The sequence below is a fragment of the Saccopteryx bilineata genome, chromosome 8, assembly GCF_036850765.1.
Source record: "Saccopteryx bilineata isolate mSacBil1 chromosome 8, mSacBil1_pri_phased_curated, whole genome shotgun sequence".
Taxonomy (NCBI): Eukaryota; Metazoa; Chordata; class Mammalia; order Chiroptera; family Emballonuridae; genus Saccopteryx; species Saccopteryx bilineata.
In genome coordinates this window covers 8,538,784-8,604,014 of record NC_089497.1, presented here as the reverse complement: position 1 = coordinate 8,604,014, position 65,231 = coordinate 8,538,784, and the positions used below count along the sequence as shown (strand labels likewise).

At 48.4% G+C, this 65,231-nt stretch overlaps 1 protein-coding gene, 1 long non-coding RNA gene and 1 other non-coding gene across 3 annotated transcripts in view; 2 read left to right on the top strand and 1 right to left on the bottom strand.

The window, feature by feature from the left end:
* Positions 1–8,044: 8,044 nt before the first annotated feature.
* LOC136311849 (transmembrane 4 L6 family member 4) lies at positions 8,045–32,498 on the bottom strand. Its single transcript, XM_066241155.1, has 5 exons — positions 32,069–32,498; positions 31,260–31,349; positions 18,869–19,008; positions 12,144–12,333; positions 8,045–8,532 (listed from the first exon to the last, which is right to left on the bottom strand). The coding sequence occupies exons 1-5, from the start codon at positions 32,240–32,242 to the stop codon at positions 8,515–8,517; spliced, it is 612 nt and encodes a 203-aa protein (XP_066097252.1). The 5' UTR covers positions 32,243–32,498; the 3' UTR covers positions 8,045–8,514.
* TRNAV-AAC (transfer RNA valine (anticodon AAC)) lies at positions 17,913–17,988 on the top strand. The gene has a single exon. It is a non-coding gene; the product is annotated as a tRNA-Val (tRNA).
* An 18,562-nt stretch (positions 32,499–51,060) lies between the features above and the next one.
* The window catches only part of LOC136312134 (uncharacterized), a 16,685-nt gene continuing 2,514 nt past the window's right edge, over positions 51,061–65,231 (top strand). The window contains exon 1 of the long non-coding RNA XR_010726896.1: positions 51,061–51,231. This is a non-coding gene — a long non-coding RNA (uncharacterized lncRNA). The remainder of the gene's footprint in view (positions 51,232–65,231) is intronic.

Here is a 65,231-nt window from a genome sequence, read left to right as displayed (position 1 = left end):
CGCACTCTGGGTGAGAAGGTGAGGCTGGCTCACGCGCCCGCAATGGCAGCTCCCGGGGGAGTCAGTCTCCTCGCTGGCCCAGCGCCGGCTTAGAACTCAGCTCATCAGCCTCTCCGGAGAACGAACGTGAGTAGGTGTTTGAAGAACCAATTAATGTTGGGGTCTTAACGCATATACCATATTGATCTGTGACTGATCGTGTGACGGAAACCACTGCTCCTGTGATTAGTACTGAGAAGGCGCTCAGCCTCTGCCTGGCGGCAACACAGCCGCAGAGCTGCTGGGGGCCGGGCTTTGGGGGGCGCGGTAAGCCTCCTCGCTGCTGGCTGCTGCGTAGGGGCCCAGAGCTGAGGAGCCTGCCTTTTCTTTTTCTTTCCTTCCTCTCCCCTCTCCTCCCTTCCCCTCTCCTCCTCCCTTCCCCTCTCCTCCTCCCCTCCCCTCCCCTCCCCTCCCCTCCCCTTCCTTCTCTTTTCTCTTTTCTTCTCATCTCTTCTTCTTTTTTGACCCTGAAGATTCTAGAAATCTGCCTCTTCATTCTGCCTTCTTCCACACAAAGACAATAAAATTACTAATGTCGAGTGCTGGGGTGAAGCCTCAAAAGTCTAAATTCAGGACCAATTCCAAAGAACTGACATGTAGGCTTATCCAAAGTCATTAGAGCTTTAATGGGAGAAACACACTCACAGGGGCACGGCAGCTGCTCTGGTGGTGGGGGAATAAAACCCACACCCTCCCAGAACAGGGTCCCTTTCTATAAAGGGGTTAATAACATAAGGGGGGTTAATAGCAAAACCATGTGGTGGGCAGTTACATAGACCAGTAGAAAGAACAACATATTTCTAGTTAAAAGACAACATCAGGCCATTCTCACACTCTGTACATTCATGACCCTCCCTCCTGGGACCTGGTGTGGGTCTTCCAGCAGCAGTAGTCCCGCTTTCTGAGCTGTCAGCCCAGCGGGAGGCTGCAGAGTCACAGAGAGCCCAGTGCTGAGAGCACTACGTTTCCCAGAAGCCTCTGCTACGGGAGCCGACTGCACCTCCCTACATGGGCAAGCTCTAAGAGTCTGGAGGCTTTGCTACAATTAAATGGCAGGGATTGATTCAAGACTCTTTGAGTTTGCAAACTCGAAACACAACAAAAACAAACTAAAAGCACCCAGAAGTGGTTCCAAAGAAGAAAGAAAAGTTAAGAGTTCTTCTAGCAAACAGCACTTTCTTCAGGATCTTCAGTCCTGCATGCTTAGCCCTAGGATGGTTATCAGTTTGACGCCAGGTGGCTCAGGAGTTGCGTGCCAGGAGGTCTGGTCATGTCCCCGCGGTCCGGCTATGAATGTCATGTGGATATGTACGTGAGTCCTCTGGGAAAAATAAATAATCAGAGGGTCTGGATACCGGCGTCCTTCAGGGGGTAATTAGAGGACTACCTGGAAGTCCAAATGTACACCGGGGCATTGACGCAGGCTTGCAGAGTTAAAGAAAATAAAAGTTTAAGTTTCCAAGCTCGTTAGAAGAATGGGACCGTCCCTCATGCCTTGACCTTCACAATGTTAAGTTACAGGGCTCGATGACAGTGACTCCATCTGATACATTCTCTACCCTCCCTCGTTCTGCTTCTGTGTGCCTCAAGTAAACGGAAGTAGTGGGAAATAAACACACAGGAGCGAGCAACCAGGGCGACTGCGTGTGCGGCTGTATCTCTGTAAGATGATACAAGAACACCACCTTGGACTATGATGCTGTCACTGAACAGAAAGGTTCCATCCACCTGGCACTAGGCAGCCCAATACTAGCCGTGGGGAAGGGCGGCGGAGACAGACGCGCTGCTCCTCCGATGATGGCTCGAGCTCCCGCGGGAGTGGAGGTTATGGACTGCAGAGCACGATCAGAAGACACGGAGGGTCGGGGGTTTCGGGGTGGAGCGGGGAGTGACCGGTCAGAGCGAGGTAAGGGTCATGAGTCCTTTCTTCAGGACTTGAGGACAGCCCTGAGGTCTCTCCCTGTGGCCTTGTGCCGGGTCTCACGGGAGACTAGCCACCTGAGGGTTCAGGCGCTGAAACATAATTTAGTGAAAGATGTTATTTTTAGCCTCCCAGAGGTGCAGACCTTGGGATCCTCAGCCAGGTCTGGGCTGCCTCGGGGCTGATTATCAGAGAGAAAGGCTAGGTCTGAGAGAGAGAGAGAGAGAGAGAGAGAGAGGATTCCTAGAGCTAGGATTGAAAGCTAAATTTAATCAAAATCATAAGCTCCCTGGGTGTCAATATTTTATTTTATTTTTTTCATTTTTCCGAAGCTGGAAACGGGGAGGCAGTCAGACAGACTCCTGCATGCGCCCCACCGGGATCCACCCGGCATGCCCACCAGGGGGTGACGCTCTGCCCATCTGGGGCGTGGCTCTGTTGCAACCAGAGCCATTCTAGCGCCTGAGGCAGAGGCCACAGAGCCATCCCCAGCGCCCGGGCCATCTTTGCTCCAATGGAGCCTTGACTGCGGGAGGGGAAGAGAGAGACAGAGAGGAAGGAGAGGGGGAGGGGTGGAGAAGCAGATGGGCGCCTTTCCTGTGTGCCCTGGCCGGGAATCGAACCCGGGACTCCTGCGCGCCAGGCCGACGCTCTACTGCTGAGCCAACCGGCCAGGGCCTGGGTGTCAATATTTTCATTGAGAGTTTTCATAATTCAGGAAAACAAGGAGGAAAGATTTTTCTTTCTTTTTCAAGGTTCTTCAGACTAGTCCAGCAGAAGAAAAATGAATAAAAATTTAATAACTTGTAGGCCTCCTATATATACAGGGGAGACCCAGGAAAACTGAGTGAGGCACTCAAAGTGGCAGAAGCAGTCACCAGAAGACAAGAGAGACAAAAGGTGCTGGGGGCGGGGGGGGGGGGGGGGGGAGGGCACAATGGGGAGCGACGGGGCGGAGCACGGGGAGCGGGCGCAGGGCGGCGGCCACGGGGGCGACGGGGCGGAGCACGGGGAGCGGGCGCAGGGCGGCGGCCACGGGGGCGACGGGGCGGAGCACGGGGAGCGGGCGCAGGGCGGCGGCCACGGGGGCGACCGGGCGGAGCATGGGAGCGGGCGCAGGGCTGTTGTGCGGGTTTAATTGCTGGTCTTCTCCATTGACAGTGAGGGGGCCCTGCTGCTCTAAAGGAGGCAGCCTTCCAGCCAGAAACGCTCTTCCACAGAGGGTAACGTTGACTTTGTTTAAAAAGTGTCCCGCCTTGGCCCTGGCCGGTTGGCTCAGCGGTAGAGCGTCGGCCTGGCGTGTGGGGGACCTGGGTTCGATTCCCGGCCAGGGCACATAGGAGATGCACCCATTTGCTTCTCCACCCCCACCCCTCCTTCCTCTCTGTCTCTCTCTTCCCCTCCCGCAGCCAAGGCTCCATTGGAGCAAAGATGGCCCGGGCTCTGGGGATGGCTCCTTGGCCTCTGCCCCGGGCGCTAGAGTGGCTCTGGTCTCGGCAGAGCGATGCCCTGGAGGGGCAGAGCATCCCCCCCTGGTGGGCAGAGCGTCGGCCCTGGTGGGCGTGCCGGGTGGATCCCGGTTGGGCGCATGCGGGAGTCTGTCTGACTGTCTCTTCCTGTTTCCAGCTTCAGAAGAAAAAAAAAAAAAAAGTGTCCCGCCTTTCTGCGCTTTCTTAAAATTAACCAGCCTAAAAGAATCAATCTTCAAAGGCATGTTTTGGTTTGGTAAACTCTGCTCTCCCTCAGCATGAATTAACAAACAGAATAAAAAATGACATTAAAAAAAAAGAAAGAAAGAAAATAACAGGCCCTGGGCCATTTGGCTCAGTGGTAGAGCATTGACCCGGCATGTGGATGTCCTGGGTTCGATTCCTGGCCAGGGCACACAGGAGAAGCGCCCATCTGCTTCTCCATCTCTCCCCCTCTCACTTTTTTTTTTCTCTCTCTCTCTCTCTCTTCCCATCCTGCAGCCATAGCTGGATTGGAGCAAGTTGGCCCCGGGTGCTGAGGATGGCTCTATGGCTTCAGGCTCAGGTGCTAAAGAGCTCAGTTCCTGAGCAATAGAGCAACACTCAAGATGGGCAGAGCATCGCCGCTTAGGGGACTTGCAGGGTGGATCCTGGTGGGGGCACATGCAGGAGTCTATCTCTCTGCCTCCCCTCCTCTCACTAAATCAGTGGTTCTCAACCTTTCTAATGCCGTGACCCCGCAATACAGTTCCTCATGTTGCGGTGACCCCAAACCAAAAAATAATTTTGGTGGCTACTTAATAACTGTAATTTTGCTACAGTTATGATTTGGAATGTATTCTCATTGCTTTAGGCGACCCCTGTTGCCCTGTGTTTTGGTCGTTCAACCCCCGCCGGAGTTGCGACCCACAGGTTGAGAACCGCTGCACTAAATTAAAAAAAAAAAGTTTGGCATTTTCAGTTCTACCTAGGAAGCTTCACTTAGCATAACGAGACATCTCCTCCTAGACATTTTCAGAAAACTCAGCGAGGTGTACAGCATGGTAGCTGAGAGTGTGAACACCCACTCTCGCAACGTCAGAAGATCTGGGTTCCGGTCGTGGGATTCGCATTCGCTGTTGCGAACAGAGAAGGGGGGCCACGTAGCAAAGCCGACAAGTTCAGTGGCCCGGTGACCACACACGATGCTACGACCATAAATTCCTAACTGGGCAGGTCATGGTGGGTAGTCAGTCACCTTATTGCCCTAGAGAGTCCTTAATAAAATGTTAATCTTTTGCTTTAAGCAAGTCCTGTCATCAAGATAACATACCCTTGGAATGCCAGTATTTTCTCCAGAGCCCTAGAAGGCATAACCACCTGCTTCAGGGCTCTGTGATCCCAAAAACTTCTGTTGTTATCTCCTCGCCCACATACCATCTCTATTTACTGTAAATGTTTAATGCTAATGACCCTGTACTCATCAACATGCGACAATGACCTGTCTCCTTTCATGTTACTATGTAACATCCCAGAGATCTCCCCACCTCGCTTTCACTCGCCTCCTCAACATACCACCACCGAGTTTCACGTGGTCTTCCTTAGGCTTATTTCTTTGATTTTAATGTTTTTGTTTTTTTTAAGCTACAAAATTGATTTTTTTTCTCCAGAACATTCTCCCAATCTTTAAAGATGGGGCTTCTGGGTCAGCCCTCAATTTTTTGGCTTAAAAAACACTTATAAAAGTTTTCTATAGGTGTGGACTTGATTCTTTCATTGACACTGTGAATGGGGCCCAGGAAAGTTACAATTTTTTTTTTTCTAAGCCTCGCTGTCGTCTTACACAACGTGGGAAAAGCGTAGTTTCTACATACGAGGGTCGAGTCAAACCCAGTCTGAGAGAAGGAGAGACTTGATTCAAAGGACAATCACGACGGGAGAGCCTCCAGTCTCAGGAGCCCGCAGGTGGCTCAGACACAGCGGGGAGGGTGAGCGGGCTCAGCAGCGGTGGGCAGCTGGGCACCCAGGGCCGCGATGGCCTCTCCGCCCGGAAACCGCTCCCTGTGCTCAGCCCGGGCCCCGGGGAACCTGGCACTTCAGTGCCCTCTCAGGCTGGGGCCCGGCAGAGAGGCCTGTGGGGAGGGGAGAAGCCTCACAAAAGTGGAGACAAAGCCGTGGGTGAGAAACGGGCGACTGTGAGCGCGGGGTCAGTTGTTCCGAGGAGTACACAAAATTATCCGTGTGATAAGTTACCAAGGTTTCTGCCTATCAACAATAAACGGTTTTATTTTTATTTATTTATTTTATTTTTTATTTTTTATATTTTTCTGAAGTTGGAAACGGAGAGGCAGTCAAACAGACTCCTGCATGCGCCTGAACAGGATCCACTGGGCATGCCCACCAGGGGGCGATGCTCTGCCCATCTGGGGTGTTGCTCTGCTGCGACCAGAACCATTCTAGCGCCTGAGGCGGAGGCCATGGAGCCATCCTCAGTGCCCGGGCCATCTTTGCTCCAATGGAGCCTTTGCAGGAGGGGAAGAGAGAGAGAGGAAGGAGAGGGGGAGGGGTGGAGAAGCAGATGGGTGCTTCTCCTGTGTGCCCTGGCTGGGAATCGAACCCGGGACCCCTGCACACCAGGCCGACGCTCTACCACTGAGCCAGCCAGCCAGGGATTATTTTTTTAATGACAAAGTTTTTATTGTAAAGTGTTTGAGGCTAGCTGTTTTTTCTTTAGAGGAGAATAACTCAGGTATGCCACCTTTTCAGTGAGCGTCTGTCTGCCATGTACCTGGCCCAGGGCCTGGGGAGAGGTATAGATGTGGACGACATAGAGACGTGGAGCTCGGGCCAGAGGGAAAGACGGAGGTCTCGCGGGACTGACCGTGAAAAGATACAAAATGTCACAGGGCCGCGGGGCGGGGTTATCCATCAGCTGCGGGAACTACGACGAAGGAGGAGCTACACAGGACGACACCAGACTGGTGCCTTGAAGGACAGGAGCAGTCCTCTCGAACAGGAAGGAAAGAGCCGTCGCACGCAGACGGAGGAGTCCGGGCAAGGCCAGGGTGTGGAAGAGTGTGCGGGGTGCCAGGACCACAGGCTGCTGCTGGGTCCTGGACTTTCGGCAGAGTGGTGGCTGCGTCTGCAGAGGCCAGGAGGGCCCGAGATGGAACCACGGGAGGGCAGGGCACGGTACCCTGTGCATTCAGAGCAATCATCCAGGGTGGTGGTCCCCGACCTTTTTTGGGCCACGGACCGGTTTAATGTCAGAAAATATTTTCACGGACCGGCCTTTAGGGTGGGACGGATAAATGTATCACGTGACCGAGACAAGCGTCAAGAGTGAGTCTCAGACGGATGTAACAGAAGGAATCTGATAATTTTTTAAAAAATAAAACATGGTTCAGACTTAAATATAAATAAAATGGAAATAATGTAAGTTATTCTTTCTCTGCGGACCGGTGCCAAATGGCCCACGGACCGGTACTGGTCCGCAGCCCGAGGGTTGGGGACCACTGTTCTGGGGTCACTCCTGAGGTCCAGTGTCTTCCTAACGCCCAGGATGACATCCTCTGACCCCGGGATTTCAGGAGAAGCATGCCCGGAGGGCCCACGAGCCATTCGAAAGCAGACAGGCAGCAGCAGGGCCGTGGTCTGGGCGGCCGGCCAAGAACACAGCCATGGCCACCAGCCTCGGCGGGGGAGGCCATCTGGGGGAGCAGCTGGACCCACAGAGCAGGGCTCTGAAGTCGGGATGCTGACGTTCCCGGGGGCAGATCCTCGCTTTGAATACGAGTCTGTCACTGCAGTGACAGGTCGATAATGGTTCGTGCACATATTGGTGCATTCGACCCGCGATTAGTGAGCACTGCCTACATGCAAAACACGGTCGGTTTCCAGGATAAAACTACGGGTTCCCCTCGGGCGGCACATGACCAGGCCAGCGCTCCTCCACATGGCGTTGGCCTCTTCAGAGAGTGTCTGCATCGCTGTGGACTTCCACCTCTCCCGGCAGGTAGCAACCCCACTGCTTTTCACAGCTGCAGTCCGTGTCGGCACCTCCTCCCGGCTTTGGTGCTCTGGGCTGGGCATCCGTGCTTGGGACGGAGGCCCCACACTTCTCAGGCTCCCCTGCTGTCCCCCCTCCCACCCCAGCGCTGCAATGTCCCTTTGGAACCACAGCCGCTCCCATAGGAGAGGGGCCGGCCCTCTCTGCTCCCCACCCTTCCTCCGGTCTCCATCCGGTACTGCCTGTGCATCCTTGGCCAGAAGACTCCCCTTCAGCCAGTCTCCAGTGAGTTCTTCAGGTGGATTGCTCTTAAATGTAGTTGTGACTCCAGTTTGGTCCTAGGAGGAGTTGAGCGTAACATCCATCTACTCTGCTGCCATCTTGGATCTCCTCCCAAAATCAACTTTTAAAATATTGTCTTTTGTTTGATCAAAGAAAGCACTAGTAGAAAGGTGAAAAGAAGGTGTAGTTCACTCAACCTTTTTGCCCTCTCTCCCAAAACACTCACCATATTATCTTTGTTATATTACCACTGAATCATGATTTTGAGTTAATATACATAAAAAGATAATATACAATAGTCAAAATTAACTCAAACATGTTAACCAAAAAGACACCAAATAAAAATTATTTTTAACACATCAGTCATTCTTTATTCCCTTAAATATTGATAGCAGAAGCTGGTCTCAGTTTCTCATTTTTAAAGTTCTTTTCTCCTTCAAATTATTTTAAGCTTCCAAAGACATAAACACCTGTATATACAAAGAAGCAGGGTGGCGGTGTATGTGACATCCATTCTTCATTCTTAAAGAAAAACACTGTGAAAAGTTAGCTTTTTACCTGCTCTTCAATTCTAAAAGGAAACTAATTTGAAATATTCAGAAATTTAAGTTAAGTGCGCAACAGGTTTTTTTACTTGAAGCGAACATAGAACTCCAAGTTGCGCTAAGCGGGTTGGAAAGGAGAAGGAATATCTGGGCCCTGCCTAAGCCGGGACAGTTCAGAAGCAGATCGAGACCAACGATCCCCAACAGAGAAGACTGGGTTTATCGTCTCTTCCCACACGCTGCCGAGTTAGAGAAGTCCGTCCCAGAGCTTTAAACCGCTCCATCTCCCTAGAAGGTAGAAAAAGTTCATTAATTGTGACATTTCCACCCCCACACTTCACCTTTCCCCTCTCCCTTCCCCTCCCCATCACCTCTCTCCTCCAATTCCTCCTGCCCTCTGTTGGTTACTTACTGAATGTTTTCTATACGAGTCTGACTTTGTTTCGAGCTTTAATCTCTTACTTCACTGCATTTAGATTATAGGTGTTGAAGCTTCTTTTTATTTTGCATCATTTTTTATTAAAAATAATTTCTTTCTTTCAACCGGGTTGGCTCAGTGGTAGAGCATCGGCCCGGCGTGTGGAAGTCCCGGGTTTGATTCTCAGCCAGGGCACACAGGAGAAGCGCCCATCTGCTTCTCCACCCCTCCCCCTCTCCTTCCTCTCTGTCTCTCTCTTCCCCTCCCGCAGCCAAGGCTCCACTGGAGCAAAGTTGGCCCGGGCACTGAGGATGGCTCCATGGCCTCTGCCTCAGGTGCTAGAATGGCTCTGGTTGCAACAGAGCAACGCCCCAGATGGGCAGAGCATCGCCTCCTGGTGGGCATGCCATGTGGATTCCATACAGGAGTCTGACTACCTCCCTGCTTCTCACTTTGGAAAATAATAATAATAATAATAATAATAATAATTTCTTTTTTAAATGAGAGGAGGGGAGATAGAGAGACAGACTCCCGCATGCATCCCAACCAGAATCCACCCAGCATCTCCTGTCTGGGGCCAATGCTCAAATCAACTGAGCTATCCTCAGCACCTGGGGCTGATGCTCTGAGCCCCTGGCTGCAGGAGGGAAAGAGAGAGAGAGAGAGAGAGAGAGAAGGGAGAGAGAAGCAGATGGTTTCTTCTCATGTGTGCCCTGACTGGGATGTCTGTATGCTCTATCCACTGAGCCAACTGACCAGGGCCAAATAATTTCTATAAGAGGTGCAGAGAGCTCAATTGATGTCTCTAAAGCCACAGCCAAGTAGAAGAGCCAGGATTCAAACCCAGGGAGGTTAAACCCAGAGATTGCATTGCTCTTCTGGGAGCTATATTTTCATACTCTTAGTAAATAAGTCAGTACTGTGTACTGAGCCTTCTAATTCTTCAAATGAATGTATGTTAAGCACCCCATGTTAGACACTCAGTCAACAACCTCAGGAAGTTGGTTTAATTTAACAAGCACATTTTACAAAAAGACAGGTGAGGGCAACTGACGTGGTCAAGGCTGCACAGCTGGCTGGCCTCGATCACCGGTTGGGTGGCTTGACTTTTAAAGCACTTTTTTTGTCTATTACTCACTCAGGGACTGTGCCAGGCCCAGGAACCTCTCCGTATATATCTTCTGGCTGAATGAGTGAACATTGATCCGCTCACCCTCTGCAGAAGGTCGGCAGAGGCGGCTGAGGTAACTGTGACTCGGACAAGGTAGGCAGGCAGCTTGATTGGGTAACTCAGCCATTAAATAGCTGCTGAGACTCCACAGGGTCCTGGGGGGTGGGGGTGGGGGTGGGGCGACCTGCTCTAGGAGAGGCAAGCTGGCGTCCAGAAAGGAATCCTCACCAGACCGAGTTTTAAAAAATACAGCTCTACTGAGAAACGCAACAAATTTAGTAATCAAGTTTCACAGCGTCTGCAAATTACTTTCCAATGGTTACAATAGAGAAGAGTGAGCAAACACGGACAATTTGTATATCTGGGTGAAAACATACGGTGTTCATTCTACTGTTCTTCTGTATTTTATGCAGATTTAAAGTTCTTCAAATAAAAAGTTGAAGAAAAGGGGAAGGGAGGGAGGGAAGGAATTCTAGCATGGTTCATTCACCATCTATTGACTTTTGATTATCAAGTAATTTATTCATGAAAATTGATGACACTCACTGAAAACAGTCCTTTACTGACATTTATGGGTATGTTTTATTTTTACATTTATAGATAATCCTCAGACTTACTTCCTTTCAAAGAGCAGTTGCATTTTCAACAAACCTTGCAATAAAAATTTGCTACCCAATTAAAAAGTGTTACTGTGTTCTGTGATAGCAAAAATAAATAAATAAATAAATAAATAAATAAATAAATAAATAAATATTGCTGCTTGAGATTAGCTGCTTTAGAAAGCAAGAATTCATTTTGGAGGCATAAGAAGATTCAAATGGCCCTGGCCGGTTGGCTCAGTGGTAGAGCGTCAGCCTGGCGTGCAGGGGTCCTGGGTTCGATTCCCGGCCGGGGCACACAGGAGAAGCACCCATCTGCTTCTCCACCCCTCCCCCTCTCCTTCCTCTCTGTCTCTCTCCTCCCCTCCTGCAGCCAGGGCTCCATTGGATCAAAGTTTGCCCAGGCGCTGGGGATGGCTCTGTGGCCTCTGCCTCAGGCACTAGAATGGCTCTGGTTGTGGCAGAGCGACACCCCAAGATGGGCAGAGCATCGCCCCCTGGTGGGCATGCTGGGTGGATCCCGGTCGGGTGCATGTGGGAGTCTGTCTGACTGCCTCCCTGTTTCCAACTTAGGAAAATACAAAAAAAAAAAAAAAAAAAGAAAGAAGATTCAAATGCTCGATATTCTTACTGCTATCGTAAAAATAATTTTGATGAATAACTAACTGGTAGTTTTCTTTTCTCTCCTATTGTGCTTATTGACCAAAACTTTAAACACAATAGAATTTAAAATTTATAGAAAAAAGCCAATAGTAAAACTTATTTGTAATACATGCATTTTATCGGGATTTTTGAACTTTTCATTTACTTTTTTGCATTTTAAAATATATAACTGTTAAACCTTTATTGAATAATATAAAGTAGAAAGAAGGAAAACAAGTGGAAGTTTTTTACCCACAGACAGCTGCATTTAATATACTGGTGGGATATCCTTTAGTCTTTTTTTCTATCTGTAGTATTTGTGTTTTCTTATTTACAGAAGTGAATCTCCTGTACGAATAATCGCCTAATCAGATCTGCTCAGTAGATGAAATAAATACACTGTCTTCTGCCCATACGTTTATTGTTATTTTTTACATTCTAGCTGATAATTTACAACCAGTTCTGAAACTGAATCCTTTGCGATTTTCCTTCGCCCTCTACTTTAAAAATATTTTTTTATATCAGAAATCTTATCAATATATATATATATTTTTTTGTTTTGTTGTTTTGTTTTTTTTTAAATGGTGCATCCTTTTCTTTTCCAGGGACAAGAAAACACCCTGCAGTGTGTTCCCTATGGAACCTGGCAGCTCTAACCCTCTGTGCGGCTCAGTGAGGGAATGGTGAGAACACTTCGGGCCAGACTGGGAGGTGTAACTGCGGACACTATGAGCAGAGGACAGAAGCCCACCTCCTGGGAGGCTCACAGGACATTAGTATACATTTCTGGGTGTATGTGCAGTCCTCTGCCCCCAGGACTATAGTCAGCTGGGTGTGGAGCTGAAACACGTCTGGTCAGCTGCAGCCTGTTACCAGGCACAGAGAGCCGAGTGCCGGTTCCGGCAACAGGAAGTCACTGTTTCCCTGGGTGGCAGAGGGGGCTGTCTGCACTGCCCCGCCTCCTGGCTCCGCTTTCTGTAGCCGCCCCCTCCCCCGTGTCCTCCGTGAGCGCTGGAGGCCAGCCTCAGCCCCCTGCTCCTGAGAAGTAAGGACCAAGACCTCCACTTACCCCGCAGCAGCCGCAGCACTGGCAGTCCCCACACAGGGTCCCCAGGAGGCCGTTGACCACCTGGATGGCGCAGAGAATCATCTGGACCCCTCCCGTGATCAGCAGGATGGAGAAGAGGGTCAGGTTCCAGGGAACCACCTCTTTCGGCTTCAAGCACTGGCTCCACAAGCCTTCGTTGCTCAGGTAATCCCTGTCCGGAACACGAGTGGGGTGGGGACGGAGACATGTATGAAAAGTAGGCAATGCCCTAGACCAGAGAAGCACCTTCATAATTTTTTCATCTGCAATACTTTCTATCCAAAACATAATGCTCCATAAGAAAAATATCCCACAAAAACAAGAGGTTTAACAATAATACCTAACATTTTCATCAACCATGTCCTAGGTAGGAGTTAGACCCTGTTTCAAACATTTTACACATAGTAACTCTTTCATTTCTCAGAGAAACCTTAAGGTTCTTGTCTTCTTTTTCACAAATTAGAAATTGAGGCACAGAGAGGTTAAGCGACTTGCTCCAAGGTCACACAGCTACTCAGTGACAGAGTGATTTTTGTGAGCTGACCGAGAGAACGGGTAAACTCAATCCCTAGGAGGGAGCCAGGAGGAGGAAGGCTCTCCACGAGAGGAGTCTCACGACGGCTCCTGGGCTTTGCCCCGCCTGTTGTCATTCGGGACCACTTGGACTTTGGACAAATTACCTGTCCAGTCTAGTGGCCATGTAAGGTACAATTATGTCTTACAGTCAAAGGTCCTTACTTCTCTTGATTTTTTAAAGGTCTAATTCTAGCCAACTTGTGAATCTGACTCAACCATATATTTGTTAACCTGTGAGAATGTCACACGAGAAAGATTGAATTCATGAAAAGCACTAAGTAATCTGCGGCCGTTATACATATTTTCCAGACACTCTGAAGTGGGAGAACTGCAGTCCACTCGTGGACTCTGCTCGTCAGGAGCCCCCTGTGACGCCCAGGGTCCCATGCCGTGAAGGGGCCGCGTGAAGGACGCTGTCTTCACCAAGAATGGCAGGAAGGCGGCCCTGCTCTGGGGAACTGTCATTCCTCCTCACATTCTCAGGGCCACAGAGGGTCTCCCCCTTCCCTTAAGCCTCCTCTGTCCGCTCAGGCCTCAGTGGGAACCTGTCTGCATGTGGCCGTTACATCAACACCCCCCCCCCCCGAGTCTTCAGACTCCTGTTTCTGATTGATTCGATGAATCAGCACACACTAATTTTGATATATTCCATGTTAAAATCTGAAAAATCTTTGCAATGAAGGAAGACGCCTTGGCATTTCACACAGTCGAAGGCACAAAGGAATGAGCATTTTGCTCTTGTTTTAAACATAAAACATTGTTTATAGCATTGACTGACCTTTCCCCAAAGAGCACAGGTTCTCTGGTCGCTAGCTGTGTGACTATCAGTAAAATGGGAATAGCATTACCCATGAAAAGCATATTATTGTGAGGATTACATGAGTTAACACCAGTGAGGTGCTTAGGACAGTGCCTAGCATATAGTAAGTGCTCAATTAACACTAGAATTGTTATTCTTTCACTTAATCTGAGCCGTCTGGTCTAAAGAAAGAGCCTGTAATTTGGGGTTCAGGGACTTGGGTTTGAACGCAAGCCTTCCTCTTACTGACTGTGGATTTCTCATACACGTACTGCCCCCATCCCTTTCCCACGGGCCGTGTCAGACTCTTCGTCTATAAAATACACTGCAAACTACCCCTCCTGTGGGAGTCCACCGAGATAATACACCTTATGCATTGTTGTGTAAGAGCTCGTTTCAGAAGTTGTTATTTTCAAACACTTGTCTCTCTGCTCTGTATTTCTCCATGGACTTCTGGTTTGACACTTTGTGCACTGGATGCTGGTCACCAGTCACAGAGAGACAGGATTGTCCAGGTACACTTGGTAAAGAAAAGACGCTGAGAAGAAGAGCTCGTCAGACCCAGGTTCTCTGCCTCTTCCCGGGCGTGTGCAGTGGTGGGACGACAGCACCTCCTGGTGGTGAGATCAAACGCTCACAGGGTCCCAGGCCTGCTGCCTCCTCCGCCCTCACAATCCACCATGGATGGCCATTCCAGGCCCTTCTCCTCGCCCCCACTCTCTCTGGTTCTGGGGCTCTCAGAGAGCCTGCCAGTGATGGCTGTGCCCAACTCTCCAACTTCAGGTGAGAGGCAGCCTCCGACTTCATGGTACTGGGAACTGACCGTGTTTCCACATTCTGGGCAGCAGGGGGCGCTCAGGCAGACTGCTTCTTCATCCTGAGCAGGGTCTCAAAGCCTCCATTCTCCTAAAGGGTATTTCCACCCAAGCTGCAGCCATCCCCAAACTTGGAAGGGAGTGACGTGCATTTCATGCAACTCACTTCCTGCAGTTGCAGGGGAGCCTCGCCACTCAGCCTGTCCACTCTGCATGGCCACTCAGCCTGGCCACCTCAGGTGCCGCTCCTCTGGGCAGTCCTGACGCCCTCCTGCCCTCAGCTGGCGCTGGTCCCCTTCTAGCTTCCCAGCACTCTGCGTCATCATCTGGCCACGTGCCTGTCTTCTTTCTGTGACTGTGCACTCACCGGGGCAGCAACCTTGTCCCCTGTGTCTGTCCCCAGTTCCGGCCCAGGGAGTTTGACACCCTGCGACCTGCCGTGTTCCAGGCACTGGGCCGCGGCAGCCAGCACCTTCTGCATCGGGTCAGGAGGAGCTGCTGTCCTTACTCTGCGCTGAGACAGCTCCAGCACAACGTAGGCTGTGGCCACGTGTTTCCATTCTCTTTGTTTGTTAATTAATTCTCCTTCTATATACTAATTACTAGCTGGGGAGCCCTTGGTACAACATTTTGAACTTCATTTTTCTGCTTTTAAGGTTAAGAATTCTTCTCGGGTTTACTAGGAAGTTTCATTGAGGTCATGCCTGGGACATTCTTGGACCTAATCATGAACAGGAAGAAGAGGAAGAAGAGGAAGAGGTGGCTGCCACTGCTGATGTTTGGTCCTGTCGTTTGGGCTCGGACAGCGATGACTCTTTTCTGCCCGTTTTGCAGCCATGCGTGTGTGTTAGCATCACAGCTACGGCAACAGCTGCTGCTCTGGTCACACACTGGGATTCAATGGACAAGAGTCCACGGCCCAATAAAAAAAACAGGAGGTGGGAGCCCCCCGGGGCTTTGCTCGATGGCATCTACACAAAGATCAGAGGGTGCCTGCCATAGTCCGTGGTGGCCAAGATAAAACCCTGGGACTTGGAGTCAGGAAACTTGGGTTCAGGCTTCTGTCTCTAAGAAACAGTATTGTTTCGGGCGAGTCACTTGTCAACTCTCTGGGCCTCAACTATCTCCTGGGAAGGAGGGTTCACAATCTCATAAGTTTTTTGGGAGGAGCGAATGAAACGTGAGGGAAAGCATTTTATAAACTTCAATCGTCGTTATAGACGGGCCTCTGCTTGCTGAGGGACCTAAAGTCCACGAGGACTGTGATGTGAATTCTGGTCTCCGCAGAGAGGCCGCGGGATGTAGAAGACGGGTCGCCGGGCAGGTGCGCCAGATGGCGCAGGGCGCGGTGAGACGCTCCCTGCCTGGGTCCACCATCCTGAAAGCCCAACTGTGCCCACTGGGCCACAGCTCGCACCTTGTATCTTATGCGGAACCAAATTCTAAAGTCAGGGCAAGAGGGACGAAACCACAAATAGTCAAAACCGCTCTTACCCTATAAATCACCTGGAAAGTGTGGCGGACACGGCTGTGTGATACAAGCCTACACTGCACAGCACGTTTTGGTCATATGATAGTGTGAAGCCGCTGCGCCGATGTCTGGGCATTTGGACCTTTCTCCCCATAGCGCCTTGTCAAAGCCATCGAGTGAACAGAGATGGCAGAGAATTCTGCAAGGCCCCTGCTTGCCTGCAAAGTTTACTTCGCTTTGTTTTCACGATTAAACCTCTTGAATCTGATATCTATTAATGGACGGGTCAGTTGTTGTGGGGAGCAGCTCCAATAACATGCATGACAGCGTCCCCCAGAGAGCGACACACGTGACACGGGTTGTGATGGAAACGAGAGCTTGCTTTGCTGGGGCCGGGGGCAAACACAGAGGACTTGGCAGACTGGTTTCCTGTCCCTCACCCGGCTGACAGCTCCGGTGCTGGCCGACCCACAGACCAGCGTTGCTCTCCTGAGCTAGGCCATCATCCCTCTGCACCACGAGCAGGGCGGGAGCACGCCGAAGGAGGTGTGACGCCCTGGATGTTGGACGTAGGAGACGGTTGTCCTGCCTTGGAGTGGGACTTGGTGTCTGCTCTGTTTCCTGTCTCCCTCCTTTGTTTGGACTTAGATTTACTCTAATTGAATTTAAGGTCTTCAAGGATAGTATTGTTTACATAACAATAAATAGAAACACCGTGTCTAACGCTGTGCTGGTGCCTATCACCTGTACCTTACACTGTCATCTGTCCTCTACACTGGCACCTGTACCTTACACTATCACCTGTACCCTACCTTATCACCTGTACCTTACACTATCACCTGTACCCTACACTGTGGTTCAGTGAAAGCACATGGCCTGCCATGGCAGTGGGGCCCCACCAGTCCTCTGTCAGAGGGGAGGGCGTCAGCGCATTGGGTGGCCCTGTCTGAGACGGGAGGATCCTAGAGGCCTCGTGTTCCTGTTTAACTACGGACGAGGGTGGGGATGACATTCAAGTGAACTTGTGAACACACCAAGACCTTGGATCATAACAGAACCAGGACTGCCACCTGCCCCATCAGAAGCCCACTCTGAAGTTAACTTGTTGCTGTGAATTAATAAAGGGGGTTGAGTTCATCAGTTGGCACCCTATCGATTTTCTAGTAATGAATGCATCCGCCCCGTGCAGGAGGACCTCACACCCGCCGTGCCTGACCCTCCGGAAGTGTCCGTCACTGTGCTGGGCGGAGGGGCTGCCGTGGTGAACAGAGCCGAGATGGCCCCCGCTCTCGTGGACACTGGAGTCTGTGCAGGAACTGTCCTGTGTTTGTGATGGTCCATACGGCCACTACCAGACGTGCGTGGCCACTGAGGATTTGGAGCATGGCTAATGTGGCTGAGGAATTTTTAACTTTATTTCATTTAAATCTAAATCTAAATTTAAATATCTACAGCCTGGCCAGGTGGTGGTGCAGTGGATAGAGCACTGACCTGGGACACAGAGGATATATGTTTGAAACCCTGAGGTCGCCGGCTTGAGCGCGAGCTCACCAGCTTGAGTGTGGGGTTGCTAGCTTGAGCATGAGATCATCGACATGATCCCGTGGTCACTGGCTAAAGCCCAAGGTTGCTGGCTTGAGCAAGGGATCACTGGCTCAGCTGGAGCCCCCCTATCATGGCACATGTGAGAAAGCAATCAATGAACAACTAAAGTGCCACAACTACGAACTGATTCTTCTCATCTCTCTCCCTTCCTGTTTCTCTCTTGCTAAAATAAAATAAAATAATAAAATAAAATAAAAAATTTAAATAGCTACATATGGCTCCTGGCTACCGTACTGGACTGCAGGCAGGCGGCAGAGGATGTGTAATATAAAAGGACCCAGCCTGGGAGTCGGAGGACGTGAGTCTGAACCCCGGCCCTGCCCAGCGAGCCGTCTGACTTGGAGCAAGTCATATTTATTAACCCTGTGTCGGCAGGAAGTAAAATACCTTTTGGGGTTACTGTGGATATTAAATTATAAATTTATTAGAGAAAAAAGAAAGTTCTTTCTAACCTACAGAGTACCCTGAAAACATGGTGTTATTATGCCCTGGCCGGTTGGCTCAGCGGTAGAGCGTCGGCCTAACGTGCGGAGGACCCGGGTTCGATTCCCGGCCAGGGCACACAGGAGAAGCGCCCATTTGCTTCTCCACCCCTCCGCCGCGCTTTTCCTCTCTGTCTCTCTCTTCCCCTCCCACAGCCAAAGCTCCATTGGAGCAAAGATGGCTCGGGCGCTGGGGATGGCTCCTTGGCCTCTGCCCCAGGCGCTAGAGTGGCTCTGGTCGCAACATGGCGACGCCCAGGATGGGCAGAGCATCGCCCCCTGGTGGGCAGAGCGTCGCCCCTGGTGGGCGTGCCGGGTGGATCCCGGTCGGGCGCATGTGGGAGTCTGTCTGACTGTCTCTCCCTGTTTCCAGCTTCAGAAAAATGAAAAAAAAAACCAAAACAAACAAAAACAAAAACAAAAAAACATGGTGTTATTTTAATGAGTTCCACTAACATAAATGTCATGAAGGATCTACAAGGATTCTAATGTCACTTGCTGTCGACTGGCACCTCCGACATTGTTCGGTTATAGAGCATCCGGGGATGAGGGAAAGCCCCGGAGCCCTGTGAGCGGGGGATCGTTCTTGCTCTCTGTGCTGAGCTTTGCGGTGGAAGCCACTGCTCTGTTCACTAATGTTATTCGTTGTCCCACGTGTCTGTGATGCGGTTCGCATGTCAGCACAGACACCGCCAATCCCCTTCCCTGAGGCCAGCTGAGGTGCCCCGCCCCGTCGCCATCGCTCCTGGTCTCCGTCTATAGAGCCGTGAGGGGTGAGCCCTGGTGCAGCTTCCGTCCAGCGCACAGCTCACAGCTCACAGCCCCAGCTCTGCCTCGGAGGGCGGCATGCCCGAGGCTTGTGGGTAAGATGTCCCGACACGGGGGCAGTCTCTCCCCAGGGCCATGAACCCGACTGTGCCCCTTGTGGTGACAGGTGGGAATTGCAGGGTGCACCTTACCCGTCTTGGAAGGGGTAGCCCCATGTGTCATTATTGCCCATGAGACATTTCGGCCCCTTGTTGATGGAGATGGCTGAGGTGATAAATGAATACCCAGCACCCAGGAATCCAATCACAGCAAATATTGTGGACGTGAACATCTGAAAGAGAAGAGAGAGACAGCCAGGTTCATAAGGCGTCCACTGGTGGCTGTCCACACCCCTCACCAGCCTGTTGTTGAGCGCAGTGACTCCAGTGGCGTTGCAGATAGAAGCCAGTGTTTAGAGGAGATGGAGCCGCTGGGGTCTCCTAGGATGAAATTTGGTGTCTCTCATCCCCTTCTTTCCTCACCTGTATTTTTTTTCACCTATTCATTGATGACTGAAGTGCTAATTATAATTTGATACATATGAATCAAAGTTTTTAATCTTGTTAAGTATAGAATCTCCTTTGCAGGGCTAATATGAAAGTCAGTCTATTATAGAATCAAAGAATATTACAATGGGAAGTGATCTCAAAGGTTTTCTGGCGTAAACATCTCACTGAGACTAAGTCACTCCGTGGTCTTACGCAGCAGGCAAGGGCTGCTTATCAGAAAGAGTAGAAGTCTAGAAAATTTCCTCACTGGTTGTAGTTACATTTCTTGAGGTCAAAAGATTGAATCCAATCTTTCTCCCATGTGGTAGCAGTCTTTAAAAATACCTGGACATTTTATATCTTAAAGAAGTGTATTTTATATTTCATATCTCTCCACTCCTTCTGTCCCCTGAAAGTTTTCTCTTCCTTGAGTTAAACAAGCCCAACCATTCCAGTTCTTTTAAATGTTTTCATATGACAGGGATTACTTACTGAAAATAGATTGTACTAGCAACTTTCTTTATAAATTATAAAATTTTAAAAAATTTTATAATATGAAAAGCAGAAAAAAAATCCTGGAGCCCATCCAGGCAAACTGTCTCTTATGGTAAAAAATATTATGCCCAGGGAGACACAATGTCTATTCTAAACAACAGTAAGAATAGTGTAAAAACATTAATAATTTTAGAAATAGAAGTAGAAAATATCACCTCCTTTGCTTTGGTAACATGAAGATGTGCAAAGCATAGACTTTTTTTCTTAAAAATAATTTTTTATTTTTTATTTATAGTTGATAAATAAATTTATATTATAGGTAAATTTTATATTACATATTATATATTATTTATATTTTATTAGTTTCAGGTGTACAGCATAGAGGTTAAACATTTATATAGCTTATGAAGGGATCAGCCTAGTAAATCTTATACCCACCAGGCACCACACATAGTTATTACAACATTACTGACTATACTCCAGTGCTGTATGTTCCATCCCCTTGACTATTCTCTAACTACCAATTTGTGCTACTGAATCCCTTCTTCCTTTTCATCCATCCCTCCAATGCCCCTCCCATCTGGCAACCATCCAAATGTTTCCATGTCTATGAATTCGTTTCTGTTTTGTTTGTTCATTTATTTTGTTTTTTAGATTCCATGTACAAATGAGATTATATGGTATTTGTCTTTCTCTGTCTGACTTATTTTGCTGAGCAAAATACCCTCTAGGTCTATTGATGCTATCACAAATTGTAAGATCACATTCCTTTTTTATGGCTAAGTAATATTCCATTGTGTCTATGCACCACTATTTCTTTATCAGTTTGTCTATTGATGGACACTCAGGTTGCTTCAATACCTTGGCTGCAATGAATACATGGGTGCAGATGTATTTTCAAATTAGTGTTTTGGGTTTCTTTGGATAAATACTCAGAAGTGGGATTGCTGGGTCCGTCTTTGTCTTTTGTTACAACTTTTGTTTGAAAGTCTATTTTGTCTGGTATAGGCATTGCTACCTCAGCTTTTTTTGGAGTCTATTTTTATGAAATATCTTTTTCCATTACTTTACTTTCAGTCTTTGTGTATCTTCTGATCTGAAATGAATCTCTTGTACGCAGCCTATATATGAATCATGTTTTCTTATCCATTTAACCACCCTATGCTATTTGATTAGAGTATTTACTCCATTTACATTTAAAGTATTTGTTGATAGACATCTAGTTATTGCCATTGTATTATTTATATTTTTTATCTTTTTTTCCTTCTTCTTAAAGAAGTCCCTTTAACATTTTTGTAATACTGGTTTGGTGGTGATGAACTCCTTTAGCCTTATCCTGTCTGGGGATCTCTTTATTTGTCCTTTGATTCTAAATAAATAATGGCTTTGCTGTGTTGAATACTCTTGGTTGTAGGTCCTTTGTTGATTTTAATCACTTTGAATATTTTCTGCCAATCCCTTCTGGCCTGCAATGTTTTTATTAATAAATCAGCTGACAGTCTTATGGAAGATTTGTTGTAGGCCACTCATTGTTTTTCTTTTGCTGCTTTTACGGTTCTGTTTTGGTCTTGACCTTGCGGCATGTTAATTACGATGTGTCTTGGTGTGGGCCTCTTTGGTTTCATCCGGTTTGGCTCCTCTACTCCTCAGGCTTGTCTGTCTATTTTCTTCTTCAGGTTAAGGCAGTTTTTTGTTTTGTTTTGTTCTTGTTGTTTTTATTTTTTGTCATTATTTCTTTATTCTCTTTCTCCTTCTTCTTCTTTTTTCAAGTGAGAGGAAGAGAGAGAGACAGACTCTCGCATGTGCCCTGACCGGGATCCACCCAGCAACCCCATCTGGGGTCATGCTCACAATTGTGCTATTTTTAGCTCTTGAGGCAGAGGCTCCATGGAACCATCCTCAGTGTCCGGGACCAATGCACTCGAACCAATCAAGCCATGGCTGCAGGAGGGAAAGAGAGAGAGAGAGAGAGACAGACAGAGAGAGAGAGAGAGAGAGAGAGAAGGGGGAGAGAAAGGGGAGAGGTGGAGAAGCAGATGGTCGCTTCTCCTGTGTGCCTTGACCGAGAATTGAACTTGGGACATTCACACAGCAGGCCGATGCTTTACTACTGAGCCAAGTGGCCAGGGCCCTGTCATTATTTCTTCAGATAGGTTTTCAATTCTGTATTCTTTTCCTTCTCCTTTTGGTACCCTATGGTAGGAATGTTGGTATGCTTGATGTTGTCCCAGAGGTCTCTTAAACTATGCTCATGTTTTTGGGTTCTTTTTTCTTTTTGCTGCTCTGATTGGGTGTTTTCTAATTCCTTGTCTTCCAGTCACTGATTTGATCTTCTGCTTCATCTAATGTGTTGTTGATTTTTTTCTAGTGTAGTCTTTATTTCAATTTTTGTATTCTTCATTTCTGTTTTTTGTTTGTTTGTTTCTTATCTCCAGTTTTAGGTTTCCTAGATGTCTTTGTTGAGGTTCTTGCTGAGATTGTTGAGCATCCTGATAACTAGCGGTTTATGCTCTGCATGTGGTAAACTGCTTGTCCCTATTTTCCCCAGTTCTTTTCTGGAGTTTTGTTCTGTTTTTTTTCATTTGAGATGTGTTTCTGTTTCTCCTTATCTTGGCTGTCTCCCTCTGTGTGTTTCTATGTGTTAAGTAGGGCTGCTACATCTCCCAATCTTGGGAGAGTGGCCTTAGGTAGTAGGTGTCCTATGAGGTCCAGTGGCATGGTCTTTCGTCTTTCTGGTCACCTGAGCCAGGTGCTCCAGGTTTGTCCCCTGTGTGAGTTGTGTATGCCCTCCTATTGTCCATAGTTGAGCCATGATTGCCATTGGGATGTCAATGGGAGGGAATGACCCTTGGGCTGATAAGTTGTGAGGACTGGCCATGACCATGGTGAAGAAGCTATTAGGCAGGGACTGACCCTACAGAGCAAAACTTTAGCAGGGTCCTCCTCGTCCCTGCTGTTTGCCCACTGGGTGTGATATTTGTGAAGATGGTTGGGTGGTGCTCTGATGTGGTTTATAAGCTGGCCACTGGATGTTTGTTGACAGGAGGAGTTCTTGTTTAGGCCAACCTCAGCTGTTGCTTATGCCCTGCCTGAGGCCACTCGGTACGAGCTACCACGTGATCTGCAGGTGATTGCCACTTTCAAAGCAGAAGAGTTTTAAAAGTCAGCAGACCCAGGCTCAAATCTCAGCATTGCCACTTTTCTCTGTTGACTCTGCATAATGTATATATATATATATATATATCCTTGGAGCCTTAGTTTTTCCATCTATAAAACGGGCATGATAAAGCTTACCTGAAGGGCTATTGCAGAAATCCGATGTGATCATCTAAGTTCACTATCAGGTACTCCCTTTTCCCTCCATGTGCTACTAACCATATCATCACAGCGTATATGCTGGGGATGGTGTTTGCGAGTGCAGAGGATCTGAGGGCACCCGGGCGATCAGAATCTATGGAATAATGGAGTTTCGCATCCAGAAGGAGGCTGAGCTGGCTCAGGGACCGGGTCTCCTCCCTCCCGGCCCCGTGTCCTGCACCCTCCACTCCCCCAAATACACACACTCCCCCCATGACACACTGCGCGAACACCAGACCCCTGTTGTTTGTATGTCGCCTTGGTTCTCACACAGAAATATAATAGCACATAAAAAAAACGATCTTTTTTGCTTACTTGACTCTTGATCTTGAGTTCTAATTAGCAGTCAGGAACCAGGACACCATTGGTGGCTAAGAATATAAGAGTATCTAACGTTGGTGCAATGAAAAGGAGTGACTGCATTATTTAGGAAAGCAATTTGGAAGTCTGAGAAGACCAGGCTCCCAGCCCTCTCTGCACCACCCAGGGTCCACCTCTCTGACCTCAGCTTCCTGTAGTAAACAGAAGAGAGCGGTGCGGGAATTCTAGACGGTCCCTTGAATTCGAGCAAGTCAGGATGTCAACATCTGTTGTTAAGTGAGAGGAGAATTCGGACTTGTGCTGTGGCCATGGTGTGAACTGAGGAAGGTTTTAGATATCGGCCCGGGAACATTCTAGCCTGCCAATGTTTACAGACACAAAGAGTGAGCGTGAAGGCAAACACTCTTTATTTTAGGCAAGTCTAAATAAATGAAAAACCAGGTTAACATAAAATATCAATGAGACATGGTTTTTTTTTCACGTTTCCACGGTAAACACTGTCCAATGAAATCATGTTGATTGTGTATACAGAGTGGAGCAAAAGTAGGTTTACAGTCGTTCATACGGAAAATAATAGAGTAATGAATAAACAATGCTACAAGACTAAGCTTGGTCACGTACTCACAACTGTAAACCCTGTATATGCATATATAATTTAATATTATCCAATAACCACCAAAAAGTAAAAAAATGAGATATATATATATATATATATTTTTTTTTTTTTTTTTTTTTTTTCTTTAACTCAACGTGTCTGAACTATTATCATTTAACATGTAGTCGGGATAAGAATCACCAGAGAGATACTTTACATTCTTGTTGCTGTACGTTTTTGAACTCTGCTGTGTATTTTACGCTGACGGGGCGTCTCTGTTTAGAGGAGTCGCCCTTCATGTGCTCGGAGACACAGGTGGGCAGTGGCTGTTGTATCGAACAGCGTACTCTACCTAGAACATTGAAAACTGGAGTTTTTGTAGTAAAAGTTTAAAAAAATGCCTGGCTAGTGTCTGCGCTGAACTTATGAAGCCGATGAAAAGGAGCTGTGTAACAAATCAGGGGAAAGTGACTCGCAGGGTGATCTGATCATACATTGCCAGCTGGCCAAGTAAGGCGGGTAGCCTCGCCCCAGGCTCAAGGAAGTTTCTCCTCCCCTTCCCCTTCTCCATCTACCTGCTTGCACATCTAGATGAACACACATGGGAAACGCCTCTTTTCCAGACCTCTTGGAGATGTAACCCCCCTCAGGGGAGCACCAACTCTTGCTAACTACCCTGTACTCTAATCATAGAGATTTAACTGGCTTGCCTTCTTCGACCTTCCTGGGATCTTCCTTACGTTCCCTCTTTCATTCCAAATGTATAAAAGAAGTGGAAAAACGGTCATTCCTTGGAGCATTTGAGATCTTGCCTCCTGCCGTGTCCTCCCTGCGGCTTCAGGAAACGCTTTATACCAATTCTCAGCCGGTTTGGATATTCTCACATTGACAGCGATGATGGGCACTCCCGGGCGGGAGGGAAATGTCAGAGAGGAGAGAAACATGGCGGCTCTTCAGCAAACCAATGACATTTTATTTCTTTATAAAGTGATCTGAAGGAAATGTGGTCTCGAGCTACAGCTTCATAAAAGCCACAGGTGGGGTGTTCTGTTTTTATATTCCAATTTGAAATATCTCACCTTAAAATGAGTAAAACAACCATTTCAAACTGACTCTTCATAACGTTTCCAGATGAAACACGTGAAGCAAGGTGCACTTTGTGTCACTTTGCGGTCAGTCATCTTAGGCTCAGCAGCCTTTAGAACTTGCCAAATTCACTACTCAGAGATATCGTCATTGTCCAAACTAGCATGCAGAAACTTTATCATGGGTTTCAAGATACATAATTTTTCACGTTAAAAGAAAAGTTAGTGAGATCAGGTTGAACACGTTAGAGACCAGACACTCTAACTGGTGATGTTTAAAGTAGCCAGGCAAGCGGCTTGGAATATACCCGGAAGAAGACCCAATATTGGGGAACAGCGGTAGCCTGTAGGAGGCGGGGCAGGAGAAAGGGGGGAGCAGAGTCGGAGTCAGGAATCGGAAGCTTCCTCCGTAGCCTCTGCACCATGGAAACGTCTTTCCCTCTAATGAGTAAATCCTAGAGAGGGACACTAGAGTGGAGTGGTCATGGACACGAATTCCAGGCAGGCCGCGCTGGGTGTGAGTCCTGGCTGCCCCCGTGGGAAGCTAAACTTTCTGAGGTCGCCATCTCTGTTTTGTAAAGGAAGGTTCGGTAGTAAGTCCCTGCCTGAGAGAGATCATCTCGTTAACAGTGAATAGGGCATCAAAGGGACACACCTAGAAAATCACATGGCCCCAGGTGGGTTACGTTCAGCATACCCAGTAACCTCTTGCGCCTAGTTCCAAGTTTCAGATGATTTCGCAGGTCACTAGCCAGCCCGTCGTGAATGTCATTATTATAGTATAGTGCTGTGGTTATCATATCCTCACACACTCTCGTTTGCCACATGTACGGAGAGCATAACTCCGAGCAGGAAAATAAAAGCAAACAGGCTAACTCGCTTACGGATGTTCAGCACACCCATTCTGTCCACACTGATAAAGAAATGTGTGTGTGTATAGGCTGTAAACTCTCCCCCCAGAACGGAAGGCAGAGACGCCCTCTCGTCAGGTGCCCTCTGACTCACTCACCACTTGTCAGCCTTAAGACCACCTCCTCTGTTGGGGCCTGGAGGCAGACCACCTGGGGTCCGACCCCGGCCCTGCCCCTGTCGGCGGTGGGTGCTTGGTCAGGTGCGGGCTTGCGTTTGCTGAGCCAGAAGGAAGAGGCACCGGGGGCTGGGAAGGGAGGAGAGGTGGGTGGTGTGGGGGCATGGTGTCTGGAGACCCAGGCACTGGCAACAAGTTGGAGAAACACCTCTGGGAGGTGGGAGGGCGTGCAGGCACCTCTCAGCCATTATTCTCAGAGACACATAGCGATTACTGGAAGTGGTGTTTTCTTTTGTTTTTTTGCCTTAAAACATTAATTTTTTGTATTTCTGGCCATGCTAGGGAAGGGGGAAGGGTGGCGGAGTGGGTGCTGCAGTCTAAAAGTCATCATGTTTATGTGCCTCATATTTTTTATTTATTTATCAAGCGGGGTGTTTAATGCCCACCTGCTGCGACTTCATGAGAGATGAACCTGAAAGTTTGGAAATCACCTGCAGTCCCTCCTGAGGAAGCCTTTACTTCACCCGACACGAGGTATCGAGGACTCTCGCGTCCTCAGTGCCCCAGGCCCTTGGCACTACCCTCCCCTTCCCTGCACACTGAGGCTTAAACATCCTCCCCCAACCCCTGCGCTGTTTTTAGGCAAGGTAGCGAGGGCCATAATCCATTTTACAGCATAGAAATCATCTAGTGATGCAGGCGGGTGCCATACTGTGTTTTTTTCTTACAAGTTTGTTATTTTAAAAGAACTGTCTCATGTCCCCCTGAAAGTGGCTGAAATGCTCACTCCAGAAGCGCTCACCTGGGGCCCCTCTAGGGGGCACTGGGGAGGACTCTGCAATGTGAACGCTCCTTTAGGACCGGCTGGAACCCATCCGAACCCGCCTGCAAGTGGGGTGGGCCTTCCCCGGGTGGTACTGAAGGATGCTGGAAGGCCCGCCTCCCTAATATGTCCCCTGTCATGCCAGGCCCGAGGCCAGGCAGGTCCACACTGGATTTGGGCAGATGGTAGAGAAACTGTGGACCTGGAAAGTGTTGGGTTGTCCCGTTTAATAAAGTCACACAACGGCGGACAAGCACACAGGCAAGGGAAACCGCCTCTTGGGCAAACAAACAGCAAAATGGCCCCTCCCGAGGGCGGGCAGGAAGGCACATCATGCACCCGCAAACCCCCCCCCCCCCCAGTGCAAGCAGCCGTAGCCTTATATGGGCTATGCACACGGGCCTCTGCCACGCGCTCACACACTCATCAGGCGAAGTGCTGGCAGCTGGCACACCAGCGAGCAAGCCCGACAGCCGCCCACATCTCCTCTGTGACTCCACCTTCACCCTCTACTAAAGAGGCTCTCTGACTCAGGGTCTTCTGCAGGCTCGCCTTAAAGCACGTACTTAACATGAATGAACTGATGACATGCATTTGCTGTCCCGGTGGACCCTGAGGGACCCATTTCTGTCCGTGTTCGAGGACACGGGAAACTCCGGTCTGGGGGGGGAAGAGGCTGAGCCCTGAGAGCAATCCTCGGTCAGGCTGTCACAGCCCCAGGACGTCCCCTCAGCTTGCCTTGCGTCTGGTTTATGAAACTGCGGAGCCTGGAGCTGGGGCTCTGCCTCAGAGCAGGGGGCGCCTCCATTTCCTAGTTCACCACAAACGTGTCAGCCAGGCGAGCTCACAACTTTCCCCAGCCCGGCGGGCACCACAGCCTGCTCCACTGTTGATTTGTGGGTTTTAAGCGAGAGGGGGGAGAAGGAGAACTGCATGCACCCAGGCTGGGATCTACCTGGCAACCCCCATCTCGGTCTGATGCTCGGACCAACCAAGCTATCCTCAGCACCTGGGGCTGACACTAGGACCAATTGAGTCACTGGCTGTTGGAGGGGAAGAGGGAGAGAAGAGGGAGAGGGAGGGGGAGAGAGGCAGATGGTTGCTTCTCATGTGTGCTGTGACTGGGGTTCAAACCTGGGACTTCTGCAGGCTGGCCTGACGCTCTATCCATTGAGCCAACTGGCCAGGGCCCACTGCCAATTTTTATTCCTGGTGTTACCACCCAAGAAAAGAAAAAAAAAAAATGAGACAGCTAGCTTCTGGAAACTCCAGAAAGACATAACAAAGGAGAGGAGAGGGAGGTCAGGACAGGACAGAGCAAAAGGCTGTGCAGATAGCAGCAGGATGGAGCCCCAGCCCTCGGCCTGGTCCGTTTATGCCTCACGGGCCTTTGTACCCAGCAAGGTTTATGAAGCAGAGTTCTCGAAACACCTGAGGGGAAGGCTGTCGGCCCGTGGGAAAGTACCCGTCTTCCAGCTCTAGAGCGCCCGTCAAATCCTGCTGCAGCTCTTTTCTTTCCGTCTGACAAATGTGTGTAACACCTTTCTTTATGAAGTGGCTGCTGCGTGGCCCCAGATCCCCAGAACAAGGTGGGAACGAGGCTCCGGAGCAGGGACGTGGCTCAGTGGCCCTCCGGGGTGGGCGGGGGCGGCACACAGAGGCTCCGCCTCCCCTGAGCGCCCATTGTGCCCGAGTGCAGGCTCAGGGGCACCACGGCAGGTTTTTAATTTCTGGAAAAGTAGTAGGGTTTCCAGACACTTCTAGTGAACTCTATCTTTAGAAGCTGGCAGCTGATTACAAACAAAACAAATCCAGAAAGGGCCTGCTGGCCACCTGGAGTGTGGTGGCCCCTGGTCCAGGGCAGCTGTGGCCGGTGCCTGAGCTGACAGACTGGCCTGGCTGGTCCTCTGATGGACACTGGCCTGGGGACAGTCAGCCAGTGGTTTGGAGGTGACAGCCGCACCTCCCCCCAAGGGCAGGTCCCACGTGGGGGGTGGGGGGTGGTTTAGGGAGCTCAGAGGGAGGACTGAACCGGCAGCAGACGTTTCGGGTCACATTGACTCACCTGCACTCGTGAAAACAGGATTTGGGGCCTTCCTCTTGCGCTTTGCTTAAATCTAATTAATAAACAAGTTTTGCACAATCCTTTGAATGTTATTGCACTTCTCACTGTGGTTGTATATAAACCACAGATCATCAAAACGCTCTATTGAATAGGCCGATCTTCAGCTCTATTCAACACCAGGAAATGAGCTGGTAGACTAAACAGTGAGTCCTTTATCTCTTCATCTAATTTCCTTCACTGCTATTTTCTTTCAAATTCTCATCTACGACTCTTTTCTTAAAGTCTCTCAAGTAGAGCAGGATTATATTTCAAGCAGAAAATGAGTTAGGTATTTCTTCTTAATCTTAATTACATAAAATATTACATTATATATAACACATGCCATATAATTATATTAATAATTTCTGGTTATTTTAGGTCTTTTTGTGAATGACGATGTAAAGGTGACTCCACTACTCAGTGCTTACTTGGGACTTCTGATGGTGTAAAGGTGATGTGTTCATGATCTATGACCTCATGTGGAAATCCGTGTGCTGTGCACAGTGTACCAGCCTCAGCCCTTTAGGTATATGCAGTAAATATTCTTTAATTTATAAATGAGCAAATATGGACCCTGGCCAGTTAGCTCAGTGGTAGAGCATCGGCTTAGTGTATGGACATCTCGGGTTCAATTCTTAGTCAGGGCACATAGGAGAAGCGACCATCTGCTTCTTCACCCCTCCCCACCCCCTCTCTGTATCCCTCTCATAGTCATGGCTAGATTGGTTTGAGACAGTTGGTCCCCTGTGCTTGGCCCTCTGCACTGAGGATGGCTCCCTGGAGCCTCTGCCCCAGGTGCTAAAAATAGCTTGGTTTCTGAGCAACAGCCCTAGATGGCTAGAGCACCCCAGGTAGGAGTTTGCAGGGTGAATCCCAGTTGGGGTGCCAGTTGAGGTGCATGTGGGAGTCTGTCTATATCCCATCCACTGACTTAAAAAAAAAATGAGCAAGTACGGTGAGCAAGAATGGCAACAGGATTAGCTTCAGAACAGAGAACTTTCCCTTTAAGAAGGGAAGATGAGTGTGTCTAGCTCATCACTGGGGTCGGTGTCCCTAGGTGGACAGTGAACCTCGGGAGACTGGAGCAGGAGCCGGCCTCCCCGCCACCCCGCGCCATCCCCGGCCTCCCCGCCCTTTGCCACATCGCTGTACTTGAATTCTTAACGCTTTTCTCTTTCCTTCATTTGTATCATCTGAATCAAATCTAGAGTCTTTAGGAAGCATAACATCATGTTATTGAATTCTTGCTTGCTTGCATTCTCGGAGCTGGAGACTTGTTCTCCTTTTGTTAAAAAGGGAGGTTATGAGAGCTGAGAAATAGTAAACACTTTTTTTTCCCCATACAATAAGATTTTCTTTTTCATGATGGAATCAAAGGGTTGAGGGGGAATCGAAAAGGAAATAACTTTCCGCGTTATTGGAAAATAGAGCACATCTGTGTTGTAGCAGAGTGTGCCCCAGACCCCGGCAATTCAGCGCTAGTCCAACCCAACGCCCTACAGCCCAGGCGAGCGGACAGGGCAGAGAGCCGCTGTCTGTAGCAGCGGACCCGACCCCGCGGCCCAGAATTCTCTCCTGTCCCCCAACTCTGGAACGGGGACGCCTCATCGCTCTGTCCATCTGCAAGAAGGATGGCTGGCTGCCCACCTGAAGTTGGAAGTCCTGAGGCAAAATCCCCGGAGAAGTGGGAAGGGCTGGGCGGGAGGCGGGGTGTGGGCCGTGCGGTGGGCGGGGCGTTTCAGGGCTACAGTGGAGAGGACGTTACCCTCCGTCATTGTCCCAGCCCCCTTCGCAGATGGACGGAGAAGGAGAAGGACGGGGCAGGTCTAAGGCCTCAGGCCTCTCGTGGGGACGTCGAGCGCCGTCTCCGCCTTCCCGGCCTGAGTTCCTTATGTGACCGCACAGCGGGGCCCCAGCTCGGACGCCCCTGTTTGCTTGTAAGACCTAAAGTGCCAGCCACACCCGGAAACTACTTAACTTGATACACTAACGTCACCCCAATAAATTCAATAAAAATATAAATAATAAATAACACACACAATGGTAGTCGTGCACGACAAGGAGGGCGCTGGTATCTTACAATGTATCGTCATTGTTACTTTGCACCCACAGGAAGAACTCCATCTGTCTGGCAACAGCTGTCCCCAGAGTCCTCCTTGCTGGTTACTCGTCCCCCACCCGCGAGACGCCCCCACAAGGGGACAGTGCGCCCTGGAATAATCCTGGTGTGCACCCCCTGGTCACTCACCGCAAATCTCTTCCCACAGCCCTCGTTGCCACAGCAACCACAGCAGTCATTGTTCTTCAGGCCCAGGAACACCAGCGCAGGGAAGATCATCTGCCAGCAAGAGAAGCCGCTCAGAATGGGTCTGGGGGTGAAGGGAGGACCCACCCCTGCCAGTCTGTGTGAGGAGGCGCAGCCCTGACATGGGACTTGGTGGCCAAAGGGTATCGCAGGAACTAGCAGCACGGCAGTGGCGGCCTGGATGATTGTTACTAAGTACTTAGGTGTCACTGGCCTGGCTGCAGTGTCAATGGAGCAGGATTTCAAAACACCCTGAACTTCTATTTGGATGGCGGTTCCTGATTGCCATGGGAGGTGCTCTCTAAGGCAGCAGCCCCCAGTCGCTGTTGGAAACAAGGGGTAAGAAGTCCCTCGTGCACGCATGGAGAGGAATCCACTGACACCTACCTCCTGCTCTTGGTGCTTTTCACTCAATCTATTTGCTAGAAAGTCTGTTTCCGCCCCCCCACTGCCCTCACCCGTCCAGCTCCCCCCTCTCTTGTTGGATTAAAGCACTTCTGTGACCTGCAGTGTGGTTCCTGGAATTTAATGGCTCACGAAAACAACTGGCAGGCCCAAGTTTAAGTTACCCAGTACATTTAGGGGACACGTCCTCCTCCGGTCCCACCGGAGAAAGGAAAACAAAGGCACTGGCATTGTGCAATGCTCGGGCTTCGGTCAGCCCCCAAGTCTCCTGCTGGTCAGCAGGTGCCCAAGTCTAGAAGAATGGGGGCACACCTCCCTCAGGGGGACCTCCAGGCTTTCCTACTCACCAGGACTCCGCCTCCTAGTATCCCTCCAAAATACCAGACTTCATCAGAAAGGTGATCCTTGTTGTCGATCACTTTCCCTCCGGGGAAGAACAACAGGATGTTGGCCAGCAAGCTGAACACGGTGAGGGGGATGAGGGTGCCCCCCAGGCACTTGGCACAGCTCCCGGTGCACATGCCGGGGACGGGTGGCACAGGGCAGGGAGAGTGGCCCTTCGCTGCCTCCTTCACGGGCTCTCACGAGTGACTGGCCGCAGGTCCCAGTAAACGTCCCCAGGCCCGTTCGTGTTCTGCAGCTGAGAAGAGAGTCAGCCGGTGATCTGCGTCCGGGGCGTTGCTTCAGCTTCTCCAGTACCGCAGAGGCTCGACGCTGATGGGTATTTATACGCTCTTCCCGACCTGGAGTCTTTCTTTCTTCCCCCCGTGCACTCCCATAAATGAGATTAGGTTCAGAGCTATCATTTTGCCATGGAGACCAATAACCTCTGTTAATAATCCACCAGTGCGGACAAGACACATTTGTTGCGATCGAACACAGGCTGGAACAGACAGCGCTGGGAACGACCGCACCTTTGATCTGACAGCGCCCCCACCCACATACAGACACACTTCCCCCGCGGGCTCTTTATACATCACCCGACAGTTGAGTGGCATCCTAGCGAAACAACGCACGGGCCGGAGAACTTGGTGGTGGAGAGCACCTCTGCCTTTTCAGCCGAAAGCCTGGAATGATCAGGTTACCCAAAAAAGCTTCTGTTTCCCTCAATATGAAAGACAGAATTTGATGGTCTGGTTGGGTATTGTTGAACTCAGGCCTACAGGACTTTTTTTGAACAATAAAATCAGTCTAGTGATTGATTCGTCTTGTTGCCTGCTAGCTGCGTTTCTCTGTGTTCACGCCCGAGGTGCTGTCCGCTTCCCTCCCCGATGTGCTGGAATCGGACAATGAGTCTCCCCGTCCTGCTGGTCAGTTACCCCGTCCCTGCAGCAACACAGACCTCCGCCTTCTGAGGGCACAGGAAGGTTGGCATGGGGTGGAGGGGAGGAAGGATTCTGGTGAGTAGACTGGAGGCAGGACAGGCAAGCTCGGAAGAGCAGCTAGAGAACGGAGGAGGCAGTCAGGTGGCCCATGATTGGAAACTTGGCCAAGGACCAGGGGCAAGGTTCAGTGACTCGCCTGTGCTCCTGTGCTCCGGAGGGTCTGTCACAGCCAGACCTAGCCCTGTGTTACGTGATGACCCGCTTAGTGCTGGTGGTACAGAGGACCATGAGGTGGGACGGGGAGCCTGCTCGTTCTTCCTGGAAAGTAAGGTTAGAATTAAGAACCACAGGTAGGGCCCTGGCCGGTTGGCTTGGCGGTAGAGCGTCGGTCTGGCGTGTGGAAGTCCTGGGTTTGATTCCTGGCCAGGGCACACAGGAGAGGCATCCATCTGCTTCTCCTCCCCTCCCCCTCTCCTTTCTCTCTATCTCTCTCTTCCCCTTCCACAGCCAAGGCTCCATTGGAGCAAAGTTGGCCCAGGTGCTGAGGACGGCTCCATGGCCTCTGAATGGTTCCAGTTGCAACCAAGCAACACCCCGGATGGGCAGAGCATCACCCCCTGATGGGCATGCTGGGTGGATCCTGGTCGGGTGCATGTGGGAATCTGTCTGACTGCCTCCCTGCTTCCCACTTTGGAAAAAATACAAAAAATAAAAAAAAGAACCACAGGTAGAATTTTATAGGGAGTGGAGTCTTAGCTGAGTAAAGAGCAATCAGATCACGACCGTGGTGAGTCGCACCCTGCAGTGGGGTTGGCTGCCCCGCCCAGGCCCAGCTCTGTTCTGTCAAAGCTCAGGGACCCTGGGCCAGGGAAGCTGAGGACCAGATTCTAGAGGAGTCTGCATGGACGCTGAGGCTCCTCCTTCAGATTAGAGGAAAGATGGACCGGTTGCTCACTAGAGATACTTTTGGGGATCTCAGGTTTGGGGTGAGAGTAAAAACACAGCAAATGTTACAGGCGCACGTGTAATATCCTGACCACAGAGAGCGCCCTCACGGCCTGTCACCCCCCTGTGAGGAAGAGGTCATGCCCCCTCTACCAGGGACGACGCTCCGCTCAGGGAGGCTGAGTGTGTGACACAAGCTCATTCCAGCATGATAAGGGGGAGCTGACAATTTAAATCGGGACTGTGTCACCCAAACCCAGGCTGTGGGCTTCCTGATAGACTTTTCCCTTTGAGGAAAAAGAAAAGAAATATATATATCATTTTTAATAGACCGACACTATGTGTATAGTATCTGAGTGCCGTGAGACATACTTCTTTCTGACAACAAACAATTGTGATTTGTTTTCTTATTACAAGACAATATGAGCTTTTTTTTTTTTTAGAAAAGTCAGCTATCCAGAAAAGCTGTGTCCCTCCCACCAGCAGATAAGGGCTGTCGTCACTTTGTTGGCCATTGTTTTCTAACAGGCCCGGTGGACCCAGATGAGCTATACTTACAACCCGCCAGCTCTGCCGGGGCGTCCGGCGAGCGGTCCCTTGGAGGAAGACACCGGGTCTAGGGGTTAAGGGCTGAGCTGACCGCTGGACACGCCACCTTGGCACAAGGCAGCTCCCTTTTTTCTGCCTCTGGAAGTTACCACCATGGCATTTGAATTACATGGGTCAACACATACGGCCCTGATGTCCTAGACTTTTTAGACTAGCAACAGAGGCAGATTTAACGGCGGCCGCACCGGGTGTGTGTCCTGGGCCCCGACGTCTGAAGGGCCCCGCCAAACCCCAACTTGACACTTTTTTTCTAATGACACCAAGTTTCGTTTCATAGGTGCAATTTTAACATGAATAGTACATAATATTTTTTATTTATTTAAAAATATGGTTAATGTGTATTTTTATTTTTCCTGTCTCTCTCTCTCTCTTTTTTTTTTTTTTTTTTGTATTTTTCTGAAGCTGGAAATGGGGAGAGATAGTCAGACAGACTCCTGCATGCGCCCGACCGGCATCCACCCGGCACGCCCACCAGGGGCAACGCTTTGCCTGCCCACCAGGGGGCGATGCTCTGCCCCTCCGGGCGTCGCTCTGCGGCGATCAGAGCCACTCTAGCGCCTGGGGCAGAGGCCAAGGAGCCATCCCCAGCGCCAGGGCCATCTTTACTCCAATGGAGCCTTGGCTGCGGGAGGGGAAGAGAGAGACAGAGAGGAAGGGGGGGGGTGGAGAAGCAAATGGGCGCTTCTCCTGTGTGCCCTGGCCGGGAATCGAACCCGGGTCCCTCGCACGCCAGGCCGACGCTCTACCGCTGAGCCAACCGGCCAGGGGTTCTCTCTTTTTTTTTTTTAAGGGGCTCAATATTTTCTTCTGCACCCGGGGCCTCAACCAACCTTAATCCGCCTCTGACTAGCAACTGAAGTGGCCCATCTCCATCATCTGTGTGAGCAGAGAGACGTCAAGGGTACAGTGGTCCACGGTCTGTTCTCTCCCCGGTTTCTAAGATGTGGGATGTGAGTGACCGTGAGGGAGGGGCCCAAGGTCATCTACGTCCTGTGTGGGGTGGCGGGAACACTGGAAGGCAGGCATCCTCCCCCGACTTCAAGCGCTTGGAGGGTGACTAATTCATTTATTGTTCAACCACTAATTGTGCCTTCAGACCTTCAAGCAGGAAGCGGCACGCCTAACTCGGAGGAAGGGGAGGGTGGGAAAGGAAGGGCTCGGGGAGGCGACATTCCCCTTCAGGAAGGAGTGGGGCCCCCCACGGACTGCTCTGGGCCTGCGGGGACATTCTGTGAGACCCTGGCTCTGTCCTCGGGACCCTCACATGCGATGGCTTGTGGCTCGCTCTCTGATCAGCAGTGCAGTCCTTCAACCCAGACGCTCAAGCCCTCTTCCTCAGCACCGGCACAGAGAAGGTGGTGAGACTGAGCCCCGCTCCGCATCCGGTCCTGTAGGAAGCGATCACTCAGTGGTGGCCCACGGTGGCCCAGGAGGGGACAGGCAGGCAGCGGGAGACTTGCGGGGAGAAAGAAGGCAGACGTGGGGCTGTTTCCTGGGACCGCACCCTCTGGGCGGTGTGACTGCGCTGGAGTAAGCCGCAGGAAGCCCCGGGGTGTGGGCACTTCACCTCCAGACCCAGAGAGCACAGGGGGAGGTGTTTTCCAGGTGTCTCTGCTCACCTGTGGATGCGTGCTCAAATAGCGGGGGAAGCTCACTACTGCTTCCTGGCCTGCTGACCCTCCTTGTCCTGCAACGGGTGAAACACCAGCAGTTCAGTGCAGCGCAATGCCGTCAGGGTGTGTGTGTGTGTGTGTGTGTGTGTGTATGTGCGCACGCGCGCTCAAAGTACCTACAATGTATCTATCCACCAGCTCCTCAAGTGAGCAACATAAATCTGACTGACTGCCCTCAGCAGTCCTATTATTACCTTACTTGTGATAAGAGACAACAGAAATCATGACAGAGGTTAAATGTGTCAAATTCTTCTTAGCAGAAGAGCTAGGAATAGGTCCTTCTGCTTGTCTTAGAGTAAGCCACTCTCCTTTACTCGCTCAGCACATCAGGGAGGAGGAGATGGGGGGCTTCCACATAGCCATGTTCAGGTGTTACAAAGTTCAGAGCCCCATCTTCGCTTGTCTAGGTTAGGGGACAGTTTCATAAAAGTGATTTCCGAAAGGAGGAAGAAAATAGTAGAAAACATCGATGGGTATTGCATGTAACAAGTGAAAGAGCCATATTATGAAACTTTCATAACCGATTGTTGGGCAGATGAAATGTATTATGCTCACTTTGTTAAAGAGGCCCTTGCCCAGGTGATATTAATGTGTGTTGAGGATCTTTGTAGCCTGGGGCTTGGTTTTGGGATTAAGCCTTGCCCACCCTTTTTGATGTGGGGTGGTGCAATGCAATCATGCGTCAGAAAAGTGACTTTGTATTAGAGACTACCCTATTTTGTATATTGGATTAAAGGTTGTGAAGCTACAATATAAAGTGGGGGCAGACCAGGAGTTGGCGCTCTTGGTTCCTGAGGTTAGCATGAGAGAGCAGAGAGAATAGAGCCAGCAGCGGGAGGAGGCCACGTGGAGGAGGCCAGGAAAAGCAGCCAAGATGGCGGAGTGCTGAGTGAGATGCCAGTTTGTGTAGAGTTTGTATCTGGGATAAGGAAGGAGATGGGGAACTGAGGAGAATAAGGCTGGTGAGCTAGAAACCTTTGATTCTAGGAAACTCGGATAAATCAGTAGCTTTGTGAGCACTGAATGTGACTGGGTTTTGGAGCCCAGTGTGTATTTTTACTTGCCCGCCGGGTGCAAGCTAGATTAAAGACTATGGCCCACCAATTTTTGGCTCCATGGTTTCTTTACCGACTGTCCGAATCCAATGCGAACCTGCATGGGCCGGGCGGCTGTGATGGTAGCTCTGGCCATGACTGCTGGCTTTACACCGATGTATAGGTATGATGTAATAATGCAACATGTTTTGTTGACTGTAGGTCCAGTCAAAACATCAAGATCAAAAGCATTTAGATCCTGGCTGGACAGCTCAATTGATTAAGAGCATCGTCCCGAAACAACAAGGTTGCGGGTTCAATCCCCGGTCAGGGCACACACAGGAAGCAACCAAAAACTGCACAACTGAGTGGAAGAAAAAATGCTTCTTTTCCCCATTCCCTCTCTGTCCCTTCCTCACTATGTCTCCCTAAAAAAAAAAAAAAAAAAATCAATAAAAATTAGGCGCTGGCCAGGTAGGTTGGTTGGTTGGAGCATTGTCCTGGAGTGTAGAGGTTGCGGGTTTGATTCCCCCATGAGGACTCCGACAGGAGAATTAGTGAGCTTTATAGAATGCAAATTTGATCTTGCAAATTTGCTCTTGGGTAAAGCCCTCAGGGGGCTGCCACTGCAGCAGAGCTGCACACCAGCCCTCTCTGACTTGCCTCCTGCCCTCACGTGGACCCCCTTTCCTCTTCCTACTCCCTCTCCTGCCCCAGCCCCACGCCGCTACCCCCCAGCCCTTCTCCAGGACCCAGCTCAGGGCTTCCTGCTCCCGGTCAGCCTTTTATCAGAAAAACATTTTACAGTCAAAACATGTTTCTGAAAATCCGGGTAACACAGGAATAAACTTCAGAATGGCATCACCTTCTAGGGCTTCTGCTTCGCAGGCGGCCTCGTTGTCCTTGCTGAAGGAGAGTTCAGAGCGACCGCGTCCAGCGCCCCCCAGACCGCAAGGCCCGCAGCGCTGTCCCGCGGCGGCATGCCCTGCGGACCCGGCCCCCGCGGCTTTTGGGAAACCTGGAGCCGGCCCACTTCTCAAGCGCTTGTGAAGGGGTCTGCGGTGGCACGGAGAAGGGGAGTGGGTGGCATTTGAGGCACGGGATGTGTCGTACGGGTGAAGGTTGAAGGGTTTGGGGAGATTGTGGGGCGCTGGATGTGGGGGGCACTGAGCTGGGAGTGGGGCGGGGCCGGCCCAGCCTCCATGACCGGAGGAGCGGGAAATATCGGGGCGAGCGCAGGCTGTGGCTGTCTGCGGGTGGGGCGTGGCACCCTGACGCTGGATTGTTGAAAGCACTGTTAACGCTGCACGCCTGGGTCCTCTGAACAGGGGTCTTCCAGAAGGGCCCACTTTCCTGGGAGAGGCTGCACCCAATGGCCCGGAGGATGGAAAACACGGAGCCTGTGGTGGGACTCAAATTATCTAACGTCCGGTTCTCCGCCCTAATGTCCATTTTAAGTACGTAAAAAAAGATATACCGAAGGGTAGTTTATTATTTTATGCCTTTGATACTTAAATAAGAACAATAAAAGAGGTACACAAAACTAGATTATGTGATAAGAAAGTTTTAAGATATTAATGAAAATATATTAAATAATACCTGGCAGAAAACAATGAGACTGTTATTTAAGATATTTCCATATTGCTTCTGATTGGCGTCCTCACTTGCAAATTTTTCACCTGTGGACGGAATGACCATGCCTACGGGCGCTGAGAACACGCTGTTGCACAGACGAACGTTAATAAAGAGTGAGGAATGCCAGTGTGTGATTTCCACATGGGGCGGCTGGGCAGCCGCCCACCTTAGAGAGAACCCTGGTGACAAGTGCCATTTTAACCACCGGTTTGCCAAACTCAACAAAACATTAGGTACAGGTTCTGCCAAACCGGTGCGAACTGGCTGAACCCCACCACTGCAGGCAGCCTACTCTCCGACCCTAACCAGAGTTGCCACCGGAGCCTCACAGGAGCCAGCGTCGGCAGTCCTTGCTGTGTGCCCAACACCAGTCTAAAGGCTGGGAATGGCTACCTCATTTAACCCTCAGAGCGAGCCAGGAAGTACAGTCCCTATTTCAGAAGCGAGGAAAGCAAAGCCACTAGTCAGTTGTCCTGGTTATCTATCGATGTGTCCTAAACCACCTAAAAACGCTGTATTTAGAACAGCGACCATTCGATACTGTTGGGCAGATAAAATATATTATGCTCACTTTGTTAAAGACGGTGCTGAGGCCATCGCCCAGGTGATATTAATGTGTGTTGAGAATCCTTGTAGCCTGGGGCTTGGTTTTGGGATTAAGCCTTGCCCACCCTTTTTTGATGTGGGGTGGTACAATCCAATCATGCCTCAGAGAAGTGACTTTGTATTAGAGACTTCCCTATTTTGTATATTGGATTAGAGGTTGTGAAGCTACACTATAAAATAGGGGTAGAACGGGAGCTTGCCCTCTTGGTTCCTGAGATTATCATTAGAAGAGAGAGCAGAGAGGAGAGCAGAGAAAGGCCACGTGGAGGAGGCCAGGAGTAGCAGCCAAGATGGTGGAGTGCTGAGTGAGATGCCAGTTTGTGCAGAGTTTGTGCAGGGAGAAGGAAGGAGATGGGGAACTGAGGAGAATAAGGCTGGTGAGCTAGAAACCTTTGATTCTAGGAAACTCGGATAAGTCAGTGGCTTTGTGAGCACTGAATGTGAGTGGGTTTTGGAGCCCAGTGTGTATTTTTACTTGCCCGCCGGGTGCAAGCTAGAATTAAAGACTATGGCCCAGCAGTTTGTGGCTCCGTTGTTTCTTTACCGACTGTCCGAATCCAATGCGAACCTGCATGGGCTGGGCTGCTTTGATAGTAGCCCTGGCCATGGCCTCTGGCTTTACAGATATATACCATGATTTTGTGGGTCAGGAATTTGGGCGGAAATACCCCGGGTGGTTCTCCCCACCCAGCCCATGCTGACTTGGGTGGTTTGCTCCCGTCCAGCCCATGGCCGCACTGCGCCAGTTGGGAGACTCCAGCATGGTTTCCCTCCCCCGTGTTGCCAAGAACCCTGCAGGACTGGGCCCAGCTGATCCCCTCCCTCCCCACCCGCAGTCCCAGGGCTCTCCTCTCCAGCAGGTCTCTGCAGCAGCGTAGCTGGACTTGGCATGGTGGTTCAAGGCTCATGGAGGGACAAGATGTGGATGCTGCCAGTTTCTAAGGCCTGAGCCGGATGTGGGGCAGGGTCACTTTTTTATTCCTTGGGTCAGAGTTGTCACAGAGTCATCTCAGATTCAAGGGGAGGAGCAGAGCCCCCATCTCTCCATGAGAAAAGTGTCCAAAATTTCTGGCAACTTTAACCCACTGCTGCGGTCAAGGTAAGATTTGAACCCAGGGGTCTGGTTCTAGAGACTGTACTCTTAACTACCCCATGTGATTCCTGGATAATCCAGAATGGGCACTCAGTCAGCCGTCAACACAGGGAGGGCTGCCTGCATGTGCAAGGGCTCTTCTCGGCCCCAGGCCAAATGATGAGGATAGCCCCCTCTGTTTTATGTGAGTGGGCACAGCCAAAGTTCAGGTGTGGGCTTTGGGTCTGTTGGGCAGATAAAATATATTATGCTCACTTTGTTAAAGATGGTGCTGCCCACATGGAAGCCTGTCACCCAGGTGATGGTATTGGTTGCCCTTCTTGCTTGGGATGGGCGTGATTATATTAATGTGTGTTGGGGGTGGGCTGTGGGCAGACAGAATCCTTGTAGCCTGGGGCTTAGTTTTAAGACTAAGCCTTTCCCACCCTTTTTGATGTGGGGTGGTGCACTCTCATGAGGAATCCCATTATGCCTCAGATAAGTGACTTTGTATCAGAGACTTCCTTGTTTGTATATTGGATTAAATGCTTTGAATCTATACCATAAAGTGGGACAGACCAGGAGCTTGCTCTCTCTCAGTTCCTGAGTTAAGCATTAGAGAGGAGAGCAGAGAAAGGCCACGTGGAGGAGGCCAGGAGAAGCAGCCAAGATGGCGGAGTGCTAAGGGAGAAGCCAGTTAGTGCAGAGTTTGTGCAGAGAGAAGGAGATGGGAACAGAGGTGAATAAGGTTGGTAAGGTTAGAAACCTTTGATTCTAGGAAACTTGGATAAGTCAGTAGCTTTGGGAACCCTGAATAGAAAGGGAAGTGTTTTCCCACTGTGTGTATTTCTTGCCCACCGGGTGCAAGCTAGGATTAAAGCTGATGGCCCACCAGTTCTTGGCTCCATTGTTTCATTACCATCTGTCCGAATCCAATGAGAACCTGCACAGGCCAGGTGGCTCTGATGGAGGCCATGGCTACTGGCTTTCCAGGGGCCTTGCAGGTACTGGCAACACCCAAGAGTCAGTATCTCCAGTTGTTTTAAAAATCAGAATGAGCAAATGCTAGCAGGCACTACCTTGTGACTCAGATGGTGCTATGTGGCTATCTCTAACATGGGCCTCAGTACAAAAGGGCACAGTGTGATCTCTTAGAGGTATGAGTCCTGGCTGATAAATGTCCCAAGAGACCTGCCCCAAATTGATTAGTTTTAGCATTCTTTCATGTTGCTGTGGTTACAGGTAAAGTTAACTTTTGACAGAAACTCAGCCCCCACCCACTCTCTGTAAAGTAGAACATGACTAAGCGAGGTTCCCTATCCTTGTTTATCTTGTATTTATTTATTGTCATTTTTATTAAATTTATTGGGATGGGATCTCATTAGTTAATCCAAATTATATAGGTTTCAGGTGTACAGTTATTTTTAAAAATAATTTATTGAGTGATTTTAGAGAGAGAGGAAGGGAGGGAGAGAAATAGAAACATTGATCTGTCCCTGTATGTGCCTAGACTGGGGATCGAACCGGCAACCAGGGTCCCCAAACCCTGGGCCACAGACTGGTACTAGTCTGTGGGCCATTTGGTACTGGTCTGCAGAAAAAGAATAAATAACTTACATTATTTCTGTTTTATTTATATTTAAGTCTGGACGATTGTAAAGCCAGTATACAAGGCCAGGGCCACTATCACAGCAGCCTTCTGGCTCATGCAGGTTCGCATTGGATTCGGACAGTCGGTAAAGAAACAACAGAGCCACAAACTGCTGGGCCATAGTCTTTAATCCTAGCTTGCACCCGGCGGGCAAGTAAAAACACACACTGGGCTCCAAAACCCACTCACATTCAGTGCTCTCAAAGCCACTGACTTATCCGAGTTTCCTTGAATCAAAGGTTTCTAGCTCACCAGCCTTATTCTCCTCAGTTCCCCATCTCCTTCCTTCTCTCTACACAAACTCTACAAACTGGCATCTCACTCAGTACTCCGCCATCTTGGATGCTTCTCCTGGCCTCTCCACGTGACCTCCTTCTGCTCTCTGCTCTGCTCTCTCCTCTAATGATCCCAGGAACCAAGAGCGCAAACTCCGGTTTTGCCCCCACTTTATACTGTAGCTTCACAACCTCTAATCCAATATACAAAGTAGGGAAGTCTCTAATACAAAGTCACTTCTCTGAGGCATGATTGGATTGTACCACCCCACATCAAAAAGGGTGGGAAAGGCTTAATCCCAAAACCAAGCCCCAGGCTACAAGGATTCTCAACACACATTAATATCACCTGGGCGACGGCCTCCTTGTGGGCAGCGTAATCTTTAACAAAGTGAGCATAATACATTTTATCTGCCCAACAACGATGTTTTATTTTTAAAAAATGACCAGATTCCCTCTGTTATATCTGTCTAAGACTCACTCTTGATGCTTGTCTAGGTCACGTGATACATTTATCTGTCCCACTCTAAAGGCCGGACCCTGAAAATATTTTCTGACATTAAACCAGTCCATGGCCTAAAAAAGGTTGGGGACCATTGCTCTAACTCAGGGGTCCCCAAACTACGGCCCGCGGGCCACATGTGGCCCCCTGAGGCCATTTATCCGGCCCCCGCCGCACGTCCAGAAGGGGCACCTCTTTCATTGGTGGTCAGTGAGAGGAGCATAGTTCCCATTGAAATACTGGTCAGTTGGTTGATTTAAATTTACTTGTTCTTTAGTTTAAATATTGTATTTGTTCCGTTTTGTTTTTTTTACTTTAAAATAAAATCTGTGCAGTGTGCATAGGGATTTGTTCATAGTTTTTTTTATAGTCTGGCCCTCCAATGGTCTGAGGGATAGTGAACTGGCCCCCTGTGTGAAAAGGTTGGGGACCCCTGCTCTAACTAATGGAGTTATCCGGCCAGGGCTCAGGTGTACGACTCTATCAGCATCATCTGTATATTGTGCTGTGTGTTCCCCACCCCAAGTCAAGTCTCCTCCCATCACCACTGACCTTCCCTTCACCCTCTTCCACCCTCCCCCCTATCCCTCTTATAATCACCATACTATTGTCTGTGTCTAAGATTTTTTTTTTTGCTGAATTCCTTCATTTATGTAACCCAGCTACCCAATCCTCTTCCACTCTGACAGCTGTCAGTCTATTCTCTTTAGCTATGAATCAGTTTCTATTTTGTTTGCTAGTTTATTTTGTTCATTAGATTCCACATATAAGTGAAATCATACGGTACTTCTCTTTCTCTGACTGGTTTATCTCACCTAGCGTAATGCTCTCCAGGTCCGTCCATGCTGTCATAAAGGGTGTTGGGCAGATAAAATATATTATGCTCACTTTGTTAAAGATGGCGCTGCCCACGTGGAAGCCTGTCGCCCAGGTGATGGTATTGGTTGCCCTTCTTGCTTGGGATGGGCATAATTGTATTAATGTCTGTTGGGGGCGGGCTGTGGGCAGGCAGGATCCTTGTAGCCTGGGGCTTGGTTTTGGGACTAAGCCTTTCCCACCCTTTTTGATGTAGGGTGGTGCACTCTCATGAGGAATCCCATTATGCCTCAGATAAGTGACTTTGTATCAGAGACTTACTTGTTTGTATATTGGATTAAAGGTTTTGGTTTCAACACTATAAAGTAGGGCAGACTGGGAGCTCTCTCTCTTGATTCCTGAGATTAGCATTAGAGAGGAGAGCAGATAAAGGCCACATGGAGGCAAGGAAAGGCAGCCAAGATGGTGGAGTGCTGAAAGAGAAGCCAGTTTGTGCAGAGTTTGTGCAGAGAGAAGGAGATGGGAACAAAGGAGAATGAGGCTGGTGAGCTAGAAACCTTTGATTCTAGGAAAACTCGGATAAGTCAGTAGCTTTGTGAGCACTGAATGAGTGGGTTTTGGAGCCCAGTGTGTGTTTTTACTTGCCCACCAGATGCAAGCTAGGATTAAAGCTAATGGCCCACCAGTTCTTGGATCTATTGTTTCATTACTGACTGTCTGAATCTAATGTGAACCTACATGGGCCAGGCGGCTGTGATAGTGGCCACAGCTACTGGCTTTACAAGGGTTAAGATTCCCTTCAGTTTTACATCCTCATTCTCTTTTTAAAATTAGGCCCTGGCCGGTTGGCTCAGTGGTAGAGTGTTGGCCTGGTGTGCAGGAGTCCCGGGTTTGATTCCCGGCCAGGGCACACAGGAGAAGTGCCCCTCTGCTTCTCCACCCCTCCCCCTCTCCTTCTTCTATGTCTCTCTCTTCCCCTCCCTCAGTTGGGGCTCCATTGGAGCAAAGTTGACCCCGGTGCTGAAGATGGCTCTGTGGCCTCTGCCTCAGGCGCTAGAATGGCTCTGGTTGCAACAGAGCAACGCCCCAGATGGGCAGAGCATTGCCCCCTGGTGGGCATGCCAGGTGGATCCTGGTCGGGCGCATGCAAGAGTCTGTCTGACTACCTCCCCATTTCCAACTTCAGGAAAAAAAAATTAAATATATTCAAGGATTCTAAAGTAGACTGAGTTTAGAAATTCATGTTACGGTTTTAAAAGGCCGATAAATTTAACAATTTGTTTTTTATATTTATAAATCTGGCTTTATGAAATTATGTATTATTCTTTTGTCCTATGCTTTTGCACAGGTATTCCCCCAATTATTATTATTTTACTATTTTTTTTAAGTGAGAGGAGTAGAGATAGACAGACTCCCACATGCACCACAACTGGTAACTCCTGTCTGAGGCCAACGGTGGAATCAATTGAGCTATCCTCAGTGGGTGGAGGCAACACTCAAACCATTCAAGCCACTGGCTGTAAGAGCCGGGAGAGGGAAGGGAGGAGAAGCAGATGGTTGTTTCTCCTGTGTGCCCTGGCCGGGAATTGAATGAGGACATCGGCACACTGGGGTGATGTTCTATTCACTGAGCAACTGGATAGGGCCTCCCCAAGTTTTTTTTTTTTTTTTACGGCCAAGTATTTTTGAAAATACATAATTTTTAAAAATATCCCCAGTCATTTTTGCTTTAAATAAGTCATAAGCATGTTAGAAAACAATGGCAAAAAATGAAAACAAAACAAGTAAAATTTGAAAAAAGCAAAAGCAACTAGCTTATTGATAGATATGTAAATTCCAAACTGCCCTCTTGATGTTCCACTTATCTGTCAGACCTCACCCTTACTGGACTATTGCCCCTGAGACAAAGGAATTCCAAAAAGCTGACAACCCGCCCCAAGGAGGGGCTCCGCACATACCAGAACTTTTGATTCAACACTCACATGCTCGAAGCCCCCAAGGAGGAGCATTAAGGACATACCAGGACTTTTGCCTCAGTATCCCCTCAGGCTCTCCCAAACACTATATAACTCGTCCCTAGTCTGTAACCAGCGCTCTTCTCCCCCAGGAGAAGTGCCCAGCAGGTTTCCTTTCTTCCTTTCAATAAAGCCTGTTACTCTGGTCTTTCGGACTCCCATGGATTCCAACACTTATTATGTTGATGAACTCTTGTGGGGATTAATTTTAACTTTCATACATTTGTACTTTTAGCATATTTGTTGAGTCATTATGTATCGGGCACTGGGCTAGGCACTGTGTTGGGCAGATAAAATATATTATGCTCACTTTGTTAAAGATGGCGCTGCCCACGTGGAAGCCCGTCACCCAGGTGATGTTAATGTGTGTTGGGGGTGGGCTGTGGGCAGGCAGGATCCTTGTAGCCTGGGGTATGGTTTTAGAACTAAGCCTTTTCCACCCTTTTTGATGTGGGGTGGTGCACTCTCATGAGGAATCCCATTATGCCTCAGATAAGTGACTTTGTATCAGAGACTTTCTTGTTTGTATATTGAATTAAAGGTTTGGATTTCTACACTATAAAGTGAGGCAGACAGGGAGCTTGCTCTCTCGGTTCCTGAGATTAGCATTAGAGGAGAGAGCAGAGAGAGGCCACATGGAGGAGGCCAGGAGAGGCAGCCAAGATGGTGGAGTGCTGAGTGAGAGACCAGTTTGTGCAGAGTTTGTGCAGGGAGAAGGAAGGAGATGGGGAACAGAGGTGAATAAGTCTGGTGAGCTAGAAACCTTTGATTCTAGGAAACTCGGATAAGTCAGTAGCTTTGTGAGCACTGAATGTGAGTGGGTTTTGGAGCCCAGTGTGTTTTTTTACTTGCCTACCGGGTGCAAGCTAGGATTAAAGATGATGGCCCACCAGTTTCTGGCTCCATTGTTTCTTTACCGACTGTCCGAATCCAATGTGAAACTGCATGGGCCAGGCAGCGATGATGGTAGCTTTGGATACTGGCTTTACACACTGGAAGCATCTTAAGTGGACAGAACTTATAAGAAAGGGAAGCTAGATATTCATAATACTAATAATAGGGAACACATATAGGATTTATTCAATGCCAAGTCATATACGTTAATTTTTGTATCAACAGTATGAAGTGTGTTCTAGTTTTAGTCTGCATTTTACTGATGAGGAAACTGAGGCAGAGAAGGGTTAAGTAAGTTACCCAAAATCTCACAATTAGTAACAAAGTCTGGGATTTAACCCTGCACTGCCTGGTTCTAAAATAAGAAAAGGCCTCCGCTCTTAACCCCTACATTAGATTACCTTTAGCTAATCAGATGGTCTCAAAAACACATAATAACAAACTATGATCTGAGGCACGGAGGAGAGGAAGCCATGAAGGTACACACGGTAACCCGGAATTAAAGTGGGGACAGAGACTGGCTCCTCTGAGAAGGTCTGCTCCTCTGAACAAAAGTCTATTATATAGTTAATATTTATTGTAAGCTTGTTAATGATAGATAAAATGACTAATCCAGCTGCCATCCTGAGAACAATGCAGGCCCCAAAGGAGGAGGCAGGGCTGGAAACAGAACATTCTCATCCTCTCACTGTGAGGTTGTAATTAATTTGCTTGCTAGTCTCTCACCTTAATGGCTTCCTGGCCTTCACTTTGAAATGTAGCAAAAGTTTACCTTTGCAGGAATGTCAGGGAAAGCTTACATTGGGGAGGGACCTAACAATTAGGGGAGTTTACATCACAATAGCTGTTTGTAAAAACCTAGCCACAGGCCCTGAGGCACCAGGGCCCCGCTGTTCCTGGGAGATGCCTGACCTTGGCTGTCTTGAAGATTTACCGAGGACAACGCCAGATAGGACCACGCTGATTAGGCCTGTGCTACATCAGAAGAACTTCCAGAGGAGGTGTTTCTGCAGCTGATCCCCCCCCCCCCCCGCCCCACCTCCTACTCAGTGACCAAGGCCATGGAACAAGAGATGCTAATCCTCCCCTATCCCCTGTATCTAACACTCTCTCCTGCAGCTGGGGGGAGGGGGGTTGACACTGTTGGTCTCAGCCCACCTGCACTCAGGCGCTTTTAAAATAACTTTTCCTTTTGGAAAACTAGCCTCGTGTATTCGGTTCAGCCCGCAGTTTCTGCCTTTCCTTCACCTGCTAGGCATCATTTTAATGCTTTTCATTATTATTTTATTTTGATGATGACCCTCTGAGGTGGCTACAGGAACTCCTTCTTTCCTACATGAGGGGAGGCTGAGGCTCAGAGGGGTAAGGAACTTGCCCAAGACCATGCGTATTGGGCAGATAAAATATATTATGCTTACTTTGTTAAAGATGGCACTGCCCATAATGGAAGCCCGTCTCCCAGGTGATGATATTAGTTGCCCTTATGCTTGGGATGAGCGTAATTATATTAATGTGTGTTGGGGGCAGGCTGTGGGCAGGCAGGATCCTTGTAGCCTGGGGCTTGGTTTTAGGACTAAGCTTTTCCCACCCTTTTTGATGTGGGGTGGTACAATCCCATCATGCCTCAGATAAGTGACTTTGTATTAGAGACTTCCCTATTTTGTATATTGGATGAAAGGTTTTGATTTCTGCACTATGTAAAGTGGGGCAGATCGGGAGCTTGCTTTCCCGGTTACTGAGATTAGTATTAGAACAGAGAGCAGAGAGGAGAGCAGAGAGAGGCCACGTGGAGGAGGCCAGAAGAAGCAGCCAAGATGGTGGAGTGTTGAAGAAGAATCCAGTTTGTGCAGAGTTTGTGCAGGGAGAAGAAGATGGGGAACAGAAGTGCATAAGTCTGGTGAGCTAGAAACCTTTGATTCTAGGAAACTCAGATAAGTCAGTAGCTTTGTGAGCATTGAATGAGTGGGTTTTGGAGCCCAGTGTATGCTTTTACTTGCCTGCCGAGTGCAAGCCAGGATTAAAGCTAAATGCCCACCAGTTCTTGGCTCCATTGTTTCATTACGTCTGTCCGAATCTAATGCGAACCTGCATGTGAATGGCCATGATGGCGGCTCCTGGCCTTACAGTGCGGCTAGAAGGTGTCAAGGCATAAGGTGAACCCCAGCCCACCCACTGCTTGTCTTAGTAAGAGGAAGAGGCGTGCTGAGGGAGATGGGAGTGCCAACCTCATCCCGCTGCCCAAAGACACTGGTGCCAACTTGAAGGACTGATTTCAAATTGCAAAAAGGATGAAGCAAAGAGAGCAAACATCGTGGGCGAGACCAAATTGTAGGCCATTGAAAACATCAAAACCAAAGAGGGCAGAGCTTGGTGTATAGACCCCTGGCGAGAGAGGTGTTCACTCTCCGTCCGATGTGGGTGGCCCTCCCATGGCTGGTGACGGGGAGTCCAGAAGCCCAAGTGATTATCACTGGCTTGAAATTAATTGACCAGCACCAAATCACAGAGAGTTAAAGTAAACTATTTCCCTTTTATAGACCAGAGACTGAACTACAGTTGCAAAAAAACAATGTTCCCAGCAATCACCGTGCTGATTCACCTGGAGGGTACAGAGCACCTCCTGGAGGCCTTCGGTGGTGTTTCTAGTCCCCGGTGCAGCGTGAGGCGCCATGCAGAGAGGCCCAGTATTTTCTGATTGATTGAGATTCAACATTATCGTAATTACCTTCACGAAGAACAAAGCTGCTGGCAAAGTTACAGACCAGGGCTTCTCAACCTCGAAAGTGCAAATGAAACATCTGCAACCCGGTGGAAATGAAAATTCTGATTTGGAGGTCTGGGTTGGAGCCTGAAGTTGGCATTTCTAACGAGCTCACAGGCGATGTTGGAGGTCCTGTCGTGGGACGAACGTGTGGCCCTAGGATCACGCAGCGAGGTGTGTGCACTTAGTGGTGTATTCACTAAGGGCCCCATAGATGCCCCTCTCTCCATGGGATGTGCAGACAGTGGCTACGTGCTCTAGCCAACACGTTTGGGAGATAGTCATCACGGCCAAGTTGGGGATCTCTGGAGGTTCTGGGATGGGAAGAGAGCGGTCATCGGTCATCGTGCGGGCTGGATGTTCTGCTCATGCTCGAAGGCAGCGGCGGTCCCCTAAGTGTGAGCTCGCTTGTGCTCGCGTGCACCGGAGGGACCCTAGTCCTCAGCGGGGTCCTCCCTATTGCATCCCAGGGCTGTTATCCCCACCCTCTCCCCACATTCCCAGACCCTCTCTCCTTGGACTTCCCCCCACCCCTGCATCTTACAATCTCCCCTCCTACTTTGGGGAAATGAAATGGAGACCCAAGTTCCTCCCCACATCTTCCTCTTAGCTTTCTAAGACTTTTATAGCAACACGTCCACTTCAACTTGCATGTCATCCCGGTGTTCACCCAGCTACATCGCCGCCTGGTCAGACGGGTCCCTCCCCTGTGCTCCGGTAGGCGGTTCAGCGCCCCTGAGTCTGCCCGCCCGGCACTGCTGTGCCCTTACGCCTTGAGCCCCCTCTTGTGCCCGTTCCTTCACCCTCTCCTCCAGGGGGCTCGGTTCTCACCTTCCTTCTCCGAATATTTATGAGGGAAGTTAAAAACTATCTGCCAAGTGGAAAGGATTCTATAACGAACACCCGTGGACCCATCGAGGCGCTTCAGTTATGACAGGGATCAGCTTCCCCCCCTGCTCCTCCCCGGACCACCACCCTTTTTCCTGGTCTGCTTGTTCCCGTCCCAGTCTGGCCACAGGGACTTCAATCAGAGACATTGCTGCTGGACGCAGGCGTTTCTCGGGCCTGGTTCTCCTCCGACTTCCCCTTCCCCGCAGTGCCCGCTCTTCCCGAGGCGCTCCCCCACCCCCACCTCACCCCCACCCCGCCCCGGGAGCAGCTGGAGTCCCTCCGTTATCAGTGGAAGGACTTTGGAAGTCAACACTGCCGCTTGCTCCCTCCCCGGGACTGCCAGGGCTCCCTCTGTTTTCCAAACGTGTCTCCACACTGAAAACTTTCACCTCCCCTCTGCCCCGGAAATGCAGGAGGGATACTCCTTAAAGATAGTAACCAATCCTCGTCTCTAGAAAGGTCAAGGCCCTCACTGAACCCTAGTACGGTGCCTTCACTAATCGAGGCACCATAAAATTTGAGCTGACATTGGCGATACTGATGCTAACGCTGCCCCCTGCCCCCCAGGAGTATAAAACTAGATTGTGGAAAAGACGAGATAGGGTTCTCATCTACTTTGGGAACCCATAGTTCTGACCTCCTTCTGGATTAACCATCCAGGTAATGCCTGCCACAGCTTCTGAGGCTGGGGTGCTCACGGCTTTAGGCTTCCTGTGTGACTTTGATGCGTCTTTAAAATTAAACTTAACACTTAAGAATATATATATTCATCACCCGTCCACAGCTGAACTGAGAGCTCTTCAAGCGTAAGTGTAACTGGCAGGTTGGGGTTTGTGGTGTGGCTTAGGCGCGGGCAGAGGGTGGGGGGGAGAAGTTAACCTACCTGATATCAGCACGGTGTTTTCTCCCTCACGGTACAAAATAAACACCTGAAAAATGACATCACATTGAATGTTTAGACGATGATGTTTTTGGACAGAGGTATGATTCATAGGGAACACTAGCCACGTTCCTTCCCTCACACGACCATGCTGGCTAAAAGTCCCTGTATGGGCCACAGTCTCGGGGCCACCATGAGCTCTGCAGGGGCCCCCCTCTGTCTGGGATACCTTTAGGGTTTCATTCTTGTGAGTTCAGCTTCTGGTACCTTCAAAAGCTGCCTCCAAGCCTCCTGTTCATCCAACCCCTGCAGAGCCAGCAAAAACAGAACAAAAACAACCCAAAAGGATCCCCCAAGCTCCCTGGCTGAAGGAGTCTATTCTCTGAATTGTCCGCTTTGTTGTTGCGAGGATGCCTAGCCGCGTCCCAAACGCAGCGACCTTCTCAGACACACACTAACCGGGGTGTGCGTGCGACTTTGAGGCCAGCCTGCCCTGGATCCTTCTGAGAAACCCGACTGGGTTACAATGAAGCGAGTCCCCAAGTATAAGTTCTGGCTCTCCCACTTAATAATTGTGACCCTTGAGAGATCACTTGCCTTCTCAGAGCTTTAGTCACGACGTCTAAGAGGTGAGATAAGAAAGCTGTTATGCAGGGCAGAGGACACGGCACAGAGCAGACGCCCATTCACTGGCCCACGTGCTCCATGGCTACTATGATCAGGCACTAGTCTAGGTGCTAGGGGTTCGATGGTGGAGGACCCCGTTCTCAGGGACATTGCAGTCTAGTGGGTGTTGATCATATATCAATCCCCTTTCCTGTTCTGTTTCCCCTTCCTTTTTCTTATTAAAAATAAGAACATCTATCAGCATGTCAGGTATACGCTATTGGGGAGAAACTGATGTTGTGGTGTTCCAGCCAAGCCTCGATCTGCCTGCTGGACAGTCAGGGTCAGTACTGGTTTCTACCCAGAGGAGTAGAGAATGACCCTTTCCCTGACTTACGACCCTTCTTCTGGCAGAAAGAGGAGGCCAGGACACCCATGCCACAGGGCAATCATACTACCTGTATCCAACCTCCAGGCCCGAGAGCCCCGCCCTACGATAGGTGGCAGCCCCCGACAGTCCCTGAGAGGGCAGCTCCATGGCCGTTAGAACGCCAGCTCCTCAGGGGGCAGCAGCACTAACAGGGGAGGTGAGCACGGGCAGCTAAGAAGACCCGGCTGTGTCTACACAGTCCTGATAGCTGCAGTCGCTGTGTGTGTGGGCCGGGCCGAGAATAAGTCATGCATTGCTTTTAAATCGAAACAAAACTTATTTGTTTATTTATTTTATATAAAGCCCAGGCCTTTGGCATTATGTAGACTGAACACTGATTTACTCATTTATTTTTTTGTGAAAGAGAGAGAGAGGGAGGGAGGGTAAGAAGCATCAACTCCTCGTGGCTTTCACTTTGCTTGTGCATTGACTGCTCCGCATACGTGCCTTGGCCGCGGCCGAGCTAGTGAGCTCCGGCTCAAGCCAGCACCCCTGGGCGTTTCATGCCAGTGCCGTCTGGGCTCAAGCTGGTGAGCTTTGGGACTGTGTGGATGGTCCCCCAACCTCCTGCACAAACCAGCGACCCCACGCTGACAAGCCCCAGCCCAGAGCCAGCAACCTTAGGGTTTCAAACCAGTGACCTCAGGGTTCCTGGTTGACACTTGATGCACTGCGCCACCACCAGTCAGGCATGTTTTTTCTTTGTTGTTGTTTTTGTTTTTTAATTAACTGAATTTCTGAAGTTTTCCCAGACATTTTGAATAGCTCAGACCCAGCCAGGGTGTGACCAGCTGAGGATTCAGCTCCCATCATGGTGTCATCCTGGGCGTGTGTAAGCGTATATACAGACTACCTTATCTTCAAGGGGTGTTCCCAGTATCTCACTAGTCCTGCCCCAGAGCAGGCTTGCCGGGGATGATGACAGCCATTTTTTTTAAATTAAATGAATTAGCACGGAGGCCAGAGAGGTTGAAAGCGTTGCCAAAGTTCACACAGCCAGCCAGGGGCAGACCCAGAATTCCAGTCAACATGCCCTGACCCCCGGCCAGGGCTCCCGCGGCTGCCACGCCGGGAGAAACAGCGGGCCACGCTGACACCTGACCCCACCTGCCTGCTGCAAACATCAGGGCTGTTTCCTGCTCACTCAGCTTCTCTTCCTCTCTCACACGCCTCCTCTGCCCTACGCATGTGCAAGTGCACCAAAGAGATACATGCAAGGGACTTTATGTTACGTATTAGATGTTGGTTTTGCTGGACAAATGTGAAGTTTTGAGATGATCCATTTCCTTTGTATCGGTAAGTGATGGTTGTGTAACAAGCCACCTGAAAACTCCATGTTTGAAAGCAGTGAGTACTTTCAGTTGTTCCTAAACCTCTCTTCTTCTGCTCTCAGTCGGGCCCTCGCGTGTGCCTCCGGTCAGCTGGCAGGATGGCTCGGAGCAGGCTGGGCTAGGGCGGCCTGGGCTGGGACGGCTGAACTCTTCTGCAGATGGGTCTCCCGTCCTCCCGCTGGCACTCAGACTTGTTTCATTAACAAAGGCAGAGTTTCAAGAGAAAGACGGGGTGTGGGCAAGGTCTCATCTTGCTGTATTCTACTGATCGAAGCCAGTCACCAGACCTGCCCAGATTGGAGGAGCGGGCAGGCAGACTTCGGGAAGTGACGGAGCCCACAGAGTCACACTACAAAGGGAGGCCCCTCAGCGGAGTCATCACCTCAGCCATTCTGAGCACTGCCACCCGTCGCGGCCACGAGCAAGTGTGAGGCTGAGGCAGAGGCGGCTGCACTTCCAGACCTCTCAAAAGAAGTTAGAAATCATATAAAATAGTCCAAGTTGAGAGTGATGAGAATCTAAATTAAAATTTTCCAAATCACTGTGCAAGGGAACAGAGCTTGTGCATGACCCTGGAATTAGAAACTGCAGCTCTGTTGATTACGGGAGCTGTAGGGGGCTGTACTTATTTTCACCAAATGTGGAAAGACCAAGTGTGAAAATCAATATTTGTCCGAAACTGAGGCCAAAGTCAAGTATCCGCTTCAGAGAAAGAACACGAGGGATACTGGAATGAACCTGAGACTTTTCCAAGAAATTTAATTTTCGTTGCAGCTTTATTATTTGAACTTGAAATAGACTGACTCAGCAGTCTGACCAGCATCAGATCAGAGACTCTGCAGCACCTGCCACTGTGAGGCTGCTGCTGCGCAGCCAGTCCTCTGTGTGCTCTTGACCCTGGAGAGATACTTGTCTTCACTGAAGCTGGTGGAGGAACAAGATACTTGGAGTACCTCACTCTTATCGGATACTTGCCACTTCTCTTCATAGCATCTCTTTTTTTTAAAGTAAAACTTGCATCTGTTCAAGGTGTATAGCATGATGATTTGTTATACATATATATGTGAGATGATTATACCATCAAGCTAAGGAGCGTATTATCTCCTCACGCAATGATTGTGTATTTTTGTTATAAGAGCACCTGAAATTTACTTCAGTAGCAAGTGTTCAGTCTATAATACAGAATTCCTTGTGTGTGTGTGTGTGTGTGTGTGTGTGTGTGTGTGTGTGTGCGTGCACGACAGAGACAGAAAGAGAGTCAGAGAGAGGAACAGACAGGAAGGGAGAGAGATGAGAAGCATCAATTCTTCACTGTGGCACCTTAGTTGTTCATTGACTGCTCTCTCATATGTGCCTTGACCGTGGGCCTTCAGCAGACCAAGTGACCCCTTGCTCAAGCCAGCACAACCTTGGGTTCAAGCTGATGAGCCTTGCTCAAACCAGATGAGCCCATGTTCTAGCTGGCGACCTTGGGTCCTCTGACTCTATCCACTGCGCCACCGCCTGGTCAGGCATATTTTGAATAATACCGTATTCTTAACTGTAGTTATCAGTACAGTACAGTAGATCTCTGGATTTTCATCCTTATATAACAGCAACTTTGTAGCCCTTGACCAATACCTCTCCTGTCCCCAGCCCTGGGGACCGCTCTTCTGCTCTCTGTTCCTCTGTACTCAACATTTTTAGGTCCCACATATAAGTGAGATCATGCAGCTGGGTTTTTATTTGTTTGTTTGTTTTTTCTGTATCTGGCTTATTCCACTTACCAACCTTCACCAGGTTCATTCATGTTGTTGCAAATGGAAAAATCTCTTTCTTTTTTTAAGGCGAATATTTTATTCTGTATCTATTCAGAAGATATGACATCATAGCGTTATCTTGCCTGGATCAAAGATGATTCATCAGCGATGTCCTTGCACGATTTTGGAGTTTCTCCCACACATAACCTTTTGAAGTGGTTGAAGTTTTCTTTGTGATTCTAAGCCATCCTCCCAAAATGCAAAGGATTTCCCCACAGGGCTTTTCCTTAAAGATGCATGGCCTAAGTGCAATTTAATTAGCCAAAAATGAAGTACAATTGTGACATTTCTTTTTTCATATATATAACATCCTTTTACAATTTTTAAATATATTTTCATTGAGTTTATTGGGGTGACATTGGTTAATAACATTATATAGGTTTCAGGTGTGCAGTTATATAATCCACTATCTGTATATTGTATACTGTGTTCACCCCAAGTCAAGTCTCTCCCATCGTGCCCCCATCCCCTCTCCTGCCTTCCCCCATATCCTGAAGGCTTATTTTATTTATTGTATAGAAGTTAGTACATCAATCCATTCTACGAAGGTTAGAATTATTTCCTACACTTTCAATGGATTTCCTTCTTGATTTAGTTCTTAAATGATCATTTGTATATAAAACAAACAGCTTTCCCAATCGTAATGAACTGTTTTTACATTTTACTCTTGCAGTTGTAAATATGTACACTTACACTCTAACTCTCTAATAGCATGTTAATGAAAAGAGCACAAAAAGAGATTCTTCATTCCAAGTTACATCTGAAGGTTTGCCTGTGCTTGAAAGGAAATATTCAGATATGTCTGGATGACATAACACGCTGTGGCTAATTGTATTTTCCTATGGGGACAACACCAATGTGTATCCTGTCCCACATGTTCTTCTCACCATGTGACAAAGATAGGTCTCTGTCCCTTCCCTTGAAACTGTGGGAAGTGACCCCCGAAGCTAGTGCGTTAAAAGGTAATCTGACCTCTGCCTGGTTCGCTCCCTGAAGACTCCTGTCCTCGGAAACCAGTGGCCGCGTTGTCCGGAAGTCCACCTGTCTGTGGACCTTGCAGCCAGTTCCACGTGCAGTGCTGACAACCAGACTCATACGTGGGGAAGACTTTGGATGATTCTGGGCCTCTGCCTTCCGGTTTCCCGGCTGAGGCCCTTGACGTCGTGAAACAGATACAGCAGAAGCTGCCCAATGTGCTCTGTCTGAATTCCCGACCCATAGAAAATATGGGCTTTATTTAAAAAATGATCATTGTTGCTTTAAGCCACTAAGTTTTATTATACAGCCAGTGTTGGTCAAATAAGTCTGTTAGGTTTGCTCGCTTATAGTTTGCATTGGGTGTGGGGGACAGGCTGTAAGCAGGCAGGGTTGTTATACCCTAAGGCTTAGTTTTTTTTGTTTGTTTTTTGTTTTAATTTATTTATTAAATTTAATGCAGTGACATTGATAAAGCAGGGTACATATGTTGAGAGAAAATATCTCTAGATTATTTTGACGTTTGATTGTGATGTATACCACTCCCCCAAAGTTAAATTGTCTTCTGTCACCTTCTATCTGGTTTTCTTTGTGCCCTTCCCCTCCCCCAACCCCTCTCTCCTTCTTCACCCCTCCCCCCTCCCCCCACCTCCCACCCCTGTTGCCATCACATTCTTGTTCATGTCTCTGAGTCTCATTTTTAGTATGGATTCATATAGTTCTTAGTTTTTTTTTCTGATTTACTTATTTCACTTCGTATAATGTTATCAAGGTCCATCCATGTTATTGTAAATGATCCGATGTCATCATTTCTTATGGCTGAGTAGTATTCCATAGTATATATGTACCAAAGCTTTTTAATCCACTCGTCCTCTGACGGACACTTGGGCTGTTTCCAGATCTTCGCTATTGTGAACAATGCTGCCGCAAACATGGGGGTGCATTTCTCCTTTTGGAGCCGTTCTATGGTGTCCTTGGGGTATATTCCTAAAAGTGGGATAGCTGGGTCAAAAGGCAGTTCGATTTTCAGTTTTTTGAGGAATCTCCATACTGTTTTCCACAGTGGCTGCACCAGTCTGCATTCCCACCAGCAGTGCAGGAGGGTTCCCTTTTCTCCACATCCTCGCCAGCACTTATTCTGTGTTGTTTTGTGGCATGAAAGCAGAGAAGAAAAGAGAAAAGAGACTCAAAAAGTCAGAGGAAATTCTTAGAGAGCTCTGTGACAACATGAAGAGAAATAACATCTGCATCATAGGGGTTCCTGAAGAAGAAGAAAAAGAACAAGGGATAGAGACTTTGTTCAATCATATCATAGCTGAAAACTTCCCTAGATTAATGCAAGAGAAACTCTCACAAGTCCAAGAAGCACAGAGGACTCCACTAAAGAGAAACCCAAAGAAACCTACACCAAGACACATCATAATTAAAATACCAAAGCTAAACGATAAAGAGAAAATATTAAAAGCTGCAAGAGAAAAAAAAGTTATCACCTACAAAGGAGCCCCCATAAGGATGACATCTGACTTCTCAACAGAAATACTTGAGGCCAGAAGGGAATGGCAAGAAATATTCAAAGTAATGCAGAACAAGAACCTACAACCAAGACTACTTTATCCAGCAAGGCTATCGTTTAAAATCGAAGGAGAGTCTGACCTGTGGTGGCGCAGTGGATAAAGCGTCGACCTGGAATGCTGAGGTCGCCGGTTCAAAACCCTGGGCTTGCCTGGTCAAGGCACATATGGGAGTTGATGCTTCCTGCTCCTCCCCCTGTTCTCTCTCTCTCCCTCTCTCTCTCTAATAAAAAATGAATAAATAAAAAATCTAAAAAAGTAAATAAATAAAATTTGAAAAAAAAAATCGAAGGAGAAATAAAAAGCTTCCCAGACAAAAAACAACTCAAGGAATTCATAACAACCAAACCAATGCTGCAGGAAATGTTAAGGGGCCTGTTGTAAACAGATCAAAGTGGGAAAAGAATATAGCAAAAAGGAATACACCTTTAAAGAAGACAATGGCAATAAACAACTACATATCAATAATAACCTTAAATGTAAATGGATTAAATGATCCAATCAAAAGACATAGGGTAGCTGCGTGGATAAGAAAACAGGATCCATACATATGTTGTCTACAAGAGACACACCTTAGAACAAAAAACACACATAGACTGAAGGTAAAAGGATGGAAAAAAAACATTTCATGCAAACGGAAATGAAAAAAAAGCTGGGGTAGCAATACTTATATCAAACAAATTGGACTTTAAAACAAAGGATATAGTAAGAGATAAAGAAGGCCACTACATAATGATAAAGGGAGTAATCCAACAGGAAGATATAACCATTATAAATATCTATGCACCTAATATAGGAGCACCCAAATATATAAAGCAGACTTTGATGGATTTAAAGGGAGAGATCAACAGCAATACTATAATAGTAGGGGATTTCAATACCCCACTAACATCACTAGATAGATCCTCAAGAAAGAAAATTAACAAAAAAACAGCAGACTTATTGGAAACACTAGATCAACTCGATTTAATAGATATCTTCAGAACCTTTCACCCTAAAGCAGCAGAATATACATTCTTTTCAAGTGCTCATGGTACATTCTCTAGGATAGACCACATGTTAGGGCACAAAAGTGCTCTCAACAAATTTAAGAAGACTGAAATCATATCAAGCACTTTCTCCGATCACAACGGCATGAAACTAGAAATGAATCACAACAGAAAAGCTCAAAAATTCTCAAACACATGGAAACTAAATAGCAGGTTGTTAAATAATGAATGGATTAAGAATGAGATCAAAGAAGAAATAAAAAAATTCCTAGAAACGAATTGACAATGAGCATACATAACTCAAAATTTATGGGACACAGCGAAAGCAGTGCTGAGAGGGAAGTTCATAGCACTACAGGCACACTTTCAGAAGCTAGAAAAAGCTCAAATAAACAACTTAACCCTGCATCTAAAAGAATTAGAAAAAGAACAGCAAGTAAAGCCCAAATATAGTAGAAGGAAGGAAATAATAAAGATCAGAGCAGAAATAAATGACATAGAGGCTAAAGAAACAATACAGAGGATCAATGAAACTAGGAGCTGGTTCTTTGAAGAGGTAAACAAGATTGATGAACCTTTAACTAGACTCACCAAGAAAAAGAGAGAGAGGACTCAAATAAATAAAATTAGAAATGAGAGAGGAGAAATAACAACTGACACAACAGAAATACAAAATATTGTAAGAAAATACTATGAAGAACTGTATGCCAAAAAACTAGACAACCTAGATGAAATGGACAAATTCCTTGAAACACACAATCTTCCAAAAATCAATCTGGAAGGCTTAGTTTTAAGACTAAGCCTTTCCCACCCTAAGTGACTTTGTATCAGAGACTTCCTTGTTTGTATATTGGATTTAAAGTTTTGATTTCTACACTATAAAATGGGGCAGAACGGGAGCTTGCTCTCTCTCAATTCCTGAGATTAGCATTAAAGAGCAGAGAAAGGAGAGCAGAGAAAGGCCACGTGGAGGAGAGGAGGAGCTGCCAAGATGGTGAAGTGCTGAAGGAGAAGCCAGTTTGTGCAGAGAGAAGGAGATGGGGAATAGAGGTGAATAAGGCTGGTGAGGTAGAAACCTTTGATTCTAGAAAACTTGGATAAGTCAGTGGCTTTGGGAGCCCTGAATGGAAAGGGAAGTGTTTTCCCACTGTGTGTATTTCTTGCCTGCTGGGTGTGAGCTAGGATTAAAGCTGATGGCCCACCAGTTCTTGGCTCTGTTATTTCATTACCATCTGTCCAATCCAATGCGAACCGGCACAGGCCAGGTGGCTGTGATGGTGGCCGCGGCTACTGGCTTTACAGCCAGCATAACGGGAACACCCGCCTTATCATTAGGGTTGCCAGATAAAATATAGGGTGGCTGATTAAACTCTAATTTCAGATTTAAAAAAATGAGCATTTTTTTAGTATAAGTCAGTCCTGTGTGCTATCTGGGACATACAAGTGCTAAAAAAATTACTTGCTGTTGATCCGGATTTTGAATTTAACTAGGAGTCCTGTGTTTTTACTTGCTGAAACTAGCACACCTCCTTGCAATATGAACCTGAGTAGAACCGGCTCCCACAGTCATTGGTCACCCACAGCATTGGGAAGGCCTGAAATGGCACCTCCGCCCAGGCACGTGGCCCCCCGAGGCTGAGACCCCGCAGAGAGGGCTGTGGCTGCCCCGCGTCTGGAGCCAGGCCCCCCTTCGTCTGGCCCCTCACCGTATCTCCAGCCCCTGGGTCCCTTCCTATGGATTGCTCCAATTTGAGGTGATCAATGGCCCTGGAAAATGATAGCTTTTTATTAAAATTAAAAAAAAACACGTTTTTTTCAATTATAGTTGATGTACAATATTATATTAGTTTCAGGTGTATGGCATCGTGATTAAACATTTAGATAGCCCCTATCAGTCTAGTACCCACCTGACACTCAACATTGTTACCACAATATCATTGTTACCACAATATCATTGTTACCACAATATCATTGACTCTATTCCCTCTGCTGTACTCGACATCCCAGTGACTCTTTCTATAACTGACCATTTGTACTTATTTTTCCTTTATTGATTGATTAATTTTTAGAGAGAGGAAGGGAGAGAGAGACAAAGGGACATCGATTTGTTCTTCCACTTATTTATGCATTCACTGGTTGATTCTTATGTGTGCACAAAATACTGAAAGTTCCCCTCCCTCACTGAATGGGTGATGGTGATATTTTGACCGACAGCTTTAACCTCCCCTCTAGTTTGTCCTCCCTACAGAAGAGACTTATGGAGGTATCCAATCACAGAATTGCCACCACGGTCTTCCAAAGAACCCGACCAAAGCCCAAATCTTTTATTAGCTTCTTTCTGACACTTCTATTGAGATGCTCCATGGTTCTCCATAGAGTGTGGTTGTTGGTCAAATAAGTTTGTAAATATGATATATGTTTGCTCGCTTATAGTTTGTATTAGGTGTGGGGGACAGGCTGTAAGCAGGCCGGGTCGTTACAGCCTAAGGCTTAATTTTAAGACTAAGCTTTTCCTCACACCCTTGACTGATTGCATGATGTGGGGTGGTGCACTCTCATGAGGAATCCCATTATGCCTCAGATAAGTGACTTTGTATCAGAGACTTCCTTGTTTGTATATTGGATTAAAGGTTTTGATTTCTACACTATTGTTGGGCAGATAAAATGTATTATGCTCACTTTGTTAAAGATGGAGGCCGTCGCCCAGGTGATATTAATGTGTGTTGAGAATCCTTGTAGCCTGGGGCTTGGTTTTGGGATTAAGCCTTTCCCACCCTTTTTGATGTGGGGTGGTACAATCCCATCATGCCTCAGAGAAGTGACTTTGTATTAGAGACTTCCCTATTTTGTATATTGGATTAAAGGCTTGGATTTCTACACTATAAAATAGGGGTGGAACAGGAGCTGGCTCTTGGTTCCTGAGATTAGCAAGAGAGAGCAGAGGAGAGCAGAGAAAGGCCACGTGGAGGAGGCCAGGAGAAGCAGCCAAGATGGTGCAGTGCTGAGTGAGAGACCAGTTTGTGTAGAGTTTGTATCTGGGATAAGGAAGGAGATGGGGAACAGAGGAATAAGTCTGGTGAGCTAGAAACCTTTGATTCTAGGAAACTCGGATAAATCAGTAGCTTTGTGAGCACTGAATGTGACTGGGTTTTGGAGCCCAGTGTGTATTTTTACTTGCCCACCGGGTGCAAGCTAGGATTAAAGACTATGGCCCACCAGTTTGTGGCTCCGTTGTTTCTTTACCGACTGTCCGAATCCAATGTGAACCTGCATGGGCCAGGCTGCTGTGATAGTGGCCCTGGCCGTGGCTTCTGGCTTTACAACTATAAAATGGGGGCAGACCGGGAGCTTGCTCTCTCTTGGTTCCTGAGATTAGCATTAGAGAGGAGAGCAGAGAAAGGCCACGTGGAGGAGAGGAGAAGTAGCCAAGATGGTGGAGTGCTGAGTGAGAAGCCAGTTTGTGGAGAGTTTGTGGAGAGAGAAGGAGATGGGGAACAGAGGTGAATAAGTCTGGTGAGGTAGAAACTTTTGATTCTAGGAAACTCGGATAAGTCAGTAGCTTTGTGAGCACTGAATAAGTGGGTTTTGGAGCCCAGTGTGTGTTTTACTTGCCTGCCAGGTGCAAGCTAGGATTAAAGATGATGGCCCACCAGTTTTTGGTTCCGTTGTTTCATTACTGTTGGGCAGATGAAATATATTATGCTCACTTCGTTAAAGATGGCGCTGCCCACATGGAAGCCCGTTGCCCAGGTGATATTAATGTGTGTTGGGGGTGGGCTGTGGGCAGGCAGGATCCTTGTAGCCTGGGGCTTGGTTTTAAGACTAAGCCTTTCCCACCCTTTTTGATGTGGGGTGGTACAATCCCATCATGCCCCAGATAAGTGACTTTGTATTAGAGACTTCCCTACTTTGTATATTGGATTAAAGGTTTTGATTTCTACTTTACTATAAATGGGTGCAGAACGGGAACTTGCTCTCTCGGTTCCTGAGATTAGCATTAGAGGAGAGAGCAGAGAGAGGCCACGTGGAGGAGGCCAGGAGAAGCAGCCAAGATGGTGGAGTGTTGAGTGAGAAGCCAGATTGTGCAGAGTTTGTGCAGGGAGAAGGAAGGAGATGGGGAACTAGAGGTGAATAAGTCTGGTGAGCTAGAAACCTTTGATTCTAGAAAACTCGGAAAAGTCAGTAGCTTTGTGAGCACTGCATGTGAGTGGGTTTTGGAGCCCAGTGTGTGTTTTTACTTGCCTGCTGGGTGCAAACTAGGATTAAAGATGATGGCCCACCAGTTCTTGCTCCATTGTTTCTTTGCTGACTGTCCGAATCCAATGCGAACCTGCATGGGCCAGGAGGCTGTAGTAGTGGCCCTGGCTACTGGCTTTACAATTACCATCTGTCCAAATCTAATGCGAACCTGCACTGGCCAGGCAGCTGTGATGGTGGCCATGGCTACTGGCCTTACAGTGGTCCTCTCCCTGCTATCCTTTAAGAAACCCAACTTGTTCAACCACAGGTGATGGTGGTGGTCTCTGTCTGAAGAACAATGATAAAAGCAAAGCCAATAATAGTCTGTTAGTGCTCTGGCTTACATGGGACAGTCAAGGATGCCATCAAAAATGTGTGCTTCTATATTTTAAAGAGTGCCTACGTGTTTTTATTTGTGGAGTGTGGCGGGCAGTGGAGGAAAAGGAATAACTTTTTGGAGCTTTCTTGTCAGTATCTTTCAGACTAAAACTTGGCAGTTACTGCTAGTTGAGTTCCCAGAGCATGTGAGATCAAGATAATGTGTTTCAGTTGTGTTTTTTAAAGAACTTATCACTTGGAGAGAGATACTGAAATCCATCCAGGGGAGAAGGGAAATGGGGGGGAGGGTGTGAGTGGAAAAACACTGGTCCTGAGCTGATAATAATTAAAGTGGGGTTATGAGTCTAGCAAAGTTTATTATAGCATTTTCTTTACCTTTAAAATTTTCCATCACCCAAAGTCAGAATAAAAAGGTTCCTGGAGTCCAGTTGCTCATCTGTCTTTCCAGTCGGGGAGTCGCAAAGCTGAACGAGGCTGTGTCTAAATACGCTGGGAGTCAGGCTGTGGGAATGCCGCGAGGATTCCAGGGCTTTGTGTGGGTGTGGAGGTGAAGCAGGAGAGACCTCTGGAAGATGCTGTCCAGGAGGCCCAGGGAGATTTAAACCACAGGCACTCTGCAACGATGACATCCATCAGATAGAGGCGGGGGATCACCCAGGTGTGAGTCAGCTGGGAAGGAATGTGAGATTCGGGAACCCGGAGAGAGGGTCTGGAAGGTTAAGTAAGAGTTGAAACTTAGAAATGTTTCTCTAGCGCGTGCGTGCCTGAGGTTGTACCTGCTGCTGAGGATGGTTCTTCAAGAGTGCTCTATTGTACTGTTTGAATCACAGAATCCAATCATCTCACTTTCCTTAAGTTGGATGTCAAGATTTCCAAGATCTGACATAAGATCAAACACAATGTTTTGGAAAATAAATTTCTAAAATTTCTTTTTATTGGAATGGGGCTGGCCTTCCTTCAGCCTTGCATGGTTCTGGAAAGAAGCAGTGATTTGTGTATTGAAAGAAGACTATGGAGCCCCTGCCATGTACAGGGCAGAGGCCTCATTCTGTAGAGAAAGGGTGCTTGACTGTGTGGAGCAGTGGTCATCAACCCGGTCCCTACCACCCACTAGGGGGCGCTCCAGCTTCCATGGTGGGCGGTAGCGAAGCTACCAAAGTATAAATAAAAAGATAGCTTTAACTATAGCAAGTTGTTTTATAAAGGTTTATTCTGCCAAACTTAGCGAAAATCCGACATAAAGTACTTGGTAAGTAATTATTATTATATGCTTTAACTTGCTGTAACTCTGCTTTATAAATTTTATAAAGTAAAGTGACTTCCCTACTTTATAAATCATTATTACTGTGGAACCGGTGGGCGGTTAGAAAATTTTACTCCTAACAGAGATACAGAAGTGGGCGGTAGGTATCAAAAGGTTGACTACCCCTGGTGTAGAGCTTCGGGTCTGGTACGAAAGATAGACATCAATCCAGCCCTCCCAGAAAGATAAAGTTACAAATTAAGGTAAATGCTTTGAAGGACAAGGACATATTATAGCAGGTGATGTATTTTAGTTGGAAAAATTAATGAACTCGAACTGACTGGAAGTCATGGCTGTCAGGAAAACAGAAGGACAGGCAGCAGCTCAGGGAGGGAAGGAAAAGG

What these genes read in the sequence shown, in the direction of transcription:
- LOC136311849 (XM_066241155.1), bottom strand. Translation starts at nt 32,242, where the DNA reads ATGTGCACCGGGAGCTGTGCCAAGTGCCTGGGGGGCACCCTCATCCCC. An exon ending in TACTAGGAGGCGGAGTCCTG is followed by an intron (nt 31,350 to 32,068) that starts GTGAGTAGGAAA and finishes TCTTGCTGGCAG; the next exon opens with ATGATCTTCCCTGCGCTGGT. An exon ending in GGCTACCCCTTCCAAGACGG is followed by an intron (nt 12,334 to 18,868) that starts GTAAGGTGCACC and finishes TGTTCCGGACAG; the next exon opens with GGATTACCTGAGCAACGAAG.